Source organism: Lineus longissimus, chromosome 6 (genome assembly GCF_910592395.1).
Source record: "Lineus longissimus chromosome 6, tnLinLong1.2, whole genome shotgun sequence".
Classification (NCBI taxonomy): domain Eukaryota; kingdom Metazoa; phylum Nemertea; class Pilidiophora; order Heteronemertea; family Lineidae; genus Lineus; species Lineus longissimus.
The window spans coordinates 11,586,741-11,641,575 of record NC_088313.1 but is presented as its reverse complement, the minus strand read 5'-3'; the positions used below and the strand labels follow the sequence as shown (position 1 = coordinate 11,641,575).

The 54,835-nt window shown below is 41.3% G+C and overlaps 1 protein-coding gene and 1 long non-coding RNA gene across 5 annotated transcripts; one reads left to right on the top strand and one right to left on the bottom strand.

The window, feature by feature from the left end:
- Positions 1-7,847: 7,847 nt before the first annotated feature.
- LOC135489768 (uncharacterized) lies at positions 7,848-19,592 on the top strand. Of its 4 annotated transcripts, none has more exons than XM_064775287.1 (5): positions 7,848-7,910; positions 13,646-13,714; positions 18,072-18,111; positions 18,530-18,682; positions 19,200-19,592. In XM_064775287.1, exons 1-5 carry the CDS (start codon positions 7,902-7,904, stop codon positions 19,220-19,222), a joined length of 294 nt encoding a protein of 97 aa, XP_064631357.1. In that variant the 5' UTR covers positions 7,848-7,901; the 3' UTR covers positions 19,223-19,592. The 4 variants fall into 4 exon arrangements, 2 of the variants coding, with proteins under 2 accessions (XP_064631357.1, XP_064631356.1); XR_010447219.1 differs by lacking the exon at positions 7,848-7,910 and adding an exon at positions 12,264-12,403; XR_010447218.1 differs by lacking the exon at positions 7,848-7,910 and adding an exon at positions 12,264-13,143.
- Positions 19,593-21,252: 1,660 nt separating this feature from the next.
- Positions 21,253-26,315, bottom strand: LOC135489560 (uncharacterized). The gene is made up of 7 exons (XR_010447175.1): positions 26,139-26,315; positions 24,655-24,875; positions 24,233-24,322; positions 23,653-23,890; positions 23,055-23,213; positions 22,431-22,624; positions 21,253-22,116 (listed from the first exon to the last, which is right to left on the bottom strand). It is a non-coding gene; the product is annotated as an uncharacterized LOC135489560 (long non-coding RNA).
- Between the last annotated feature and the right edge of the window lie 28,520 nt (positions 26,316-54,835).

The following is a 54,835-nucleotide window of genomic DNA, read 5'->3' as shown; positions in this document are numbered from 1 at the left end:
GGAGAAAAAGAAAAGAGTGATTTAATAAAGGATCTGTCTTGAGCATATAGAGGACAGTCAAATAAAAAGTGGAATTCGTCTTCAACAGCTGATGAACCGGATTTAAGGCAGGAGGAACATGAACGTTCAGACCGAGAGGTCTTCGGAATAAGATATCTTCCCCTTTCTATTTGTAAAGAATGGTTGCTGATTCGAAGTCTAGTAAGAGATGCTCTTCTACTTTTGGATTTAATGATATTTAGGTATTCTTCATTTTGAAAATGATTTTCTATTTTAGAATAAAGTACAAGCTTGCCTCCTTGCATACGAGTAGTGCTGAGGTTATTCTTCCAGTGAGCTACACATTTCTCTCTCAATTTTTCTTTGACACGTTTAGGGTTAAATGATGATAGATTAAGGTTGAGAGAAATTGCCATATTTTTAATAAATGAATACCAAGAAAATGTTTTAGAGTTGTTTATTGCAATGGATTCGTTTAGTGCCTCAGCAAGAAGATCATTCTTTGACATTAGAACATATTGGTAATATTTGAAAGAAGCGTTTATTGAGTCCATTAAAAGCGGGAATCTCCCTTATTCGCCCAATGTTGTGTTTGTGAAAATACAAATTCTGTGTTGTGCAAGTGAAAGTGCATACAGTTACATGTAACTAAACGTTGTGCAACGTGTGATGATAGACTTTAATAGTCCTACATACATTTCTATACAACCTTTAAATTATTACATTATTTCTATCGTCCGCCAGATGGCGTATTTGCTTAATCAGTTATGTACACACAAATTCTAAAATGTGTCCAATTTCGTCTTTCGTTATAATATTTCCCCCAGATTCCCTCATTTCTATCAACTCCCTTATTTGTCTTGCTGTCCTAAATGCGTCAGAGTTTACATCTACTCTATTAATAATCAAATTCGAGTATTTCTTAAATCAACATCGTATTTACAAAAAACGTATTTTCTACATGTTTGATTAAATTTTTGCTGAGTTTCTACCAACTTCCTTCCAGTATAAAATTTGTGCACAATATCATGCAAATGTTTTTTTATTTAAATATATTTTCTGTATAGGCCTACCTCATTGTCCTTCTTTCTAGTTGCATCTCCATACTAAAGTCGTTGATTATTGATGGTATCAGATTGTTGTGTGTCCTATATGGTAGATCCATAATCTTTCTAACACTCTTTCTCCATGTTCATATTTATATTTTCAATATGTGGATTTGTCATGTCCCAGAACTGGGATCCATAACAACAAGTTGCGAAACTCTTAAAAAGAGAATACCGAATTCCTGCATGTGCATGTCAGAAGTACACTAACTGGTGGAGACAGGGGTGGAAAAACTCAACAAGTCGGGAGTCGATTTCTTATCTTTGTTAACACCATAACATTGGGTTTTCTGAAATAGTACAAACATGTGTCACAATCAGAAACAGTACATCATAACCATACTTGTAGTATACAAATATTCTCATATTAGTCTTCCCTACAACATGGACTTACACAGAGAACTAGAACCTACATCTTACTGTCACACAGATCATTGAAAACAGTCCTAAATATTCTCACAAACTTAGTACATGACAGAATGATATTGGTACTGTAAAATCGCTGGGAGACGTTGCTCCTGTACACGGAGTGCATTTTCAATGCATAGATGTACGCATCGCACGAGGCGCGCACTCATTGAAACTTCTGGCGAAGCATTCAAGACATCGGACAATCAAACCTTGATTTTGATGTACACCTTTAACTATTCTGAATGACAGTGGGCTAGGGGTTTCTATACATATTTTGCTTTTACCTGAATCTTGAAAACTCCCGATTCAAACCATAAAGGGTTACAAAAACTCACAAAAAAGAGGGACGAAGTCCGCGAAGACCTTCCCTGACAAATCAAAATGGCTGGAGCGAATGTGACGTCATTGCAAGTCACGGATGCGGGGTCGTCTCAGCGCGCGCACGCAAGTAAGTTAGCGAGGGAACATGTCAAAAGTTGACGATAGGCAAATAACGCTGGGAAAATAGGCGCAATATTCAAAACACTAACACCATGTTGTTTTTTTGCATAATTCATTAATACCTTTATCAACTCTTTTCTGCTGAACATCAGGACCTAACAAGAATCCCAGGTGCACCTCGAACTCCACTGCATATAACATATCACCGTCAAATATTATGTAGTCTACTTGTACATCTAAGCATTTTGCAAAACTTTTGCAAGCCTTGTGCAAACAAATTTGCTTTTTTTTGCGTTGAAGGTTATCTTATAGTCTAACGAAAATAATTTTGAAATTTTCAACATCTTTGTCAGTGACTAGATGCGGGTCGGTACAAGTATTACCACATCGTCTGCATATGCGAATATACCCGTATGGATATGGCCTATTCTACAACGTACACCTACCTTCTGCATGCTTACCAAGAGTTGATCCAAATACAAATTAAAAAGTATCGGTGACAACACACCACCTTGTTTAACCCCGTTGGTTGCAGAGAACGAATCTGATACATGATCTGCCCACCTGACGCTGATTTGTTGGTTTGTATACATGTTAGCTAAAAACCGTGCTAATATGTAAAGTCAAGGACTTGGTGAGCCCCCCTTTAGGTCGGGGGAGCACCCCCGAACCCCCCTACGATAGCGTAACGTTTTTACCCAGTACAATGGAGGGGAAACCCCCCCCCCAAACCCCCCATTTTGGGACCATCCATAGTTCCTTCCGACACATTTTTGTTTTGGTAATGTAATACATTGTGATTGTCCTTATTCACGGGAATCGGGCGTTTCCAGTGATATACGACACAAATGGGTTGTCCTCATGCATTCACTTTGGAAACGCATTTTAAAATAGATGTTACGTCCTGTTGATGGGGCACGTCATCATCGCGTACATTTGGGAAAAACTCCCTAACGAGACCGGAGCAGACGGCTGAAAGTAGTTTATTTATTTGCCGCTAGGGTGCAGTATGTCGCTCACCCGAATTTTTCACGCAACTTTTGCTAAATAGAGCTAGTTCTAGTTTGTAATTCATGTTGATACTTCAGATTTGGGCAGTAGCCCATTATAACTTAGTCGTCAGTGTGGTTTTAAGCTGGAAAAACGTATTTGTTTTTCTTAAAGTGCCTTTTTTGGACGGGTGTGTGCGATTGTTTTGTTTTTATGTCACGTGACCTCGATCATGTCGACACAAAATTGAAATAAACCACCCTTTTCTGTCATTATTTAGGACGGATATTTCTCTGATAAAAATATTAATATAATTGGCCAATTTCTTAGGCATATGATGTAGCGAATTCCCATGAAGATTTAAATTAATTTAAATTAATTTCAACCAATGGGATAGCAACCACCACCGGAATATCGCGGAGAAATCGGTAAACTCAACGGAGTTAATTCAGAAAAATACCAAAAAAAAATTGTTTGTAGGACATACAATAGTTACCCTCTTTATTTCTCATCATTCATTTACATTATGTACTCCCGCACACACGTGTATCTTAAGAGCCCCTCCTAAGAGGGGGGCTTATCAAAGGACATACACCTCTAATATGTAAAGTCAAGGACTTAGTGAGCCCCCCTTTAGGTCGGGGGAGCTCCCCCGAACCCCCCTACGAGCATATGTTAAGTGCAAGCTCTAACAACTACAGCTGTTACAATGGGGGACACCCCCAAACCCCCCTCCGTCGACATAGGTTTTTACCAGTGCGTTGGGGGGAAGCTCCCCCAAACCCCCCCGATGGACAGTCAACTAGCCCTTCTGTGTCATACTGCTGGAGGGGGGGGGGTGCGATGGGACCATCCATATATGGAGAGCGTTGCTTCTCTTTCTCCGCTGCATTTCTGTGGAATGCGCTCCCTTTTGAGGTCAGGCAAGCAAGGAGCCTTGCATCATTTCAGACGATGCTAAAGACTCATCTTTTTCGACAATGTTATTAATATTGTAAAAGCGCCTTTGAACGGATAATAATCTGAAAAGGGCGCTTAAATTTAAATATGGTATATACATACATACATACATACATACAGTTCCTTCCGACACATTTTTGTTTTGGTAATGTAATACATTGTGATTGTCCTTATTCACGGGAATCGGGCGTTTCCAGTGATATACGACACTTAAATGGATTGTCCTCATGCATTCACGTCCTGTTAATGGGGCACGTCATCATCGCGTACATTCGGGAAAAACTCCCTAACGAGACCGGAGCAGACGGCTGAAAGTAGTTTAATTATTGGCCGCCAGGGTGCAGAATGTACGTCGCTCACACGAATTTTTCACGCAACTATAGCTAAATAGAGCTAGTTCTAGTTTGTGATTCATTTTGATACTTCAGATTTGGGTGGTAGACCAAAATAACTTAGTCGTCAGTGTGGTTTTAAGCTGGAAAAACGTATTTGTTTTTCTTAAAGTGCCTTTTTTGGACGGGTGTGTGCGATTGTTTTGTTTTTATGTCACGTGACCTCGACCACCATGTCGACACAAAATTGAAATAAACCACCCTTTTCTGTCATTATTTAGGACGGATATTTCTCTAATAAAAATATTAATATAACTGGCCAATTTCTTAGGCATATGATGTAGCGAATTCCCATGAAGATTTGAATTAATTTAAATTTAATTTAAATTAATTTCAACCAATGGGATAGCAACCACCACCGGAAGATCGCGGAGAAATCGGTAAACTCAACCGAGTTAATTCAGAAAAAAAAATTGTTTGTAGGATATATTGTATATCCTACAAACAATTTTTTTTGGTATTTTTCTGAATTAACTCCGTTGAGTTACTCTCTTTATTTCTCATCATTCATTTACATTATGTACTCCCGCACACACGTGTATCTTAAGAGCCCCTCCTAAGAGGGGGGCTTACTAAGCTGCTTTCGGAATAACTTGACAAAATGTACACAATCGAAAGCTTTGCTCGCATCCAAGGTTACGCAAAACACCGGTGATTCTCTATTATTATAGTATCTTATAACTTCTTTGAATACGGAGCTACAGTCCGCCGTCGATACAGCTGTGTTGCAGGCTTTCTTAGATGTACCTACTATTAAATTTAATTTAAATTAATTTCAACCAATGGGATAGCAACCACCACCGGAAGATCGCGGAGAAATCGGTAAACTCAACCGAGTTAATTCAGAAAAAAAAATTGTTTGTAGGATATATTGTATATCCTACAAACAATTTTTTTTGGTATTTTTCTGAATTAACTCCGTTGAGTTACTCTCTTTATTTCTCATCATTCATTTACATTATGTACTCCCGCACACACGTGTATCTTAAGAGCCCCTCCTAAGAGGGGGGCTTACTAAGCTGCTTTCGGAATAACTTGACAAAATGTACACAATCGAAAGCTTTGCTCGCATCCAAGGTTACGCAAAACACCGGTGATTCTCTATTATTATAGTATCTTATAACTTCTTTGAATACGGAGCTACAGTCCGCCGTCGATACAGCTGTGTTGCAGGCTTTCTTAGATGTACCTACTAATAAATACTCTAGGCTCGACTCTAAACCACCATGCCAGCTAGCGGACCTGCCCACATTATATTCATTCATAAGAGTGATATGGTAATTCCTTGTTAGGGTTCACCGGAGGCATTGATTGGCTTGAGTTCACGAGTGCAGGGATTCTCTGATCGAATGAAAAGCCACGTTGTTCATCATTATGAAAGCACAGACCTTGCCGATGGTGGTTACGCACGCCGTAAGTCTTCTATGTTCAATGACCGGGCCTGCAATGGATTCTTTGGTTCAAAACTAATTGACCAATACAGAATGTCACAAAAAGAATGTCACCATTTCCTTCAACGGGAATACTCATCTGTGGCAACGTAGTCTCCTCCAAACAAACGTGGTATATGTACGATTGACATCTAGCCTTTATAAGACCCCCTTTAGGAGGGGCTCTTAAGATACACGTGTGTGCGGGAGTAGATAATGTAAATGAATGATGAGAAATAAAGAGAGTAACTATTGATTGTATACCCTACAAACAATTTTTTTTGGTATTTTTCTGAATTAACTCCGTTGAGTTTACCGATTTCTCCGCGATCTTCCGGTGGTGGTTGCTATCCCATTGGTTGAAATAAATTTAAATTAATTTAAATCTTCATGGGAATTCGCTACATCATATGCCTAAGAAATTGGCCAATTATATTAATATTTTTATCAGAGAAATATCCGTCCTAAATAATGACAGAAAAGGGTGGTTTATTTCAATTTTGTGTCGACATGATCGAGGTCACGTGACATAAAAACAAAACAATCGCACACACCCGTCCAAAAAAGGCACTTTAAGAAAAACAAATACGTTTTTCCAGCTTAAAACCACACTGACGACTAAGTTATATTGGTCTACTGCCCAAATCTGAAGTATCAAATTGAATCACAAACTAGAACTAGCTCTATTTAGCTATAGTTGCGTGAAAAATTCGGGTCAGCGACGTACATTCTGTACCCTAGCGGCCAATAATTAAACTACTTTCAGCCGTCTGCTCCGGTCTCGTTAGGGAGTTTTTCCCAAATGTACGCGATGATGACGTGCCCCATTAACAGGACGTAACATCTATTTTAAAATGCCTTTCGAAAGTGAATGCATGAGGACAACCCATTTGTGTCGTATATCACTGGAAACGCCCGATTCCCGTGAATAAGGTCAATCACAATGTATTGCATTACCAAAACAAAAATGTGTCAAAAGGAACTATATGGATGGTCCCATCCCCCCCCCCCCCCCCCCTCCAGCAGTATGACACAGAAGGGCTAGTTGACTGTCCACCGGGGGGGTTTGGGGGGAGCTTCCCCCCAACGCACTGGTAAAAACCTATGTCGACGGAGGGGGGTTTGGGGGGTGTCCCCCCATTGTAACAGCTGTAGTTGTTAGAGCTTGCACTTAACATATGCTCGTAGGGGGGTTCGGGGGAGCTCCCCCGACCTAAAGGGGGGCTCACTAAGTTCTTGACTTTACATATTATCGTGGGCATTCTACGATTAATGAACAGCCAATCAGGAGTCCGTTATAGTGAAGGAGGTTAGGTTGTTGATCTTTTGTTTTAATATATGGTCACTGCCCGCTCGTCCCCGCTCCCCGGGCGCCCGCCCGCCCGCCCGCCCCCCTCCGATTCCACCCTAACATAGACCCCGCATTTAGGCCCTACCCTTTTTAGTGCAGGCAATGCTTTGAATTACCAAACATCTCCCTTTCACGTCCCCGTTATGCGCTCCGACCGTTCGCCCCGACCAGTACGAACTGCCGGTGTAAAAGTAGAAAATGTCCCCTGGAAAAAGTGTCCGGCCCTATTGTATTCTGCTATAATAATAATATTTTTATGGTCCTATTATCTGGTCTATCGAGACCATGACTGACAATGCAATAGCTCAGAGATTGAAGCGCATAATAGAATCCTTTGTTTCCCGGACATTCTATCCTAGGACATTTTAAACTTCTACACCGGTCCAGTGTAATCGTTATTGTAGTCCTCTGAAGATGTCAGCCCGAGTCAGCTTGCAAGCACAAGGAAAATAGTGGAAGAGTACCCTCCCCTGATCCCCACCCATAAACATGCCCGCCCACGGACCCCAACCACCACCACGCCTTTGGCTGCACATTGATTTTTTTACTCTCTCCGCCTCACGTTTGATTGGAAATGCCCCCAAGCTCAGGATGATAGGCCTACTTTTTCCTATTCCGCTGGGTGATGAGTCAACCGAACGTAATCACGACGCCAATGGAGGTTCTTCGAATGCATTGCGAAAGTAACGAAATCAGCGCCTCTCGTCTCAAGATTGCGAAATGCCCGGTCAGCAGAATTTCTTAAAGAATCGGACCTCAATTCATTTGTCGCAATATATCGCTTACCATCGGGACGAAATGGATTCTACCAGTAACAATAATGATACAGGTAATAGCATGGTTAATGAAGATTTAGCAGGTATCAATATTATTGTGAAGTTTTCTTTACATAATCGACATTGGCGGCGTTTGGCCAACCAAACCAGCCAGCCCTGCATACAATGTCAATAACATAGGCCTATGCACATGATGCATCGAATGTAACTGAAATGAAATGCATGAACAGCAGGCAGCTGCTGTGCAGACTGACAGAGGTAGAAAGTTATTTATAATGGACCATTGACATTTAATAATAAGCGGAATCTTGATTGTTTGCTTGTTTCACCTATAGGAGATGGGTAGGCCTATTACTAGTATTGACACTAGTATTATTGTTAATGTTATGTTAGGTGAGCACACTCACTGACACTCACACTCACGGGCCATCATGGCCATGGCCATGCAGACGCAGTGACAGTGTGGGCTATTATAAATCACATAAACAGTACTGTGAGATGCAAACTTGTGATATCGCGATATGGGTAGGTAATCATTCAGTGCATCTCACGGTTTATTATAAGCCCACAGTGTGACGACAATCACAATTGAATAATGTCGATGCCAAAATCATGAAATGCGAGTATCGGATAGTGAGGCTATAGTTTTGTCCAAGTTGTTATGTAATCTTGGAAATCTGGACTTTTACTACAGCAAATACATTACAGTCATAGGCTCACTCTGAAAAGGTTCCCTTCAAACCTGGTACATGTGCAAACACAATTGGCATTTGGATTGTGAAAAACAAGGATGCAACTGTGACTCTTTCCCGTTTCCCTCTCTCTGCAACCAAACAATGGAGAGAATAAAGTTTTAATCCTTCTCGTATTGTTCTGGACACTCTCCACGCATGCGAGGAGTTTGGTCAGGGTCTTTCTCGAAACTGTCTATTGTACTGCCACATCGTGAGAAGATGATGGTATGGTACAAATGTAGATAGCCGTGGTATCTAGCACTGCATTTACAGAAGCTTAGCGGCCCACCAGGGCCCGTATTCATAAAACTTCCTACATTAGGTGTACTTAAACTCAGGGCCAAATTCATAAAGGGTGTTTAGCTTAAAACAGCGTTTAACTACTGAATAGACAGATTCTGGCCCTTCATGTGAATCTTCACAGAATACGAATATGCCCTGAAACTGATTAGAGAGAAGTTGTACATGTCTAACCCTTAAACGCCCTTTATGAATTTGGGCCTAAGTGTCACACTAAGCCAGGTATGATACTTATGTTGCTATTCATAAATGACCTTAAGTATCATACCTGGCTGAGTATGATCCCTATATGAAGGCATCATGCCTGAGGAATTTTAACCAGGCCAGTAATCACATTTCAGGGATTATTTTGTTGGTTTCTGTGGTTTGGCCGTGTGCCATGAGGACGTTACGGGATATTTTAAGCTAAGTTATTGGATTATACAATCATAAATGCATAACTTAATTGGTCGTGTAAATTGTATAGGCCTAGACGAGGGCCTACGGATGCGCCTGCATTCACTTCGATATGGACAAGAGTAAGAGGAAGCCGAATTTCTCAGAGACGGAAAAGTTTCGTCTTTGTGAAGAATATGAAAAAGAATTTGCTGTCATAACGGGTAAATTTAGCGCCATCTTATCGACGAAAAAGAAACATGACGCTTGGATTAGGATTACCAAAGCCATGAATCGTAGAAATCCATCCGTCATCCGTTCCGATGCCGACTTCCTCAAGAAGTGGCAGAACTTATGCTCCAAAATGAAAGATGAGGACAGGGATTACAAGAAAGAATTGGCGAAAACAGGCAAGTGCGATTTCAATTTCAATTTTAATTCCTCTTTGGCATGTTCGATATTGCTATTCGTTAGCCTTTACATTCGACAACACAGCTATCAAAAATTCTTTTTTTTCACTGACAGGAGGAGGTCCACCACCAGTTGAGCCGTCCTTGGTCTCGCAGAAAGTAGCATCGATTATCGGTGAAGACGACCCAACTGTTCATGGTATTGAAGGTGGCATTGATAGTTCACAGGCGAAGAAAACACAAGATGTTCCGCAAAGCATGCCATCACGAATTCAAAGCAGCAAGCCTGGGTAAGTTCACGCTTATTATAGCATAACCACGTGCAAGCAAAATATAGTTTTGCTAGTGATACGCCGATACTATCAAAAATGTTTTTGTTGCAGTACGCCTACCAGGAAGACCCCATCTTACACTGCTATCTTCTTAACGAGAAAACCATCAGCCGCTGCAGCAATACCCAATCCTTGCCCTGCGTTGTCAGATGAGGATACTGGTGTAGCTGAAACAAAGAAGCGAAAGGCCACTAATGATGATATCATCACGATGCAGAAAGAGTTGTTGTGTGCCGAAAGGTCAAGAGCGACATTGGAGATACAAAAACTTCAACTAGAAAAAGCTAAGCTTACTTTGGAAATGGAAGTTCTTCAACTTAAGAAGCAAAAACTATCTGTTGACAACCAGTATACAACCGATGAAGAACCATGTGACTACTCTCTGACAACTCTTTGAATAAAACTTGTCTTAAATGGCATCCATGAAGCATATATCTCATGTTTTAATTTTTTTGTACTTACGCCTATCAGAAGTGTTGGTTGACTAGTTGATTTCTTCGGGCAGCCCCATTGTGCCTGTCCGGTAAGACTACGACATTGTCTACATCATTATCTGGTTGTGGACGATATTCTATCGGCTCCTCATGAAAATCAGGCAAACCTCGGTTGATGGCAATATTGTGTAGAATTGCACATGCCGTAATTATCTCACATGATTTCTTTGGTGAATATCGCAGCTGCCCATGCAGGCAATGGAAGCGTCTCTTCCACTGCCCAATCCCTCTTTCAACTAAGCATCTCGTTGCTTTATGAGCGCGATTGTATAGACGTTGCTGAGCAATGTTCGGGTTTAGGAAGGGGGTCATCAACCATGGCCTCACCGGGTAACCACTGTCGCCTAAAAGCACTTCATCGCCATCTCGATGCTCAAAAAATGTTGAAACTCCACTTTCTCTGAGGATAACTGAGTCGTGGGTGCTTCCCGGCCACCTGGCAACAACATTGATGAATCGACATCGAGCGTCCATGACAACTTGGGTATTAATTGAGTAATAGTTTTTCCGGTTGACGTATCGCCATTCGTGTTGTCATGGCACTAAAATCCAAACATGAGTCCCGTCGATGACCCCCATAACACCTGGAAAGTTTGCAATTTGATGAAACTCTTGCACAACGGTGGGAATGTCTTGAGCACTTGGGAATTTGATAACTCGAGGTAGAAGAGGAAGCAAGGCATGAGTTACCTGAGAGATAACCCGACACAGGGTAGGCTGTGAGACGTGAATAGTATCGCCAGTAACTTGCTGAAAAGACCCCGATGCGTAGAACCGAAGAGCTGCAAGCACTTTAAGTTCCCTTGGGAGAGCATGGTTCCGCAGTGTTGTCGGATCAAGTTCCTCACCGATTGCATCTACCAACTCCAAAATAGTCTGCCGATCCAATCTGTACCGTTGGTATAATTCCAAGTCATTATAAACTTCCAATGGGTGAACTCGATCTCTAAAGACCCTCTCCCGACGCATTGCACGCCGCCTTGCCATTTCGTCTTGCGCTGCGAGCATAAATACTGCCATCCTCGTCAATGTCTCGTCCACAAATGAACGAAGTTAACTCTACACAACCAATATACTTTGACTTAGGACACCCCATGAGGTGTCTTATATATAAGTAGGAAATTGAGTATCATGCTTTGGGTAAGTAGCATATTGAATTCCACTTGAGCATGATACTTGACTTAAGTAGGTAGATAGGTATCATACTTTGACTAAGTACGTTTATGAATATGGGCCCAGGCCTTCATGTAGGCCTACCGGTACATTGATTTAGTTAATGAATTATGAGTGACTTCCTCACGCACGCTGTTATTGAAACTGAACCACTGAGGACCAGGAATGGTTATTAAAAGTGGACCAACAATGATTATGATGACAGTACAGTACTGCCACTTTTTAAAGGGTAATTAAATTAGCGCCATGTCTGCATGACAGAAATAGTAAAATGGGGATACAAAGCAGACCTGGCGATATATTATCGTGCAATGTTAGCATCATTGGGAATTGCCATTCTAAATTTTAAAGGCCATATATCAAGGTTTGAAAACATGCTTGATACTCATGAAATATGTTGAGGGTTAAAAAAACAAGATCCCAGACATTAAAAAATTATAATAATAAAGTCATTATTTAGTTATTTCAATTTTCAATTTTAAACTATTTGAATTTCCCACCACACACAACTTTAGATTAGTTCCACATGTGGCCGCTAGGGATTTTTTGATGACGTAGATCAGATCAGTCAGAACAAAGCAAGATGGCTTCCGCATACAGTTCAGAGAGTGAGAGCAGGGAATTTGAGGATGTTTTGGTCGATACAGAAGGATATTTAAACGTTGAGCCGTACATGTTCGAGCCATTAATATCACTAGATCATAGTGAGAGTGATCATTCGGACGAAAGTGATTAGAATTTGTGGTTAATCAATTTGCATGGCAGACCTGCCGATATAGCAAAGAAGACATTGATAGACGGTTGCAGATGCATAACATGTATGATTTTTGAACAGACTAATGTTGCACAATATTGTTTCGCCTCGTCAGTGTTGTAGGCCCTATCGCCAGTTATGTCATGACGCTGAACTACTATTGAAAAGTGACGGTATTATGCACAATCATCTTGACGTGACGATAAAATGCCGTGCAACGTTAGATAGGCCTAGATGTCAGATGACAATAATCTGTCATTGACAGTGGCTGTCACTGACACTGACCTGTGTCGCTGTCACCTTGCTATGGCTGGAACACAAGAAGACACTATGCGGTATCACAGGCCCCAATAGGGCCTACACATTATGTATAACAACCGACCTCAGCAGCCTCGGGCATTAAATGCAATTGACATGGTTGGAACAGCTGTTTTTAACAAGTGGCATTTAATATTCAGTTGGATGCAGATATCCGGCTTCATTTGATAATCCGTATCGATAAAGTGATCACTGCAAAGTTTAGCCGAAGGCCCAGGCTTCCAACACTCCAAACGTTTGCACTTCCGAATCCACAGCTTCCTCCTCTCTCATTCAACTGGCTTTGGAAATTCATGAAAATGGGTCCCATCCGTCATTCGATTGTTCTTTGTGCTATCCTTGACACAATTCGGAGCCACACAATACACCATAGTGAATGAAACACATTACTTCCAGGTGTGCATAATTAATTAAGGCCCTCCTGCTTTTATGATTGCATGACATGTACAGATAACCTGATCTACATCACAACTTTTGCTGAACCCGCCGCCTGGCTCTAACAAGCCAGTTGCTAGCCTGATTAGGTAATCAAGTTGTCAAACACATAATTGGCTATATCTTCAAAATGGATGGAGCTAATTGCATTTGGTTTTCTGTATTGTATAAAGTGTTAGGTACACTTTTGAAATCGTCTTACAGCAGAAAATGGCAAAAAACCTTGATATATGGCCTTTAACTTCTTCATCTTTGCGAAAATTCTGGCTGCATAGCAGCCATCTTTGAAATCTTTTTTCCGATTTCATTGCCAATGGTTGTATGCAGAGGTACAAATAATACCCAAAAGATTGAGAAGCAGATACACTGCCACTAAAAGTGACTGACAATAATCTTCAGATTGTGGCATGTGACCTCTTTGCTAGACCGTCTGACCCAGATGTGTTTGCCTTCTCTTTTACAGGCTGCACCAGCAAGTAGGCCTGAGGCAACTTCTCAACCTGTGAACAATAGGAAGTCAGTCAAAGCTAAGGTATGTGTGTGACCAAGTTTCCATCACCGAATTCTTTTTAGACCTTGAGATTGTTCAGACTTAACTTGTCATGTCCAATCTGTCATCATGACTTTATGGGAAAACCTGTGGCATGTTTGTCAAGGTTCCGCAGCAAAACATCCCCATAGCATAATGCTGCCACCTCCGTGCTTCACAGTCGGTACGGTGTTCTTTGGATTACCCCCCCCCCCCCCCCCCCGTTTTGCCAAACGTACTGCTGGCTTCTTTCTTGCCCTGCAGCCTCGTAGTCCACTACGATGCAAGACCTTCTGGACACTGGACAGTGACACATTTGTCTCTGTAGCTTCTAATTCCTGGCAGAGGTGTTTCTTGGGGGTCTGTGAAGTTGGCTCCCAGTTCCCAGTTCCCAGTTCCCAGTTCGTTATTCGTACCCATTTTGAAACATGGTGTGTTTGGGTACGAAATGGGCTAAGCATTTATTCCCAGTTCCCAATTCAAATTTCTTTCAAATATTAACCCTCCACAGTCCGATAACTCAACTTGGTGGTTTTAACCCTTTCCTACCAAGCTCTCGATTCAACTATCAGTGACTTTAACCCTTTCTGACCCATTTCCCGGTTCAAAATACCAGCTCCTTATTCGTCTTAACTCGTTTTAACCCTTTATAACTCCATTTCCCGATTCATTTACAGTCACTTTAACCCTTTCTCTAGTTTCTGACTCCATTTCATTCATTTGCAAGTCTCTTTAACCCTTTCTGACTCCATTTCCCAGTTCAAAGTGCCGTGGATCGAGTTTGTTAACAATATGCAGCGCCATCTTGGAAAAGCTGTGACGTCACCGCGGTATCGTCCTTGATTTGCAAGTCACTTTAACCCTTTTTTACTCCATTTCCCGGTTCAAAATGCCAGCTCCTTATTCGTCTTAGCTCATTTTAACCCTATATAACTCCATTTCCCTATTCAAATACTGGCTCCCAATTCAGCTATAAGTCACTTTAACCCTTTTTTACTCCATTTCCCGGTTCAAAATGCCAGTTCCTTATTCGTCTTAACTCATTTTAACCCTCTATCAGTCCATTTCCCTATTCAAATGCTGGCTCCCGATTCAGCTACAAGTCACTTTAACCCTTTCTGACTCCATTTCATTCATTTGCAAGTCACTTTAACCCTTTCTGACTCCATTTCATTCAGCTACAAGTCACTTTAACCCTTTCTGACTCCATTTCATTCATTTGCAAGGCACTTTAACCCTTTCTGACTCCATTTCCCGGTTCAAAATGCCAGCTCCTTATTCGTCTTAGCTCATTTTAACCCTATATAACTCCATTTCCCTATTCAAATACTGGCTCCCAATTCAGCTATAAGTCACTTTAACCCTTTTTTACTCCATTTCCCGGTTCAAAATGCCAGCTCCTTATTCGTCTTAACTCATTTTAACCCTCTATCAGTCCATTTCCCTATTCAAATGCTGGCTCCCGATTCAGCTACAAGTCACTTTAACCCTTTCTGACTCCATTTCATTCATTTGCAAGGCACTTTAACCCTTTCTGACTCCATTTCCCGGTTCAAAATGCCAGTTCCTTATTCGTCTTAACTCATTTCAACCCTCTATCAGTCCATTTCCCTATTCAAATGCTGGCTCCCGATTCAGCTACAAGTCACTGCTCAGCTAAGTCTGAAGTTTCTCGTACAATCAGGTGATAGGCGGATGACCGCAGTTGCTATATTTAGTATGGCCACTACGAAGGTGGCACTATTTTGAGACGGGTATCCCTGGTTTATCTTGTGTTATTGTGTACTGGCTGTCGCCGCCAGTGTAGCCATGCTTGTTTATACCACTTGCAGCTTGCCGCTAAGCTCCTCTCTCTTGCAGTCAATGAGACGACTTAATTACCATTCCTGATTTTAATCCCTTTCTCTGAACCAATCAGAGTGACTTGCAAATCAAGGACGATACCGCGGTGACGTCACGGCTTTTCCAAGATGGCACTGCATATTGTAAACAAACCCGATCCACGGCATTTTGAACTGGGAAATGGAGTCAGAAAGGGTTAAAGAGACTTGCAAATGAATGAAATGGAGTCAGAAAGGGTTAAAGTGACTTGTAGCTGAATTGAGAGCCAGCATTTGAATAGGGAAATGGACTTATAGAGGATTGAAATGAGTTAAGACGAATAAGGAGCTGGCATTTTGAACCGGGAAATGGAGTAAAAAAGGGTTAAAGAGACTTGCAAATGAATGAAATGGAGTCAGAAAGGGTTAAAGTGACTTGTAGCTGAATCGGGAGCCAGCATTTGAATAGGGAAATGGAGTTATATAGGGTTAAAATGAGTTAAGACAAATAAGGAGCTGGCATTTTGAACCGGGAAATGGAGTCAGAAAGGGTTAAAGTGACTTGCAAATGAATGAAATGGAGTCAGAAAGGGCTACAGTGACTTGTAGCTGAATCGGGAGCCAGCATTTGAATAGGGAAATGGACTTATAGAGGGTTAAAATGAGTTAAGACGAATAAGGAACTGGCATTTTGAACTTGGAAATGGAGTCAGAAAGGGTTAAAGTGACTTATAGCTGAATTGGGAGCCAGTATTTGAATAGGGAAATGGAGTTATATAGGGTTAAAATGAGCTAAGACGAATAAGGAGCTGGCATTTTGAACCGGGAAATGGAGTAAAAAAGGGTTAAAGTGACTTGCAAATCAAGGACGATACCGCGGTGACGTCACAGCTTTTCCAAGATGGCGCTGCATATTGTAAACAAACTCGATCCACGGCACTTTGAACTGGGAAATGGAGTCAGAAAGGGTTAAAGAGACTTGCAAATGAATGAAATGGAGTCAGAAAGGGTTAAAGTGACTGTAAATGAATCGGGAAATGGAGTTATAAAGGGTTAAAACGAGTTAAGACGAATAAGGAGCTGGTATTTTGAACTGGGAAATGGGTCAGAAAGGGTTAAAGTCACTGATAGTTGAATCGAGAGCTTGGTAGGAAAGGGTTAAAACCACCAAGTTGAGTTATCGGACTGTGGAGGGTTAATATTTGAAAGAAATTTGAATTGGGAACTGGGAATAAATGCTTAGCCCATTTCGTACCCAAACACACCATGTTTCAAAATGGGTACGAATAACGAACTGGGAACTGGGAACTGGGAACTGGGAGCCAACTTCACAGACCCGTTTCTTGGTCGTCTCAGGGTTAATGTGCACCTTTCTAACCAATGTGGGCTCATCTTTGGCTGTCAGCTTGCGCTTTCTTCCTGACCTTGGTAAGGTTGCTGTTGTCCCTGGGTCCCTGTACTTCCGCTTTATTGTCTGAACTGACGCCCGTGGCATATCAAGCTGCTTGAAAATGGCTCTTAGTGAAGTACCAGACTGGTTGAAGTGGACAGGCGACTCTATCAGATCTTGAGAGTACTCCTTTGACTTCCCCATGATGGCTCTAAGCTGGCAAATGACCTGAGCAGAAACCCAGTCCCTTTTATACTGCTACAGTGGCGCCACCTGAGCTATGACATAATCATGATGGTCAACAGGTAGTGGAGACAAGATAAAAGCCATTGCATTGCCCACCTCAAGGCCAAACAACTAGTAGATAAGGTAGGTGTATGTAAACTTATGACACTCTGAAATATGCATTGTTCTCAAATAGAGCTCATAAAAACAATGAAATTAATGAAACAGAAGTATGTTTTTTAGTTGATGACGAGATGTGATGATAGACTTCCTGTAAACTATATACTATTCCCGCGTTCTGTAGTTGCAGAGAAAGAGACAAGGTTATATCATCATTTGAATTGTATGTAAACTTTCGAGCACGACTGTACTCTCTAATTTTTGCCTTGGCCTCCAGAAATAATAGTGTATTTTCAAATTCTTTCTTACCAAATCTGAGTGTGTGTTATTATTGCACCACCAATATCCAATTTGATAACCAGTATGCATGTACCCAATTATTTGGTTGTCTAATTATCTAATTGTAATTTCTAATTCTAGTGTAAAAGTCAATAGTTCCCTTTTTTGTCATGGTAATGTTGTGGGCATTTTCTATTCTTGGCTTACATGGGTGAGCTTATATCCTTACGATTTCATCTTGTCCAGCATTGTTGGCTTTGACTTCGTCTGTCGTTAAGCACTTTTATCATATACCCTAAATGCAGTGATCTGGCAGACGTATATGATAAATAGAAAACTGCACGAGTGTCTGATCCGAGTATCCAGATTGCACTCGATGATTTTCTACGCAGGTCGAGAGCTTTTCAAGCCGTAGAAAATCATCTCGTGCAATCTGGATACTCGGATGAGACACTCGTGCGGTTTTCTTATTGTACATGTACATGTAAGAAGCACTATCAATGGAAACACGTACCATTTTTTTCAGAAAAGAAAAGCCAGCAAGGGAAAAGCAAGCAAGGCGAAGGGTAAGAAATTTTTATTAGATTCAAGTTGCCGTGTTGGAAATAACAGTGGTCATAAGATATATAGAAAATGTAGCACTTGTCTTCATGGCGTCATTGCATCACATCATCAGGAGGATAGAATTTTTGATAGAAATTTGCAACCATAAGCTGATTTAGAAATTTGCAACCATAAGCTGATTTAGAAATTTAATTTGCGGAGCAAAAACAAACAGTTATGTGATATTTCCATTGAAATAATGGACTCCTCGGAGTGCATGATGCAATGAGATTACAAAGAAACATTTAGCCAAATGTTCAGTTGTTGAAAGGTTTAATGAGGAACTGACCCCTGTATCCTCATATCCAATCGGGGGGGGGGGGGGGGGGACAATTTGGTCGCATGGCCATCAGAATGAAATGTAATTGACTTATTTTGCAGGAGACTATTGCGAAGCTGAGAGAATAGACAACTACGACCCCAAAAACAACACGTATTACATAAAGTGGCAAGGATATGATGCGTCCCACAACTCATGGGTGAAAGCGGAAGACGTAACTTCTCCTCTCATCTCTTCTTACAAAGAAAAATTAGGTAAATCATGATTGAAAGGATTATGGCTGTGTGCTCTATGCAGTTGATGTTGTAGTGGTTGTGAGTCAGGCTGATGAAGCTGTTTCTTAGAGGTAGTGCCCAATTCGAACAACTGTAGCTCATCACATAATTATCGTTAATCAGAATTGTGGAGTCAAAAGGAAGGATTGACAATCAATTTATTGAAATTCCTTCAGATGATACATTAAAAGATGTCATAAAACTCACCTGTCCATTCAAAAGGCTTTTGTATTGCAATTACAGAACGGTTTCTATTCAATAAAAACACTTCGCTGGTGAGAAAATTGTTGGGAACACTTCAAAGCAGTGGAAGTCTTTGGTTCAAAGGCATCTCAAACCAGTATGAGGTTGCAGCATGAATGCAGTGTAATTGAGATTTGCTTGTTTTCTTCGCCTTAATTCCATATATTTTGGTCGTGTACCCTTGAAGAAAATGATATGATGTCGTGTGATACTAATATCTGCATAATAGTGGTTCTTTTAATTTCCTCTATAGGTTCCGGAACGCACAAGAAGTGATGCACCTCATGTCTTTCGATTGTTGAAAAAATTGATGTGAATTTGTGCAAATCCTCCCGCCTGTGTTTTTTTGTTCAGTGGAATTTACGTATTTCGGTATTCCTTCTTCACCTCCACGCATTATTCATTCTGACATAAACTCACATGATCACTTTTGATGAAAGATTACATAATGGATAATACATGTATTGAATTGGCACAAATATAGTACAATGTAAACTTATCATATCTTTCATTAAAAGGTCTCATTAAAAGTAAATGTAAGTTACATGTACATGTACTGTGGAATTATTGTTTTTTCAGACAATCTGTGGCTGTTGTATACATGTATCATTCAATAAACGTGGCGTTTTTCATATTATTAGATACATATATAGTCTTGCCTTTATCTTTGCTACCTCCCAGCGACTTGACTACATGTATTATAAGGGACCATCTCAAAAGTATTTTGAAGCCTAAAAGACTACGGGTAAGTCATTTAGTCTTTTTGAGTGTGGTCACACCCAAGACTAAGTGACTTCAAAAAACGTACCTGTGAGATGGTCCCTGAATTCATACCTTGAGACAATATCCAGACCGGCACTTGATACTGAGTTCCTCTTGAATTGGCATCAATAGAGAAGTCTGGCTACATGTGCTAGGATTGCAAATTACAGCGTACTTTACATGTACATTGGACTTGGAGCTTCCCTCGGTGGATACCTCTCTAATAAGGACACCGGTGCTGAATTGGTTTGGGTGGAATTCCACAACCAGGACGCCTTTCAATTGCAGACGATATTGGAGTGTCAAGCAAGGTAACACTTTACTTAGACAACGTCACGTCCAATAAGAATACACCTGCCACATACGGAAATACTGCCTTTGATGACGTCATTCAGAATGTTTGGGTTACTTAAGGATTTGTCACACCCACCCAGAATATACACAAGATGTCATTGAAAATGCTTAAAAAAATGTCACATCCCACCTGAATACCCCGGACCGTATGGAAATACCGTCTCTGAAGACATTATCCAGAATGGTCGGTTTACTTTATTCGACACAATGTCACATCCTACCTGAATACGCCTGATCGTATGGAAATACCGTCTCTGAAGACGTCATCCAGAATGGTCGGTTTACTTTCGACACAATGTCACATCCAACCTGAATACGCCTGATCGTATGGAAATACTGTCTCTGAAGACGTCATCCAGAATGGTCGGTTTACTTTCGACACAATGTCACATCCAACCTGAATACGCCTGATCGTATGGTAATACCGTCTCTGAAGACGTCATCCAGAATGGTCGGTTTACTTTCGACACAATGTCACATCCAACCTGAATACGCCTGATCGTATGGAAATACCGTCTCTGAAGACGTCATCCAGAATGGTCGGTTTACTTTCGACACAATGTCACATCCAACCTGAATACGCCTGATCGTATGGAAATACCGTCTCTGAAGACGTCATCCAGAATGGACGGTTTACTTTCGACACAATGTCACATCCAACCTGAATACGCCTGATTGTATGGAAATAATGACTCTGATAATGTCATTCAGAAGAGTTGGGTTTACCTACATGTACGATATAATGTCACTTCTAACCAAAATACTGCAGCTGCATATGGTTTGTGTTTCAGAATGATGGTTTACTTGAGACAATGTCACATCCAACCAGAATACACCTACCGCATACTGAAGTACGGTCTTTGAAGATGTCATTCAGAGTAGTTTGATTTTTCTCAGTAATCCAACAGTCCGCTACATGTATACATGTACATGCAGGACAATACAATGGTCAGTCACTTCAAAGCGTGGCCTTCAGGGGATGACACAAGGACAAGGGCAACTTGAATACACAACCTTTCTCAGTCAAGATGAGGCAGATGCTACTTGACCATGCACATCTTTGACACCTGTCTGCTCATTTCTGGCAAAAATTGATGTTTCTTTATACATGTAGGCAGCCTGATAGTATCAGCTGTGTTCACCCAAGGTGAGCAACAATGAAAACAAGAGCATGTATTTTGATGCAAGAATCATTTTATTGCTGCTGAAATTCACATTCAGCCAGTAATACAAATCTGTTTATACATAATTGGTGGATTCACAATATATCAGATTACACAAAAGGCATTTTTCAAGGTCCCTAGTGGTCCGGCAATAATTCTAAGTCGTTTTGGGAGTTGCAGGACATCAGCCTAGCCCCCGGCGGTCAGATAAAAAAAAATTAACAAGCAGCAGGTACCCCCCTCATGGTTAAGTTCGTCCCGAGGGCCGGAACATCGCTGTATCGTCGAACAGTTGGCAGATTCCAGAGCGCCAGACGAGCAAAAAAAACTCTCACTGAACAGTTTTGCCTCAGTTGACACATTTTGCCATACGCCGTCATTTAGGGTCGTCACAACACCTGATTTGTGGCGTAGTTTCCCAATAAACTGCATTGGAAGTTCGAACTTTCACTACAAAAAGTCACCTTATTCACAAACATGCTTCTTGAGAACCTCTGCAAGGGCCTTAAGAGATGCCACAGAGTTCCGAAAACGTTAGCATCTCGTGGCATACTTTGTTAGCTTCGAGTGACATTTGGGGACACTATACCCTTTTAGGCAAACTTGGACAAAAATCAAGTCGAAAAAGATCGGGATTTCTGAAATAAATCCGGCTTCAAAGGGTTAATTACACGTACTCAATGCCAATGTCATCACAATCCTCCTCCTCAGAGCTAGACGCATCCTCCTCCGAATTTGATTCTTCACCACCAGGTTGCACCTCACCTTCCTCAAAATCTACCACGATTCCTATGTCAGTGTCTATACATTCAAATACATCTGTTGCTTCTAGGAGAAGGTCTGTGTAGAATTCCTCTGATTCCAGCAGCAACTTCACCAATCCATGGTTTTCTTAAATAGAAGGAGAGCTGGACATTAAAATTCTGAAGTCATCAACAAAGGTAATGCACATACATCTGCAAACCAATAGTTTATGTCTGTCCAGTTAGATTAATGAATGGCATTCGGTTTGAATTAATTCAAAGCAGGGCGTAGTACATTTGTATTAGTAAACTGAACCTGAGCTGGGAAAGAACGAAGTTGCAATCAGATCCAGATCTGCATCCACAGCCCAGGTTAATTCAGAGGTAGTGCCACAGCAAGACAAGTACATGTATGCATCAACCTCCACAAATGTTGGATAAAAATAATTGCATGGCCACTACCTTGGTTTTTGATGGCCTCATTGTTCACGGTGTTGATTCTGTCTTCCAAGGTGTTGATTTTTTTCTTGAAGAAAAGAACAGTTGATACCATCTCTTGAATGAGCACAGGCAATTCCTCGATGTACCTGGTCATGTGTTCATGTACAGTATATCAACTATTTTCTTCTTCAAAGCAAATGTTTCTCCCTTGTTCCCTGAATTGAAGAAACAAATATTAGGACTACAGGCTAAAAGTTTCTTGCTCCATCCCTCCTACATGTACATACGAAACGCTGGTAAAAATACATGCTGGATATGTCAGAAATGTGACTATAAGATTGAGGCGCAACTTAACATTTTACTTGCAACCAATGCTACATTGCAACCAAATTGTGTTAAATGTACAAGGTAGAATGTACTTTACATCACTTGAAGACCAATGTACCAGTAAGCCTAGAGCAAAATGCCGACCCAGGCTTTAAACCTCAAATTGCTTGATAAACAACAGCTGGATCAATTTCTCTGAACAATCGAAAATGACTGCAGGACATTACCACTTGGAGTTATTTGTGTCCTGGACTTTGTGTTACATGTACTAAGTGAAGTTTGTGGGTACCGGTAAATGAATATGAAGTGAATGCCAACCTGCAGGATTATGCCAAGGCAACAGATAGTCCTCTTGCGTGACTTCGTCCACAGAAACATGACAGTCTGCTTTTGAATTGTACAGTGTAACACAATGCTGAAGTTGCTTTCTCTCCTTTTCAAGACGCTTTCGTAGAGAAGCCCGACTCTTTGAAGCATCTGAAATGAAAATGATAAACTTTTAAACTGATGGATATAGCAGTGAACTCAACATGCATCGTAACTGCACAAACTGCTAATATGAAGAAAGCCCCTTTAATACTGTCATGTTAATTGCTATCTTTCAAATCATGTCATGTTATTTAAACCAATGAACTTTATAAGAATCTGAAAAGAATGAAAGTGTGTATATAATTAAATTGAAAAACTCCCGAAGATAGGGCAGAAGGCTGGAAAACCTGGTCAACAAACTGGGTTGACCATGGCACAAGGGAAAACCGTGGTGTTCTTGCAGCTTCTATCTTCAGCTCCAGACTCTGAATCACATTCTAGAGAACAAGTTGTGTTTTGATTAAAGAGCTGTGTTCCTTCAGTTATTTTTAGTGCCTGTTACATGTACACTTTGAAAACAAATTTATCTCCTATAAATATATCATACCTGATAACAGCTGACGACGCATGAGACACAAACTGCACATGATGAACTATGTTTTCCCATTTTCCTAAGTATTGACCTCAATACTGGCTCCCGCACCTCCTCCCAACTTTCCTCTTGTCTTTGCTTCCGGTCAGCATGCGCAACAAAATGCCTTTCTTCCATTCAGATTCAGTGCCTGGCACTTCAGTACTATTGGAAGCCCGAATCCCATTCAGAAGCTCCATAAGTTCAGCTCTCACTGTAAATTAAAAGTGCATTGATAAATACTACCGGGAAAGAAAAAAAAAGTTCCTAAGTGTTGATTCAAAAATACCATTATTTGCCTTAATCAGCAGCCAGTGTTGCCCAATTAACCTTTAAAAAAGAATAAATCATTTGCAAACTATAACCTGACTTGTGATCAACACAAATTTCAAAATTTAGATGAATCAGTTAACGTCGTTTGACCTCTGCAGCCGTAAAAAGTATGGTAGGTCAAATCGGAAACTTACTCCTTATAAAATACACAACTTGATTTGTGTCTTGGAATAGAGCCAACTAGCTGATGAATAAAAAGACCTTAAAAAGACAAATCACAAACCTTGCTGGAACACTTGAAAATCGAAAGGTGCATCGATTTCTACTTCATGATTACTTGGTAGCAATTCCTCAGGAAAGTCCTTTAGTTTCTCTGGAAAAACAAGCAATTTTGAAATTAAGGCCAAATGCAGATTACGCCAGAAAAGACGCAATTTCTTCCATGGAATTTCTTACATAAAAAGGGTGGAAAAAAATAATTTTTCTGGTTTGATTTTAAAGATTGGTGAGAAATTTTAACGAGGTATAGCAGTGATAGGGTTGGATTTGTAGGCATAAACCATTTGTCCAGAACATGAAATTATCAGTTAATTGCACTAATGTAAGACTAGTCTAGCACCAATATTTTTCCATGTATAATAAAGCCTAATTGAATATTGATGGCTCAGACGAGGTGAAGGCATTTGTCAACCAAAAACAATCTACCTGTCGTTGAGGTTTTCTTCCCTTTTCTTTCTCTTCTGGGAACTGATGGACCATCTATAGCACCATTGATGTCCCTGGATGGAGCCTTCACATATGGCTTAAGTTCTTTTTAGGATAGGTTTTCCTCTTTTCCCTGCGATAGGAGGCAGCCAACTCTTTGATTCGTGCATAATGCCCTGCATTCTCACCAGAAGGATTGTCATCATTACCATTGGATGATGCTGAAAAACAAACACATAAAGTGACAAATACTAATAGTCAAAACTATGACTTAGCCTAGACAAAATACAGCCTCCATGCAGGCTACACTCGATTTATGATTTTAACAAACACGAAATACTTTTCTACTGAGTTTTGTAACACCATGATTCTATCCAAATTGGCCATTGTACGATAGAGTGACAGGCCTTTCAATTACGTGGAGACCTCTACACCCTGTATTTTTTTAGCCTATTTTGGGGACATGTTTTTTTGCTTTTTGGCTTAATTTGGGGACATTTCATCACGCCAATTTGCCTGAACAGCGATGTCATAAATCAAAGTTAGTGACTGATATCACCACATACACCTGAAAAATCATAATTTTAGGGGAAAACTTTAAAATGAGGCCATTTGGATGAGATTTGGTTATGTTAGGGGTCAAAAAACGCTTCAGGGGGGTCATATTTTAAAAAAAAAGAAAAAAAAGACCTTATTTGGGGACATCCTGTACGGTGTAGGAATCATGTAATTGAGAGGCCTGAGTGACCTTTTAAGTCCTTCGTAACTGGGAGTGCTGACCTGCCAGATTTCGGTCTCATGTTCACGGGCTTAGCGCCTTCGTTGCTCAAGAAATAGACGAAGACCCCCCCCCCCCCCCCCACTGCGATATCAGGCTACGCCCCTGAACGTTCACGTGATACATGTTCCATGTTATTTTCGAATTGGTCAATCACTGTGCATGAGGTGACTTGTGACAAGACATCACATGGAAATAATTAATGCGATGACAGGGTAATCGGCCTGGGAAATATTGAAACGCCACAATATTTGAGGCCACAATTCATGAATTACCTCTTTCAGCAGAAGGGCAGGCACGCCGGTCTAAGTCAATGAATGTGAAATTTTGAATTTATGGTTACGGCCAGGCCAGGGGGGGCGGCCTGCCCGCCCGGTAAGCGTGGCCACACAGGGTAGGCTAGGCCGGTGAATCGGCTAGGCCTAGGCTAGGGGGGGGGGGGGACTAGGCCTACCATTACATCAATGTGTATGTCAATGATGACAAATAATGATGAAGATGTCCACGCATCGAGCATTTACATACATTTACGGCAGCAGCATGGGGATGCATCTCATTCATCAATACAGGTGGTAGGCCTAGCTAGGCACGTGCCCTGCTGGGCCTGGGCCGGGGCTGGGCGACGGCCATGCTTTTTTCTCAGATCGATTTAGGACAATTAGGTGACAAAAAAACAACACCTTGGCGACCATCTGGCTATACTTACCACCAAATTCAATGGTCAGGATATTTGATGCGGTCCTAACTATGACATGGTCTACGTTTCATAGCCTACCGGTACTTCAAACCGTAAATAGCAATGGAATTGAGCAAAACTGAAATACTACAACACCATCCGATAAATCGAATGTCGCACGTTCTGTATCCCGCAGGATCTCGAAACTACTGCGCACAGGCGCGAGAAATTATATAATAGCTCAATTGCCCCCTACCCCTTCAATTCAGCTCAGGCCCCCTCGACTAACTACCTCCATCCCCCCCCCCCCAAATGTAAAATGATATCGTTTTTAGATTTGCTGTCGGTGTAGTCTGAGTTTGTTTGTCAGTCAAGGGGGCAACCGGACGGGGGGGGGGGGGGGGGGGTCTCTAAGTTTCACGTGCCTGTGCTGCTGTTTTAGTAGCGGCAGAGGCAGTTGCTAAAAAAGTAGCACGAGAAACGAGGATGAGCTGATATAGTTCTCCAGTAAAATGGGTTGCCGCAAATATTGACAACTTTAAAACTGTCGAAAACTTGCGTGAAGATTAATCAGAATAATTGAAGAGTCATGAAACTATATGATTACTACAAACCTAATGCGAATCTAAAACATTCATACGGACTGGTTTGCGAATAGATGGATACCTTTGTTTACAAAATTACGTCACTCTGACGTCACGCATAACTTAAAAAAGATACTTCGTTGCTATAGTTCATCATTATCCCACTGTAGCGCGATGTCTGTTTAGTTCCACCCCTAGCTGAAAGGTGGGGCAGCCTGATTTGGATCGTGGGATATGTACGTTATTAGCCACTAATACCAATCGTAGATATACCACTATTGTTTGCGGAGAATGCACTGAAAAACGGCAAGTAACAACAAAAACAGCAGCTATCCAACGTCCTAAATACACACTCAAAGAGGTTAAAATAATTGTAATGACATGTAAACTTAGATTCAAAACAGGAACATCTCCCAAGCTTAAGTGCAGTTTATTATCTTTCTGAATAATGACGACGTCATAATTGCAATAAAGCAGGGTGTACACTAGTAAAATAATAGCAACATTTTACCAACATTTTTACAACAGTTTTGCAACAAGCCCTTCAAGTCCCTGTGTACACTAGCAAGAAAATAGCAACAAATTAGCAACATTTTTACAACATGTTGGTAAACTCTTGCAAACTTTTGAGTGGGAACAAAGGGAAATAGGTATTTTGAAAGGAAAATGGATGATTCCAAGGAGAGAAGATGTGTTTTGAGTGCTTCTGCAGCAATTTTAGCTGTCATTGTTGAGAGGCGGAAGAGGGGGCGAAATAAACCAAAGGGAATATGGACCAGGCCCTGGATCAAAATGAGGGTGGATCATGGGGCATATCAATGCCTGTTAAAGGAGTTGCGGCTGACTAACAAGCCATCATACAAAAACTTCCTGCGAATGGATGAAACTTCTTGAAAAGGTTTCACCACCCATTACGAAGCAAGACACTCACTTGAGAGTTGCTATACCAGCCGCTTGTTCAAGTCACATGACCTCAGGTAGATCACGTGACGCAAATCCTATTTCTGATTGGCTGAAGAGTTTGCAACATTTTTACAACATGCAACAAAGAATTGCATTGCATTTAATTTGCAACAATTTTACAACTATTTTACAACATGTTGTAAGACGCGTTTTGCTCTGTACACACTACGCAACATTTTTGCAACATTTGTTGCAACTGGAAATGTTGTAAAAATGTTGCTAATATTTTACTAGTGTACACGGGCCTTTAGTGAAGATACTGCTGTTTCGCTTGGTTTAACATTATCATTTTGCAGATACTGTACAACTGGTCTAGCGTTTGCTCAGTACCTGGGTGACAATATTCGTTCTGTAGTATTCAACAGGTGGAGAGAGTGGAGCAGAGTCACCCGAGCATAAAATCTCAATTTTGCAAAAAATGCAGATACTGCAGTCTATTTTGGGAGAGCAGTATGAACCACAGTAGGCCTTATCGACGGAATGGACTGGACTGGAACGGATTGAGACTTAATACTTTCAGGACGATTATTGAGTATTCATCAAATTATCGTACATGTTTGGCGGTCAATTACATAAAACCAGAATGAGATGCCAAATTGTTTATTTTTGTTTCTTAAAGAGACAATCCCTAACTTCCTTCTGTAAAGAGATTATTTTCCAAATTCCTGCAGCATCCTAGATGTATGCCTTTGAATACAACACGTTTATTTTAGATGTCAGGGTAATGCACCTTTAAACGACGGTGTACCCTTACTACCTGAAATATTTGGAAGCAAACAAAAACACTAAAATATCACCCAAGGCTCCTACGTTCTTGTGCCAATAGATGATAATGTGTTCATGCTCTGTGTAAACGTGAAAAAATCATAGTATCAGACAGGTTTTGTAAAAAAAAATTGGTATTATTTTGTTAATGGATAATGCATTGAAATTGTTTTAACCCCCCTTACACCCAAACCGTGTGGTCAATAATCGAATGGTTTTACCTGTCGTCATCCTGCCTTAAAGGCCATATATCAAGGTTTGAAAACATGCTTGATACTCATGAAATATGTTGAGGGTTAAAAAAACAAGATCCCAGACATTAAACAAATTCTAATAATAAAGTCATTATTTAGTTATTTCAAATTTTCAATTTTAAACTATTTGAATTTCCCACCACACACAACTTTAGATTAGTTCCACATGTGGCTGCTAGGGATTTTTTGATGACGTAGATCAGGTCAGTCAGAACAAAGCAAGATGGCTTCCGCATACAGTTCAGAGAGTAAGAGCAGTGAATTTGAGGATGTTTTGGTCGATACAGAAGGATATTTAAACGTTGAGCCGTACATGTTCGAGCCATTAATATCACTAGATCATAATGAGAGTTATCATTCGGACGAAAGTGATTAGCATTTGTGGTTAATCAATTTGCATGGCAGACCTGCCGATATAGCAAAGAAGACATTGATAGACGGTTGCAGATGCATAACATGTATGATTTTTGAACAGACTAATGTTGCACAATATATGAATATTGTTTCGCCTCGTCAGTGTTGTATCGCCAGTTATGTCATGACGCTGAACTACTATTGAAAAGTGACGGTATTATGCACAATCATCTTGACGTGACGATACAATGCCGTGCAACGTTAGATGACAATAATCTGTCATTGACAGTGGCTGTCACTGACACTGACCTGTGTCGCTGTCACCTTGCTATGGCTGGAACACAAGAAGACACTATGCGGTATCACAGGCCCCAATAGGGCCTACACATTATGTATAACAACCGACCTCAGCAGCCTCGGGCATTAAATGCAATTGACATGGTTGGAACAGCTGTTTTTAGCAAAGTGGCATTTAATATTCAGTTGGATGCAGATATCCGGCTTCATGTGATAATCCGTATCGATAAAGTGATCACTGCAAAGTTTGGCCGAAGGCCCAGGCTTCCAAACGTTTGCACTTCCGAATCCACAGCTTCCTCCTCTCTCGTTCAACTGGCTTTGGAAATTCATGAAAATGGGTCCCATCCGTCATTCGATTGTTCTTTGTGCTATCCTTGACACAATTCGGAGCCACACAATACACCATAGTGAATGAAACACATTACTTCCAGGTGTGCATAATTAATTAAGGCCCTCCTGCTTTTATGATTGCATGACATGTACAGATGACCTGATCTACATCACAACTTTTGCTGAACCCGCCGCCTGGCTCTAACAAGCCAGTTGCTAGCCTGATTAGGTAATCAAGTTGTCAAACACATAATTGGCTATATCTTCAAAATGGATGGAGCTAATTGCATTTGGTTTTCTGTATTGTATAAAGTGTTAGGTACACTTTTGAAATCGTCTTACAGCAGAAAATGGCAAAAAACCTTGATATATGGCCTTTAAGACCAACCTCTGGTAAAAAGTTGAGCAAGACCTGTTTACCCCAGACACACACCTTATCACTTTTTGCCGATTTTGCATGGTCTATTCATGGATAGTCTCTTAATTCGTTTATACCAATTAAATGGAATGTATGTTTAGAAAAAAACGGATAGCACCTGCATGCACCATGCCCCGATGTGATTTGTCGCATAGTAAAGTCTGCAGGACTGGCCAAAACTCAAGTTATGACATCTAATTAAAAGCTAATTAACTCTAATCTAATCGGCCAACATTGATACTTTATGGAGAATGGGAAGGTAAAGGTCGGAACTAAAAAAATACATTGAAATAACTAGGTACCCTTTTGTGATCTATATTTTATAGATATTTTTGTTGGAAGCGCACAATAGATGTGCCATAGGTGAATCCAAGGAAATACTTCGTCAGATTATGAGGCTTCTCTGTAAATATTCAGGTACTCTAAACTAAAGGGTGAAACAGCCTAGGGGTCATATACGACCCATCCTTAAATCCGTGTTAATGTCAAAATATACCCCAAACTGATATTGAATTGTCATAAGGCCCCCCAAAACAAACTGAATAAAATACTTAAATGTGCAGTTTGTCCTACTGCGAGATGTATATCAGGGTTCTCTAGGGTTAACAACTCATTCATCTCAAAACCCATCGGTACGTAACAAAAGTTGACAAATTCAGTTGGTCAAGTACATCAAGCCAATTGCTCAGCTTATAATTGGCTGGTCAGAGTCATAAGTGACAGGAATACTACAGTACTTAGCCCTATGGAAACATGCAAAATATGCTTAGCAGGTTCTCCTATACGAGTTCGCTCCTAGCAAATACTACAGTACTTAGCCCTATGGAAACATGCAAAATACGCTTAGCAGGTTCTCCTATACGAGTTTGCTCCTAGCAAATACTACAGTACTTAGCCCTATGGAAACATGCAAAATATGCTTAGCAGGTTCTCCTGTACGAGTTTGCTCCTAGCAAACCCAAGTATAGTACAGACGGATTCTGACATGCTATCGTCCGGCATGTCCGCGGCCGAATCAAATTGCATATAGCGTCCCTTTTTGAGACTTTTTGAGTCAATCTGAACTTCCATCGGTCTAGATCTTGTGAGGGTTAACTGTCCGTTACTATGACAGGCAGTGCCTCGCTGATTTATTTATCAAAATTGACAGCCATGGCTTGTTCTCTGTTTGATGATTGAGAGGTTAATTAGCGATCAATGCTCAGAAATTCCCGGTCCTCGGCCCCGAAACTACGCGCGTCAAACAATAATTTATACAAGCGAAGTCCATTCATCAGCAAGCTTCATGAATTTTGTCGAAATGCTGTCCCTTCCGATTAGTCAGATTGGTTGGCACTGCATATTTGGTGATCTGAGGATTCTCAGCCGATCATGCGCGCCTATTCGTCTATCCGAGTCGTTGTATCCGCCACACAATTGTTCCTGCAATTAAGAAAATGAAAATTCCCAGACAAAATTACTCATCTCTAAAGCATTCCATTTAGCTGACGGTTTTAATTTGGCGAACGAAGCAACTCGTTACCGTCATTAGTGGCCACTCGAAAGTCATCCGAGTCCATTTCGATTCCAATCAGGTGAATGGATTGAGCAACTACAACCTACTTCAGTGTCATTGCCGCATTCCATAGAAACAGAAATCCGCATAAATACATCTTTTAGTTACCTTATACCGAGTCAGGGTGGTCAACCTAGACCATCAATGCCGTGTGTAAGAAACAGTCTATAATGTTCATGGTAGACGAAGTTTGAGGCGAACTTGATTACTCCTCAAATTTTGCACGATCCACACAATTTGATTACTGAAAAATACCATAATTGTAAGAAATGGTCAACTGCGAAATCTTTCACCCGCAAGGCATCGTGCGTAATCGAAAGCAGGTGTTCATTTTAGAGACTCATTTATTAACTAATCCAACCATCCCAGGTAAATTGTCTTTTATGCGATTTTGATCATTTCTTGTCATGGAGACAACAAAAATACAACCTCGGTATGGAGTGGATGCTATGCATCAGTTTGTACTTATTTTATTTTATGTAATTCCTGCATGTTTATAACGTTCCGTTCGAAATATGTTGAGTCACATTAGGTCTGTCTCATAACAGAACGTTAGGGACGGACGGGAACCAAAATCAACGTCCATGGACGCGTAGTAGGATCAATCTAATAGGCCTTCACATGTCACGAGGAGTACGTTTGCGTTCCAAGTTCTGAATGAGGCCGGCCATGTAACAATGATCTTTGCACTGGATAATTGCATTCAATGGCAATAGACCGCCCATATGGGAAGGTTCATGTAATTTTCCTTTATTATGCGTCCAGCCTTATCCCTGTGGTGACACGCATTGAAAATGGTCAATAAAATATCATTCCTTTGTCCGAAATTGAATTGATTATTGATAACATTTAATTGCCATGGTTTGTGTTGGCCAGCAGTCGCTTGGCCTCACGCTACTTTCACCATGGAGAGAATTAGGATGTTTTTGTTCGCTGCTCCGCCGCCCATACCACCGCCAGCAGTTTTGCTTACACCAGCATTTCAGAATTTAGAAGTGCGTCCGCCTCCGTTGCCTCCAAGACTTGATGAAGTTCTCACCAATCAACCAAATGGTCCATACGGTGGTAACGACGTCTTTACCAGGATTAGAAACCACCAGATAGACTTTTGGTATCTATCAGGTGAGACAGTGGCCCCTTCCAACACCTCGTAGAGGACGCCCCTTCTGGAAAACGGGCCAGGACGGTACCGAGATCATTTGCTGTCGATGGAGAACCGTTTACTACTTTTTTTCTATTGGATCAAGAAATATCCGGACATTGTTGCGATGAGTGCAATGTTTGATATCAGCAAGCAATCTGTTTGCAGGGAACTTTATTTTATGCAGATGTTTTGTGGACTTATTTTCAAGACGGTATAACATGGCCGACCGATGAAGAGTGGGAACAACTGCGGGGCAACTGGGATACTATTCCAGATGCTGTTGGGGCGATTGATGGAACGGTACACGCAATCGAGATCCCAGAAACTGAGGATCCCCACCTGTTCTACAGTGGCCATGTCCACAAATATTGTATCAGCACTCAGGTCATTATCGACAATTGTGGAATGAGTTGTGCTCCCCTTGAAAAATCGGTATATGAAAGTGGCCCCTTTGTTACTGTGCTACTGTTGTGTGGGGTGCGGGTGCGTTTGTGGAGGGGGGTACGATACATGTACTAACTCAGCAATTTCTCTTGCAATAACTTCTCTTATCTTTTGTCGGAGTTGTTTTGCGGTTCGCCTAGCGTATAGTGCGCTTGTGCGTTTCGGCAAACGGTTGACATTTTTCCGGATGTGGCCTAGAATGCGAACATAATTATTTCTATGTCGCTGGTACCCTTCCCGGAGAAGGGCCATCTCCTCCATGCCAACAAGCACTCTATCACACATGACTGTTCGTTCACTTCGACAACACTGTACTAAAAACCGCGCTAAAACTAGACCCATATCATAGTCATAACTTGTTACTGTTACTCAGCCACAGTCCAACAATGGACCGGTTTCTTTTGCATAGTAACTGCTTAGATAATAAAAAGACACTCAATTTGGTTAATACGAGCCAACCAGGCTTTTATCAATAATTGACCGCTTGTATATAACAAGGCCTATTCGGTAACATCGGTAACATCGATTTCCCTTCATTGACAGTTAACCAACGCACGTTGTCAAAAAGCTATTGTATGTATAGGTGGGCGTTCCTAATGTGCTTTGGTGACCACCAATCAGAAGAAGGACCTTACATATGTATTCATCACAGCAGCGCAGCCCTGGTGGTAATGCTCTTGTAACCAATAGCATCAAAGTTAACAAGCATGGTACGTTGAATTAGGTACTTCTTAGGTTCCCGTCTGTCCCTAACGTTCTATCATGAGACAGACCTATTAATACCGGAACAGTACTAGTCTCATCAGTGTGGGGATTCGGACAGTTTCAGCATGTCACTGTCCAACAGGGCTAGCAGATGACAATATAAACAGATTTGATAAGTCCGGCAGATTCAACAGTGAATAATCAATATAATAGGTTTATATTGATTTACCTGTCTTAAATAAGAAGATAAAACAGAATTTGTGTAGACCTGTGCCTAATTCAGGGTACGAAATGCGCTTATGGTTACATGTGTCACTGTCATGACTGTACAAGTGTAACCATAGCGGACAGTCATTGCAGTGCATGAAAGTAACCATAGCGGACAGTCTTATATTGCATTTTAAGTCACTTTATAGAACACTTTAAGCCAAGTGATTGTGATCATATCTGCCTATTCTGGTGTTTGTGCTACACAGCACAACACATGCAATAATCTTGACAACTTGCAGCTATGGTCGAAATAAGCGCAATTTGTACCCTGAATTAGGCATAGGACTACAAAAACACTGTTTTCTCTATTCATTCAGGACAGCTACACCGTTGCAAATCTATCAACAAATGTGTGAAAGTTATCATCTAGAAATATCTACCAAAAAACCACGTCGAGAGCCATAGAACAGGATTTTTGCAAATTTGTTATTGTCGTCTGCGAACGCTGTGGTAACCATAATGGACAGTGACTTGCTGACACTGTCCGAATCCCAACACTGGTCACACTAATTAAGTGGACTGAAACCGTATTTGCTGTGGCACTCTCGCCTGTCAGTTCTAGCTACCAGCTCATTTAGCGCGCCCCTTGGTCCTCTTTGCAGGTCGTCATTAATACCAGTGCCCTATAATTGGTCTACCGTCTCTTCAGTAAAGTGATGGCGAGTTGCAAGTCTTTCAAGGAGTTAGCTAATCCAAGGAATGCTTTATATTTGATCAGAGATAGACTTTCGCCTGTCTGTCGTTAATGTTCTTGCCCGTACTCCACCTGAACCGTTTATCATGCATATGATAGGGATACTGCTTTATAAGAAAACCTGTTGCTGTCATCAAATTTGGCTGACATCTAGACATCGGTGCAATGGGTTTCCAATCTAAATGATAATAAGTTGCCACAAGAGCCAATAAACAACACAAAGTAGTTTCAGAGGTCCCGAGCATGTTTCGGGAAAGCATTACCAATTAAAAGATGTGTTCATACATAAACAAAGTGTAACGGTACTAATTTTAGTGTAATCTGTAATCACTCTGACTGGAGATCGTCAACATTATCTAGATGAAGAAACACCGAACCGGCCTGTATGGGCGGTTATTTCCGCATAAATAGAGGTTGTCTCAAATAGACATTTTATGTCGTGTTATGACTCGAATAGACGTTTTGTGGCGCTCGTTTTAACGGAGACGTACCTGAAATAAACATATTGTGTCGTATCTCAAATAGACATACACTCAAATAGACGTTTGGTGGCGCTCGTATCTCTAATAAAGATATATTGTCGTGTTTTCAGCTTTTTGTTAACAACTCAAATAGACGTTGGGTGACGCTTTTCAAATAGACATACACTCAAATAGACGTTTGGAGTCGCTCGTATCTCAAATAAACATATATTGTCGTGTTTTCAGCTTTTTGTTAATAACTAAAATAGACGTTTGGTGTCGCTTTTCCGTAAAAATGGAAGTTCCCCAAATATACGTTGTGTGGCGCTGGCGTGCGGCAATTCATATGTTTATTTGAGATACGAGCGCCACCAAACGTCTATTTGAGTGTATGTCTATTTGAAAAGCGACACCAAACGTCTATTTGAGTTATTAACAAAAAGCTGAAAACACGACAATACATAACATAACATAACATAACATAACATAATTTATTTCTCTCCAAAAAACCCTTTCGGGTATAAGAGGTTACATGATTTAACATTTACATATGGTGGACCAAGCTGATGAATTCTTTACAAAAACTATGAATATTGTCTAAGTTTACCCGGGAACATTTAGTCATAATGCGATGGAAAAATTCATGATAAAAAAAACCTGAGGTAATTCTTTTAAGTTTGGAAACAACCTTACTCGCATGTGACGGAAATACGGACACGTAATAAAATAATGAAGTTCGTCTCTTACACAAACCTGGTCACAAAGACCACAAATATTTTCTGCAGTTTCATTTCTATACATTCTGGTTACTGTTTCTGGGAATTTTATAGATCCAGTACGAAATTTACAAATACTGACCGTTTGATATAATGGTAATTTTTTAACATAGGGCTCCATATTCAGGTTATGTTTAAACATTCTATAAATTATACATCTGAAATCGTTATTTACCTCGTTTCTCCATAGTTGTTCACACTGGTCTCTCATTATCTGTTCAACTACAATTTTCAGTTCTCGTAGGGACAAAACCTCGGGAGTATACCAAATTTGAGTGAGGCCACAGCCGTCTAGAACAGTTTTCACACTTTTACACCAGCCTTGGTTTAAATAACCCTTGTCTAAATGCTCCCTAGTTATGTTATAAAAGATATAAGCCCATTTATCTGTTTTTCCAATTCTGAGTCTGTTCCAAAAAGATAACATTCGCACGGCTATGTGAATCTTCAAAGAGTGTCGCCCAAGTTCTCCCATTACCATTACTGTAGGAGTTCTTAACGGTAATCGTAGCAAATATTTACAAAATTTAACTTGTACACGGTCCAGCAACTCGGTGTTTTGGTTACCCCACACCTCACTACCGTATAGCAAAACTGGTGTGACTACTTTGTCAAATATGTCTAGACTCAATTCGACCGTAAGAGAAAGTCTTCTACACGCTCTCAGTACACCAAACATGGCTTTCATACCTTTATTATATCTATCTTTTATTGCCCTCGCAAAATTTCCATTATATGAGAATGTTACGCCTAAGTATGTGAAATGGTCTACCAACTCGACCCTACCCCCATTATATCTAAATTCCGGTATATTTACTCTAAGCTTTCCCCGAGAAAAAATCATTGCCTTGGTTTTCTTAATATTTACGATCAGATGCCACTCCTCACAGTAATCGTGCAATAAGTTCAGGGCGTTTTGTAACTCGTTAGGATCATCTGCCATAAGAATCATATCGTCCGCATACAATAATATTGCCAGCTTCAAAAAAATCTCCAAGTTGTCTAAAAACTCACATCGGCTATTGATATGTAAATCAGAAGGACCATTAAAACCATGGTCGTTCAAAAAAATTTCAAAATCGTTTAGATATAACGCAAATAAGAGTGGCGACATATTTTCGCCCTGCCTAACCCCTATGGAACACGGAAAATAATCTGATCTATTATTGTTAATCTGAACACACGATTTCGCTTTATCATACATATTTACCATGACATTCAATATTTTACCGTTTATACCATTTCCAATAAGTTTACGCCAAAGTCCTAACCTCCATATTTTATCGAAAGCTTGTTTGAAATCAATAAATACCACATATAAGCGTTTGCCCTTACTCAAATACAAATCAATCAAACACTTCAGAACAAAAACATTGTCCATGGTAGAGTAACCTGATCTGAAACCTGTTTGTTCTTCACCTAATACCTCGTGTAAATTCACATACTCGTCTAACCTGCTATTTAAAATAGCTGTGAACAATTTACCTAAACAGCTTAATAAAGTAATACCTCTGTAATTCTCACCCTTTGTTCTATCACCCTTTTTCTTATAGATTGGTTTTATAATGCCATTAATCCAATTTGTCGGTATGCATCCACTGTCCAAAATTCTGTTAAACAAATTATAATAAAAATCTATTAAATACTCCCCGGTGTTAATGATAAGTTCGTTTGTAATACCGTCAACTCCACTGGCCTTTCTCCGCTTCAATTTTCTTATTTGGGTCAAAATTTCCCCCCTCTCTATCTGCCTATTCAACACTTCATCTCCCCTGTTTATCTGCTCAGTAGTCATCTCGAACCTTTCGTCGGCCACATTCCCAGCATTTAATTCTTTAAAATGATTTTGTAAAGTGTCGAGCATATTATCAGGTATTCTATCTTGTTCATTTCCCCTAACATTCAACATCTTCCAAAATTTGTGAGACTCGTGGTCTTTCAACTGTTTCAGATCCTCTATTCTACTCAGATTATACCTATGTAAACTGGTCTTTAGTAACTTCTTGTACTGTTTTCTCTCGTTTTTCATTTGGGTCCTATTTGCATGCGACTTAACAGTTCTAAAACGCTTCCGGGCACGATTAAAAGCACTTTTCTGTAATCTGCACTCTTCATTATACCAAGGTTTCCTTTTTAAAATGTCAGGTCTATGTCTCCTATTATTCCCTTTTACACCGAATGTTTCAACAGCACTACCAATCAGTACTGACTGATATTTTTCTAGCACATTGTCAATCTGATCAACAGTTAAATCACCAGTACCAACATCCTGGGTCCATTTGGTTATTTCGTCTATCACCCTCCTGTCTAAATGTTGCATAAAGACATCCTTTTTTTCATCACACCATGGTTTTGGAACGACTTCATCACTTTCTATAGCTAAATTTTGCTCATTCCTATAATCGCCACACCAATTACAAACCAAACTTACAGGGCAATGCTTATCAGAAAACATACCGTTAAAATCGCCGACAAAAAAATCTTGTACAAAACTAAATAAATCAGTTGTGAGGAGAAAATAATCTATGACTGAACAATCAGCGCAGGTGGTTTTTCCTACACCTTCATCTTGACCAGAACGACCATTCACTATGTTGATACCCAGACCCGAACAAAGTTCGAGTAACCTATTTCCATAATTGCAAACTCTCTTCACGTCCTGTGACACACGATCTGACAGTGCAAACTCTTCACGTGACAGATCAGTTTCCAAAACAAAGTCCGGGCTTTCGCCCGTGTGGGCATTAAAATCACCCCCTATGCAAAAATAACAATCATACCTGGCGTTCAGATCAACAATGTCACTTTCTAACTTATCAAATAAATCTATGCTTGAATACCTCGAGTTTTCCGGCGGAATATATACGACACCACATAATAGATCTTTATCTAGGGATAGACACTTTTTATCAATTTTACACCACTGAATATGTTGATGTTCACTATTCACAGCTTCACAAAATTCTGTTAACTCATTTTTCACAAAAAGAGCAATACATGTTTATTTGAGATACGAGCGCCACCAAACGTCTATTTAAGTGTATGTCTATTTGAGATACGACACAATATGTTTATTTCAGGTACGTCACCGTTAAAACGAGCGCCACCAAACGTCTATTCGAGTCATAACACGACATAAAATGTCTATTTGAGACAACCTCTATTTATGCGGAAATAACCGCCCATACATATGGACTGCTGTATTACCAGTGTCATTTCTCACCGTCGCCTGTATGGATAAACTGAGGAGCCACAGTGGTCTTATGGCTCGGATCTCTCGGATGTCCCTATCTCCACTGTCGGCGTGAGACTCCAGGCAGGCCTCTGCTTATACACGTATGCTTCACTCGGTAGGAACCGTTCGAAAATGCACCCGATTTCAGCCTTGATCTTGTTGATTGAGCAGTTAATTATAGTTAAAGGTTATAAGTTTGACCGGGGTGAAAGAGTCATTGGTATTACCAGTCTGGTATTATTAAGGCCAATAATACCAAGCTGTCGGCTGCCCAGTCACCTCCTTTTACACAAGTAGTTTTCGTCAACAACTTTCGGGTACATCAAAAAGGAAAAAAGTCAAAATCTGACAGAAATATCACGCAACTCCGATGTTGAATCCGATTTGATCTGAGTTAGCCCTCCCTGCACCGATCCTCTCCATTTGGACTGAAGCAATAGTAAGGCGCTGTCTAGGGCCATTGACCTACATGTTGACGTCTCTGTAGAGATGCTGCTTGGTCAAGCGGGAATAGCCCCAATCAACCTCGGTGATGAACACCCTGGCACCAGTTGTATGCAATATACTCCGGCTCTAGATATTTCAAACCCTTGGTGAGTTCCATCCCTTGAGACTTATTGTGCTGGCAAAAAAGAAACGCCCAGTCAAAGCGTCGCTCGCATCTGATCGAGTCTCGCAAAGATTTATGCCAAGGAATAAGTGTTTTCAAGATACACTACCACACTCAGTTGAACTTACTAGTTTGGGCACAAGGTAGCAACGGCTCCAAACGGCGCCATGAAAAAACACTCATTTCTGTCAGTTGCTACTTTTAGAACATCTCACTCTAAGTCAGCTTGAATTCTCTAAGGCTGTTTGTTGAAATGCGCGTCTCCCGCTGCAAGTTTATTTCATTTCGTAGCAAAGACACAAAAACACTTCAACGTAATGTTTTACAGCATAAAATCGATAACGTTAGGAACCTCTTAGATTTTATTTAGACATGTAGCGTACTATACCGCAAATCTGAAGATACATGTAAAGTATTCAAGGTGTGGGAAGTAATCGGAACAGCCACCCATTTCATTGGATTTTACTGCTTTTTCTCAGGGTTTTCATGTGTATACGACGTAGGAGTAAACAATCCTGATCTCAGGATCGGTGTCGGATGACTTTCCTTGCTATCATTTTAACACACTAAAGTTCACCGCGTATGTTCGTCACATTTTTCTAACGCTGCTTCGGAAAGTCGGAAAAATGGAAAAGAAAAGGCGTAATTTGCAAGGTTTCTATCGAACTACCGTCGTTATGCCTATTATCTATCCTTCACTGCCGGTCATTGGGGAAGGGGCGCACTGAGCCCTCGTTGGTTGTGGAAGACCAGGTGTTCGATAGTTAACATGGTTATTGCTTCGGCGATTCGTGGTATGCCTACCTATAACTGACCTGACACTAATGCACTGTGCGTGTTGTATGAAAGAAGGGTAACCCGATCATCCATCGAGATTGGCAATATCCATTCAGGCCGTCATTCAATTGCCTTGTGTCGAGCAATTTCTTTGGCTATCCTATTTCAATGTGAATCTGACGGATTTCCCGTTACATTGGGCCTGCGGTGAAAGGAGGAGACTTTCGGATTGATGTTCACCGCCGGTAAGCGAGTTAAGTTTCCGAAAGTCCGCTCCCCTAAATAGAAATGGTAGCTTGCGTTTCAACTTATCGCACACGTGAGACCATCAGTCTTCATTCGCAGGGGAGGTTGCAACATCAGCCCTGAAGAAGCCGATGTGGACAATGGTGAAACTGTAGACAATCTCAAGTAATGTGTCTTCATCAAGGACGATAATGATCTTATACAAGTCTGCTGTTGGTGTAAGCAAATGTATGCTAGTTTTTTTAGTGATTTATGCAATGTGGTGATAGATGCGACATATTACACATTAGTATTGGCATAATAGTGTGTACCAGCCCCCCCCCCCCCCCCCTCCGCCCCGTACGATGGTAATAAGGATGGTCCGATTCCACTGCGTTCTGCGGAAGTTGGCACAACACCACCCCGGCTAATCAGATCTGCATTCTGACGGGCGACTGCCATGCCGACGATCTGCCCGAGCCATTATTTATACACACCCCATTAAAATTTTCTATGAACTCTCATAAAATCGTCTTGTACTGGAAGAAACCATTGTATCTCGTAATTTAAATGCTTGTATTCGGTTCTAGGGAAGATTTGAAATGCATTAATTCTATATTAATCCTATTTGAGGGGATAATTTGCTAAATTAGAGTCATTCAAATGACCGTGGATGGTGCCGATTCAAAAGTAAACAAAGCAGGTTTATCGATCTTTAAATGCGAGTATGCTTTTTGCCTAAATCTACCTTACTGTTGAATCAAATATTATGTGTAAGATGTCAAACTCTTGGTTAATGTTCGGAGATCCGAAGGGAGGCATTGATCGTTCGTGGTCAGGCGATTTCTTGACGTTGAAAGGGATTTTCTGGTGCTATATTGAAAAATCTACGGTGGGCGCATATAAAACATGGAATATCAATCAGCTGCTCGTCAGAATAGGAATTGCCCACCAGTAGCGGGATTGGAACACGTGTTCAAGATAAACAAACATAAATGATTAAGGAAAAACAAGAAGCCCAGTCAAGAGCCTGGCGCTTAGCTAAAATACATGGATACAAAACATAGAAAGTACCTGGTAGGTCTCTTTCAACCTCAATTTTGTTAACATATTGATATGCCTGTATCACGCATATGATATACCAAAGTAAGAAGACTCTTGGACAAATAATGACAAAAGAGCAACGTATTAGTGACATTTAAGAGCTTGAGGCCTACGATATTGAGGTCAAATCGATAACCTGGGTGATATGTTATGGAGATTTATTAGATACACCAACCAATTAGTCACCCTAGCGACAGCCATAGGCTTTTAAATGGAAAAATATGATTTTGAAAATGGCCGCCTGCCAAATAAAAACAAAGAAAGAACATGTAATATACAAGGGAAAAATGAAAAAAAGGAACAAAGATTTTGCCCTGAAGTGAGATCGAACCCTCAACCTTCTGAATTATACAAGAGCGGGAAATTCAAATCAAGTTAAAACAAGGTCAACACAGATTTTCGTTCAGTGACGCCAAATGGTTGTTGGTGAATCATTTAGTTATGCACTTGTTTATGCAATGTTTTAAGGCCCGGTTTTAAAAGGCCTTCACTAGTTTACATGTTATTATGTGATGTCTTATGTAATTGTTCAGCTATATATTTGACTTGTTGGAAATAAAAGTTGGAGTTGACTAAGTTTATACGAAAGAGGCGTTTTGTATTCTTCCGTGCCGTTCCTAGCAGAAGCCCAGCCAGCCAACGAGCAAGTTCCCTAAAATTGGTGCCAAAACCCTCGTGAAGTCGAAGTGGAGCGAACCATCACGAAATGGAGAAGTTAGTCAAGTCAAGAGATGGTTATCGTAGCTGGGTTACTCGGGAGGCGAAAGAACTGTCGACATATATGCACGGGAAAACGCCCAAAATGGCTGGCCTGAAGTTGAAGATCGCGGAATTTGATAAAAGGGTAGCAGCTTTAGACGGTTGTCAAACGATGTTGGAGGAGTTGATAGACGACGACAAGGCGTTGCAAAACGAGATAGACGCAGCGTGCAGTTGGCGGTCAAAAGCGTTGACGGTAAAGCTTGATGCATTTTCCATTCTTGAGGATGTTGAATTCGAGACAACGCCCAGTTCTGGCTTTGGTCATGGCGGCCATGTTGGCAGTCATGTTACTTCTTTGGCCAGATTGCCAAAACTCGAGAGTTCTAAATTCAAAGGCGACATAACGAAGTGGCAATCTTTCAGTGATCAATTTATGGCCATCGTTGACAATTCAAACATACCAGTGATATCTAAATTTTCCTACTTGATGACACTTCTTGAAGGTGACGCCTTGGAAGCAGTCAGGGGTTTGTCACTGACGGAAGACAACTACGTCATCCCGTTGAGATGCTTAAAAGAACGGTGCGGTCGTGAGGAAAGGATCATCTTCGCTCACATTCAGGCATTACATAATATGTCAGTTCCGAGTGGTAATAACCTGAGTGTTTTGTCCTTATGGAAAATCCGTGGAGTTAAAAGTGCACGTGCGGTGTTTTGAAGTGTTAGGACTTGATGGGGATGCCTATGGGCTGTTTTTAACCCCGTTGATTTTGTCCAAACTTCCGCAGGAAATTCGTATGGAATGGGCCAGGAACGGTTCGGGTCGAGAACGAGACCTTGCATGGTTACTGCAATTTCTAAAGGAGGAGATAGAGCGGCGCGAACGGTCTGAGGGATTCCGGGACACTGCAACCAAGGACAAGGTGAAAACTACCGAGGTGCATACTCTGCGGCCAAGTGCCACATCCGCAATGTCAACAACCAGCAGTGCTGAACTTTGTGTGTTTTGTGCCAAAACTCATCCTTCGCATAAATGTTATGAGGTTTTGAAACTGTCTATAGATGACAGACATGAACGGTTTCGTAAGGCACGTGCGTGTTTTCGTTGTCTGGCAAATAATCACATTGCCCGTGGTTGTATGGCAAGGTGTGGGAAATGTTCTGGTAAACACCATGAATTATTGTGTAAGCCAAAAGGTGAAATGAAGCGTGGTGTTGGTTCGAATGTTAAGAATGATAAGAAACCATCGGTGTTGCATGTTGGTGTCAGTTATGTAGGGCAAACAGCCCACACTGTTTTGCAAACCGCGCGCGTTCTTGTCAGTGGTCGGAATGGCAGCACGCTGGCCACCATAATCTTCGATACTGGTTCTGATCACACGTATGTTTCCAGCGCGTTGGTAAAAAAGCTTGACCCAGTGTGGGTCACGGCCAGGAACATGTCTTATGCGGTATTTGGGGATGGTAAACCGTCGGCAAGTTTTGCACGTAATGTTTATCAACTTGGGCTGGAAACTACGACAGGGGTTAGAGAGGTCCTCAATGCAGTCGAGGTAAAAACCATATGTGCTACAATGTATAGGCCTAGGATACCACAACAAATTTTGCAGTCCATAAGTCATCTCAAGTTAGCAGACAGCTATGATGAAAACAGAGACGCCACTGTAGATATTTTGATAGTCCTAGACAAATACGGGGATTGCATCAAACAGGGTGTGGTAAGATTGCCAGAAGTAGGCCTGGTAGTACAGGAAACTGTGTTTGGCTGGGTTATCTCAGGCAGGTGGAAAGAAAGTGCCACTGCAACATCCTCACCTTGTCTAACTTCTGTGCAATTAGTATGTCTTTCAGATATCCCAAACAGCACCTTGGAGAACTTCTGGAATCTCGAGTCGATCGGGGTGAGTCCCGGAGAAGAGGCGCCAGAGGACAAGGTGCTGTGTGACTTCAAAGAGACTGTCAAATTCGTCGATGGTAGGTATGAAGTTACATTGCCATGGAAAGACAACTTGAAGCCGTGTCTATTGGACAATAAGAGACAAGCTGAACTCAGATTAAAGGCCTTGAATCGCAAGTTGTCAAAAGACCCATTGTTAGAAAAGGGGTACAATGCAGCTTTGCAGGAACTGGAGAGATTAGGCATTATTGCAGAGGTACCACCTGAAAGTATTTCTACCACTCATCCAGTGTATTATATGCCACATCATCCAGTAGTAAAAGAGTCTAGCCTAACCACAAAGATAAGACCAGTCTTCGATGCCTCGGCCAAAGGCGTCAATGGGTTGTCCCTTAATGATTGTCTGGAGGCAGGACCATGCCTGTTACCTGCCTTGATTGAGATTTTGATTAGGTTTAGACGTTGGAGAGTTGGTGTGACGGCAGATATTACCAAAGCCTTTCTACAAATCAAGGTAAATGACAAAGATCAGGAAGTACACAGATTCTTGTGGTCAGTAGATGGATCAAATAGGGTCATGAAATTTCTTCGTGTTCCGTTTGGGAATACTAGTAGTCCATTCCATGTGAGGTCAGTTCATTTGGAATTGACGGAGTCCTTGTCCGCACCGGATTGCATGCTGGCTCTCATACGGTTTGCGGCTAGGCGTGGTCTGCCCTCTATATTGTATTCGGACAATGCTAAGACGTTTGAAGCCACCCAGAAGGAACTCGTGAGATACCTTGCTGCCCGAAGCCCTCAGTGGAAGTTCATTGTTCCCCGTTCTCCCTGGTGGGGAGGATGGTGGGAGCGTTTAGTACGCTCTGTCAAGGGCGCGTTGAAGAAGTCACTGGGTGCTCAGTGTCTTACACGGTCGGAGTTAGAAACCAGTTTGGTAGAGGTGGAGGCTTGCATCAATTCACGACCTCTAACATTTGTGAGTGATGATGTAGACGGTCCTAATCCACTTACTCCATCTCATTTCTTAATAGGTAGAACTGCGTGCTTCCAGACGAAGGTTGCCGAGTCAGAGGTCGAATTGACTCAAGACGATTTGACCGAGAGAGAGTTAATTCGACAGAGAAGTCTAGAGTTGTACTGGGAAATATGGAGCAAAGACTATATCCGTAATCTTCCACCGTCGGTGACCACATTCAAAACTAAAGGTAAAGTAGGAGTAGGTTCGTTAGTTCTGATCCACGAGGACAACGTGCCTCGTATGAAATGGCCCCTAGGCCTAGTGACCAAGGAGTTTCCGGGCAGAGATGGTTTAGTTAGGAGTTTTGAGCTTCGAACAGCTAGGGGACCTCTTGTGAGATCGGTTCAGAGGATACATGTATTGGAGGTGAATAGGAAGGAGCAGGGTGGACAGGGTGATGCCTCGCCGGCATCTGACCAGAGCGCCGCGTGCTCCGATGGAAGTAGTGTCAATCACAAAGTGAGCAAAACCACCCGCTGTGGTCGAGTTGTGAAGCGGAGGAAGAGGTTAGATTTGTAGTGTCCAGCAATAAATGTGTGCTGCATATGTCATAGGTTGGTCAGTTGAAAAGTGTTAACATTCTGGTGCTAATGACCATGGATTCTGTGCTCGACTATCGGACACAATTGACATTTATTTAGTTGCAATATATATATTCCGTTTTTTAATTAAATTTCACGTTGCCATTATTATTACTGTTATACAATGTTGCTAATAGTTATCTGTTTATTTGTAGCGTACTTATCCAACCTTGGAGTCAGGTGTAGTTTGAACTTAAGCTGTGGAGTTGATTAGATACCGGTATTTGTTTAGACTCCTATTTAGAAGTTTCAAAGTTGAGTTTGAGCCCGTCTATTGAGATCTAGTAAGTGGACATATTATTGAGTTGAACAGAATAGTCCAAAGGTAGATATTTCATTGAACTGGATTAAGTAGTAGTGTTGTGATGTATATTAGTCACGTTTTGTGCTCTCCCAAAGGTAAATAAAAATGTTAGTGTTATGAGTTATTTCGATTCGTTCCAGTATAGTGCAGTGCAATATATGAGAATTTTGGTGCACTTTTTTTGTACTCCCACATCGGTTATTTGGTAAGGTCCTTATTAAAGGTTGTGACAGTTGGTCTTTTCCATTTATTTGTTGTAGACTCTGTGTTAGTCAGTTGGTATTGGATTCCTCCAATAGGTGGGAGTATGTTGGGGAATCATTTAGTTATGCACTTGTTTATGCAATGTTTTAAGGCCCGGTTTTAAAAGGCCTTCACTAGTTTACATGTTATTATGTGATGTCTTCTGTAATTGTTTAGCTATATATTTGACTTGTTAGAAATAAAAGTTGGAGTTGATTAAGTTTATACGAAAGAGGCGTTTTGTATTCTTCCGTGCCGTTCCTAGCAGAAGCCCAGCCAGCCAACGAGCAAGTTCCCTAAAACTGGTAGTATCAATCAAAACTATTCCAATTTTATATCTAAACCTACTTGAATGCAGACTTGCTCAACTTTCTTTCAAGCCTCTACCCATTGGAATAAAGCGACAAAAACTGCTTTGTAATTTACGTCTTTAGCCCCCTGGTGAGAAGAATTAAAGTTGAACCGTGCTAAATTTTCTGCCAAGGCCATTTCCTTGGCCATGTTGGCTATTCTTCCTCATGGCCAGATTTAAAGTGCCTAGATCTTACGGTTATAAAAGTGCACCATGTTGACGGATGAGAGGACAGACGCTATTCTGAATAGTTATTTTACCAGCTCTGCTGACTTTCGTATTTTCTGCAAAGTTAAGTTGGGACTGATAGTTTTAGCAGAAAGATAACTTTTTTTCTGCTCCGGCGAACTCTGTATGAAACGCTAAAATTCCAAGTGCTATTTTCCCGCGAATTGGACTATAATATACAACCCGGCCGCCCCAAGCCAATATAGACCAGCCGCCAACACCACAAAATTGTCATGACGGTTTCGATTGTTGTTGTGATGTGGTCGTCTATACTGATTAGGGAAGCGTTAGGTTGATGGAAATGAAATGCCTGGCCATCGGATATCGTTAACCAGGAATGAGTGTGCGTTATTTTCATTATTTTACACTGGCAAATAAATAGCGGGATTGCATGTGGGAAGTCATCACTAAATGTACGAGAAATTATCACCCCGATAAGACGAATGAATTATTTTGGAAGAAAAAAATAATGGTATTTAATTTAGACGCCGAATGAGCACACTAATTTAGCCTTCAGAAGAAGAGATCATATTTGTTGCTGCTAAATAAGTCTTATGCTCACCGTTTCTAAAATGAGAAACGTATCTTCATCAAACAAAATCGGGAATGATATCACATGAACTCATGTTGCAGTCACTATAATTGAATGAAATACTTTGAGTTCTGACCAAATGCTGCCGAAATTGATAACTTAAATATAATATTACGTCATGTTTGTGCAAATTATTTTCGTTGCCTTGACAAGCTTTTAAGATGCTATATTCAGTGAAAATAATACGATTACGAAGCTGGATGCAGATCGAGTCAAAAATCTTTCAGAAATTTCATAAACAATTTTCAGGCAGGTTACAGATCGAAAACAGGGACCCTACTGTCCAGTTATTCATGATAACAACTTGCGCTGTACAAAATAATACCGGCGCCTAAAAAAACTCGATCGAAATTATAGAATCTCACCTTCTTAATTTATGAAAACAGCATATTCTTAACTTCGAAAATATTTTGTCTAAAGCGGTTGATTGCGTTTTTCATGTAATGCAGAAGCAAAGAGTACGCGTTGGATGGGCCAAAATGACAGTCAACCCCACTGTAACCTAGGAACTAGGTGAGTCGCGAAAGATTTCAGTAGAGCTCACAGATCTAGAATGACCAATATGTGATACTGAGCCGATCTACTGGTGACCCCTTGCACCTCCAGGTATCGACACATGTTCAGGGCCAGAATGCAATCAATGACCTTTCTTATTTCTTCGCCTTAGAAAAATAGCGAAAACAAAAAGTCCCTTATTTTGTGTATTGAGTGCAGGTCGGTACTTTGCTCTGCAGGACCATCACATTGATGTATACACGTCACACACATGAATAGTCTGCAATCATGGCAATATTCTCACTACCACTAGTTTATAACGAGTAATCAAACTGTGATTTTGATTATTTTTGGGCCGTACCGACGAATGCCGTCATGAAATGTGGTGCTGATTCAACTGGTCGATCATTGAGCATTAAACGGTATGAGGGGTATCGCGAACATTTATGTGCATGATATGATTTTCCATGGCCAGGGTAGAGCTCCAGGCAGCGCGTTTATACCGAAGTATCGATGCGCACAACACCGATAACTCCCCCCCCCCCCCCCCCCCGATCGGGCGTCAGAAGGGCTATTGCTTTATAGGTAGTTTCCCTGCATTCCCTTCCTTTTCCACGCGTCCTCTGTCGCGACAACACTAAAATTACACTCACTCGTGGTTGTCGCACGAGGCTTACTGGACTTTGCGCAGCGAAACGAAACGAGCGAAATGGGGGAGCGACCATTATGTTTTACCCCGGTACTCTAGCCTGAAAATTTGTTCGGACCTCGATCGAAGATGGTACGACAAACAATTAATTTAGCAAACCCTTATGAGGTTCATTCATTTGAAGTAGAGAGGGTAACGTACATTGTATACACAAATCAAACACACACGCAGTGCTTGCATGCATTGCAGAGAACGACTTTTGAGTGATGACCCACACCCACCCAGGTAGCTGAAACACATGTCTTGTTGGACATGCTTACCGATTTTTACTAAATAAAAGCAAAACTTCATCACACTTTTCGGGGTTGAAAATGTACTCACGTAAATTACCAAAATTACATGCCAAATTCGCACATGACCTGTTATTTCTCAAAGCTTGGAAGCTCAAATGTCTGAATGTATTGTATGCGCGTAATGTATACTCTCAGCAAGCGAATAGTTGTGATCGTCGGTTTTTGATACGAATCGTGTCCTGTATGGCCGTTACAAGCCGTCATCTGAATATGGTGTGAACCTGTTTACCGTTCAATGCTGCTCTCTGTGACGCTGTACCCGCAAATGTTCAATGAAAAAAAATGCTGGATAATGACTTACACGGCTTGTTCGCATTGTAAACATAGTGGTATTCGGGTAAACTGTATTTGCGTTTGGCCTAATTTTACAACGATTACTCCCTATGTACATGTCACCTAGGGACCGTTGCGTAGAATACTTTTTTGGCGAAATATTGCGCAAAGTCCAGTAAGCCGTCGCACGAGACACGCACTGAAAGCCATCGTAATTGAAGACCAGTTGTTCAACGAGTAACGGTTCCAGAGATGCTGACCTGACCCACATGCACAGTGCATGTTGTATAGAAGAAGGGTAACCTGATCCGGAGATTGGCACTGGGTGTCTACAAAACTAAGACCTACAAAAACATTATGGCTCTTAGGGTAGGCATCCTTTTACTAGACTTGTATGCATGAAATCGGTCTGTCATCATAGGTTAAAATAGAGTGTACTTATGATAGTCATGTGGTAATTGGAATAACATTACATTCCAACAAGTATTTGATGCAATAGCAGTGCCACTGTGGATGTTTCCATCATGCACAAAACACACATTGTCCACCATTTCTTTTACACAGTCAGGTGTGGCTCTATACAGTAATAAGATTTCTAAGGAAATCATGCAGTGTTCACCGTTACTCTCCGACTCTGCCCTGCTGCCATGAATGCGAAAGAGCTCCCGAGGGATTCCATAGGTATTTTTTATATTTTTCCCCGTCTTGTTGAATTCTGATCTCTGTTGGGAAGTGACTCTTATGAGCTCATCTTGCCAAACCAAGGCGTTCACTCACAATCAGTACCCTGCTCCACCAATTCAAGTGAGTTTAGTTGGAAGGGCGCAGTGACAGTAGGCCTTGATGATAGAGAATTTTAACAGTTTAAAGAACAGTGGACGTGGTTGATCCTGTTCGGCTAAAACCTGTAAACATTGCATTACCTGGCCCAGGAGCAGAGCTAGCTTTTTTGTCCTGGGGGCAAAAGTTCTTCTGGAGGGGCAAAAGACACTATTTTGTCATTTTCACCCAAAATTTGCATGAAAACAGGTTTTTCGGAGGCACCTTCGAGCATTTGCCCCCCCCCGCACTGCTCCCCCCTCCGCCTTTGTGACCATTGTCAGAAGATAAGAATAGACCTATCTTCTTTATTTTACCGGTACATGTTCTAGGCCTTCATAGATCAGCTGCATTGTTCCTAAGGCCGAAGTTACATGGACCTCATTCGTTCATTTCCCAGGACTCATTTTCCCCTTTTGCTTTCTTTCCCCTGTGAATGCACGGCCTTGTGGCGTGCACTCACCGAGGAATGAAAGAAAAACCCGGAAAGTGACTCGTGGTAAATGAACGAATGAGGCCTATGTAACGTCGGCCTAAAGTAAGCCGATGACTGTGACTGTGAATTGCAAGAAAATAGGGATATTCTGATCTCCTGGCAGTAGCCTGAGTATCCTAGATGAATAAACCAAGAGAGTACAATGTACATAATTGTTGATATTGGGGCAATCAGCTACATAGCACCATAGCACAGAGACCGTGCTCTTGAAGGTTTCAAATGACATTCTATGCGCACTGGACACTCAAAACGAAGTATTGCTTGTTCTACTTGACTTATCTGCTGCGTTTGATACCGTGAATCATCAGCTTCTTCTTGATCGGTTGGAGAAAAACGTCGGACTCACTGGAACTGCACTTCAGTGGTTTTCCTCATATCTCACTAACAGAAAGACCTCAGTGTGTGTCATGGGCCATGTCTCCGATAAAGTGGTGTTATCACATTGTGTCCCACATGTGTTAGGGCCAGTACTTTTCAACATCAACACGAGACCTCTCGGTGACGTGATGAGAAGCGAAAATGTAAATTCATTTGAAATGTATGCTGACGACAATCAGCTACTTGGTATTTTTCCATATGGTAATCTAGGACTTGGAAGTTTAACTGTTGCACGAGTGGAATGTTGCATTCGGAGTGTGGGGCTATGGCTTCTTGTGAACGATCTATGCTGCAATGGCTCAAAGACAGAGTTTTTGGCAATAACTTCTTCTCGTAGAAGTCCGACAGTGACTCAACTTAATGTTGACGGGACCGTTATAAGCCGCTGTGATGCTGTGCGAGACCTGGGTGCTTGGTTCGACCAACACATGGACATGAACGTCCATGTGAGAAAGATTTGTCAAAGCGCATTCTCTAATTTGCACAATATTGGCCGAATTAGAAAGTACCTCGACACCGCCAGTACACAGCGACTTGTCCAAGCGCTTGTGATCTCCCGCCTTGACTATAATAATGGTCTCATCCACGGTCTTCCCAAGAAGACTATTGCCCCATTGCAAAAAGTGCAAAACTCTGCGGCCAGGTTAATAACAAAGACACGGAAACGCCACCATGTGACTCCAGTATTGAAGCGGTTACACTGGATTCCAGTGCACCTGCGATCGCAGTTTAAGATCATCTGCATGGCGCATAAGGTCGTCTATGGGAACAGTTCACCTCTCTATCTCAGGGAGCTGGTCAGTCCATTTGTTCATTCCCGCACTACGCGTGCTACATCATCAGGATGCAGTCTTGCAGTGCGACGCACCAGAAGCAATTATGGGGACAGGAGTTTTCTGTCTGCGCTGCAAGGCTGTGGAATGGCCTGCCCGGCTCTCTGAGATCAGCTGAGGACTATGTGTCATTCAGAGGTCAGCTAAAGACTTGGCTCTTTGGGAAATTTTAATTATAAATCCAGGTGGCGCTTTTAACAGCTTTTTCCGTTCTGAGAAGCGCCCTAAAAATGATCTATTGTATTGTATTGTACATATATGCCTATGGCCTCTCCTCTAGTCGCATAGAACTGAACTATCCGATTCAAACAATTGATTCTTGGATGGAACCTTTTGTGAATGACGTCCAACCAAGAAGCATTTGTTCCAATCATCGACAAGAAGTAAGGGGACAAGCTCAGAAACGTCCATGCCAAACATTTTGAAAGGCAGAGCTTTATGACAGGATAGTCCGATAGTGACAGTCTCTCGTCAAATCAATTTGAACTCGAGGAAACGTGATACAATACTGTTAAGTGAATAGGTCCTACTTAATTACCAAGTACTTGTTCATCACGTTCCATGCAATGTAGGACGACACATGGGGATATCACTCACATTGGAGCACAGGGGCGTAGCTCGCTTTTTGTCCGGGGGGGGGGACAAATACACTATTTTGAAATTATGTTTCGGCCAAAATTTTCATGAAAAACCATCACCACATGCCTATCATAAGTACACTCCATTTTAAGCTATGATGACAGACCGACTGCATGCATTCGTCTAGTAAGAGGATGGCCTACCCTCAGAACCATAATATTTTTGTAGATTGGGTCTTAGTTTTGTAGGTGGATGGTCTTAGTTTTATAGGTCTTAGGTCTTAGGTCTTAGGTCTTAGTTTTGTAGACACCCGGTTGGCACTAACAATTCAGGCCGTCATTCAGTTACTTTGTGTCGAGCAATTTGATTGGCCACCCGTTTATGATGGTGCGTCCGACAGATCACCTGGCGGGAGTTATCGGCGGTGAAAGGAGGAGACTCTAGGACTGATATTCACCGCCGATAAGTCGGCATGACAATTCCTTTTTGCTGCCACCCTTTTCTATTCGTGCAATTATTGATTCATATCTGTTTTCATCCCCTTTTATCGACAACACTACCAGTGGTGACGGATGGTAATGACATATTCGTGTCGTCCAGAAACCTTCAATCTAATAACCCCATTTCTTTGTGAAGGACTGATTGATGAAAGTGACTTAGAAGAGACTACAACTTATTTTCATCGCAACATCACGTCTGCGGACGAGTTTTGTGGTCGAGGTCGGATGGTCCACAGAGGTGCAATATTATCAAAACTGAACGCCTCTTAGGTTCATCAGGGCAAAGTTTGTTATTACCGGCCACCTCTTGTCAAAATGAATGATTTTTGAATGACCTTACCACCAACAAATAACCCGAAAAAAAGCTCATATATTCACATATAAAAGAAGCTACATGTATATGCAATTAGCTTTCTTATGCTCGCTTGCCTAGAATTTGAACCAACGATGTTAAATTTCACACAACTTTGCTCAACAAGATTAGAGGTATGTTACATATTGAGGCTAGTTGCTTCCCAGTGGCCTATTATCACTTCCAAGGTGATTTAGAACATTGTAAATTTTGACCTAGGACCCATTAACGTGGCACTACACTTACATGTAAGGAGGACGGCCTCAAGGGCCGCGTGAAATAGGCCCCCGGCAACCGAGACAAGGTATTGTTTCAGTTACTGCGGAGGACAAATCATATGTCACATACATCAATATATATTTCGTTTGACGTTCGTAGGAACGCAGAGAAGCAGTCTGCGGTATGTTCGTGGCATTTAGTTGATGCACCTATAGCTGGCGATAGGTGGCGATGCGCCTATAGGTGGCGACACATTTGACACCTATTCGATCCTGAAAATGGTAATCAATTGGCTATGAAATGGCATGATGTGCGTAATATTTGAACGAGCCTAAATCGGGTCAAAATAACACCAATGGGTTAGTAACGCGATTAAAAGCAAGCTGTCGGATGCATTCTACAGTTGACTCCCGGGGCAGTTCATTTTGCCGACTATTGATACTGTCTCATGGACTGTCATATATAGCGGTGACTGAAGTAGCTGGATAGCCAATGGACGTTGCTGTGACGAAACTGGAAGGGCACTTTCTGTCACCGAATCAGAATGCTCAACGTAAATCGCTCGCCGTGCATGAATATTGGTGCAGCTGATATTTACACACTTTATTCCTACACGTCTTTCTCTCATGGTTTTTGGAGATGAGCTTTTCTTATGGCGCAGCAGCGTCCGTTGTCAGTTGTCGCCCGTCCGTCGTCGTCGTCCATTAGCAAGGATCGTTTTGTAACCGCTGGAGCTATTGACTTGAAACTTGGTGCATATGTTCCCCTATGTAATGTTATCTGACAGAGCAAATTTTGGTCTGGTTTGATCCCTAATTTGGCCACCAGGTGGCTAAAACCGAAAACACAAAAAGTGTTTAATCTCCCTTAAAATTATTAGGTCTCGATCATCGCAA

Bases quoted from the DNA above. Each gene is read 5' to 3' on its own strand.
- LOC135489768 (XM_064775286.1), top strand. From the start codon at position 13,622: ATGTGTTTGCCTTCTCTTTTACAGGCTGCACCAGCAAGTAGGCCTGAG. The intron at 13,715-18,071 runs GTATGTGTGTGA...CATTTTTTTCAG, and splicing joins GGAAGTCAGTCAAAGCTAAG to AAAAGAAAAGCCAGCAAGGG. The intron at 18,112-18,529 runs GTAAGAAATTTT...CTTATTTTGCAG, and splicing joins AAAAGCAAGCAAGGCGAAGG to GAGACTATTGCGAAGCTGAG.